A 60,726-nucleotide genomic window follows, 5' to 3' on the forward strand; every position below is an offset into this window, starting at 1 on the left:
AACAATTGTAGTCTACGCACATATATAATTAATTTCTTAGTATTATCATCCAACGTAATTTAAAATAATAATAGTCATTCTCATCCATTTATTTCATTATTAAATCATCTTTAAATTTCTAAGTTATAAAACGACTACATGTGTATATAATGATTTCTTAGTGTTGTCATTCAAAGAAATAATTATAGTTATTCACATACAATTATTTTATTACCGTATTAAATAATTCTTAAAATTCAAAGTTATAAACGCATATATAATAAATTCCTAGTGTTACATCAAACATAGTACAAAATAATACTCCCTCCGTCCCGCTTAAGATGACACGTTTTCCTTTTTAGTTTGTCCCAACTAAGATGACACATTTCCTTTTTTGGTAACTTTCTCTCTCCAATTAATACACTCAACCACTTTTTCTCATTCCTATTAAAATATCCATCTTTCTTTATATCTCTACTTTAATACTTACACCCACCTTCTCTCTCTCCAATTAAACACTTAAATCAATAACTCCTAAAACCCCGTGCCGGCTAAGCAATGTGTCATCTTAGCCGGGACGGAGGGAGTAATAATCAGTCACATACAATTATAAATTATAAAAATGATTACATACATATATTAATTTCCTATTGTTATCGTCCAACGATAATAGTCATTCACATCTAATTATTTTATTATTAAATCATATTTAAATATTTAAGTTATAAAAACACTACATGTGTATATAATTAAAATTTTAGTGTTATCATCCAACTAATAATTAAATAATTGTACAGTAGCTCGCATCTAATTATTTTATTAATAAATAATTCTTAAAATTTCAAATTATAAAAATGAATTCATGCATATATACTTCATTCTTAGTACTAAAATCATAAACATAATCGTTAGCAACCTTTTTAAGTCTTTACTATATTACTCATATAATTTAGAATTGGCATATAGTAATGTAATAGCATAAGTCATGTTGTAGTCTGGGGTGCCCATTTTCTCATTTTTTTTGTTAATTTATAGGAGTATACGAAATTATATTAATTTAAATTACAATGTAACATTGTTCTTATGTACTTTAGGTCTTGTTCTTTTCGTAAATTTATAATAAAAAATAATTTTGTTTGTTTTTGTTTTTTTCATAAATTTATGTAAAATTCAATTTAAAATTATTAAATTATAATATTTATATTCGATTTTTGAATTGTTGGAGTGTCATCTAAGAATAAGAAATAATTGCAGCCTGATATAATTCAACCTAAATAAGAACGAACACGAAGTAGATGGATCAAAATGTCTAAGCAAACTATTTGATGCAGCACTATTTCCATATTTTAATTGTAGTGATCTTCCATATGTTCACATTTTCATCAATGAAATTTAATAGTGATTAGACTTTACAAATATATAATAAAAGGGTAATTAGTTAAAGAAATAATAGCTAATAAAAAAATCAGTTTAAAATGTAAGGGCATTTTGTATATACAATTTTTGTTATTTTATCTTTACTCTTTTCTGTAAATATCATATATTTGGTGTTGTTCATTTTCAGGCATATTATTCAATTGAATTGCTTCAAATTATTACGGCCGGGTTAAATTGATGAAACCCTTCAATAATGATGTGTATTTCACTGTGATTGGAACATTTGTTGGGAATTTTCATTTCAGTTTGCAAGATTATGTTCTATGATTAAATTTATATTATTATATTTGGTTTATGAGATTGAATTTCATGACTTAATTCTAGATGGAAGTCATGTGATAATTAGTCATAGTCAACCAACCCCCTTCTACTAAATAATCTCACAACTTAATCCTATATTATATCTTACTACTATTTTATCTAGGAAACCGAAAACCACCTTAGGAGTAAGTCTATATAGTGACGGATGCAGGATTATTACGTTGAAAGCCTGAAATACTATTTATAAGTGAGAGTTTTTTGTCGACGACATCAATGTCGCTGGAAGCAACCACTCATGCGTTGTAGGGATGACGAGAGACAGAGATAATTAGAAAAGATAAATAATTAGTGAATTAGTGATAGAAACTAGTGATATATAGGATCATTGTAAAAAGCAACCTCAAGGTCGAAGAAGCGGCAATGACACCGTCAAACTGTTACTAATATCATAATGACATCGTCAAACTGTTACTAATATCATTCTTCATCGACAACTTAATATTATAATTAGAGCATCCACAACGTTGCGGAGAAGTGAAAAAGAGAAGATTTTAGTTGGTAAATGTGAAAAGTGTTATGCATAATTTGTAGGAATTGAAGTCATATACTCCCTCCGTCCCCGATTAAGAGTCACATTTTTCCATTTCGAATTGTCCCCAATTAAGAGTCACACTTCATTTTAACCATAAATAGTAAGTAGGTCTCGCATTCCACTAACTCACTTCACTCACATTTTATTATAAAACCAATATAAAAATGTGGGTCTCACATTCCACTAACTTTTTCAACCAACTTTTTTTTACATTTCTTAAAACTCGTGCCCGATCAAAGTGTGACTCTTAATGAGGGATGGAGAGAGTATTATTTAATTTTGATTTTAGTTATATTTTTCTCACCTTATTGCATTCTTTTTTCTTTTATGCTTTTCGATTCTAATATTATGTTTATACTTTTGTTATCACGTTACTTTCTTTTGGGTAATGTTTGTATTCATGATTTAATTTGAAGAGCATAGTGGAAGTCGATTCTTGGCCATTTTTACAAATTTTTCCCTCTGAGATCAACTATGCTGACTCTGCGGACACACAATAAATGACACGGGAGAGAGTGAAATTGCAAACAAACTTAGTTAGAAAGAATCAAAATTCCAATGATAGCTAATGCATTAAAGAATGGAAGAATGAGTTAGAATAGCGTGTTTGTGTGTGTGTATGAGAGAGAAAGAGAGAGAGATAATAAATAGGCATATTTGGGCGCAACTCTGTTTTTTTAAGAAGAGAGACGCCACAAAATTTGACTATATATTTTGACTGAGATGTCGACTTTTGGAGCAAGTAAGCATGCTAGTTTGAGTGCTTTGTGCATGCTCATTCGCTTCAGTCTTCACATTTATATTTGTTTCCTAAACTACTACTCCATATAAAATAATGCTCTATGTGGATTCTAACATGTTCCACTACCATACCAATTTCTTCATCATTAACCTACTTCAATAAAACTATTACTCTCCATTATTATCATTAATCAAAACCAACAAATTAATGCTCTGCCCATTATCTGCCTATACTATGCTAGGGATAGATGTTACATTCTTATTTCTTCTTTTTAACCACGTTCTCCGAATTTTTTTTACCGAAAAAAATGTTATGTTCGCGACTTATAGCTTATTTTGAGTTTATTGTGATTTGCAAATTAATTAATAAAATATTAGAGAGAGGAAAGATTGGCGTGGATGATGTTAGTTAGTTTGTCACGAATTATACTGCCAACTATAGCATGACACGTGCCTCATTACCCTATCCACAATATTGTTTCTACTATCCCTAAGTTTTGATATATTTTATTACAACATCTGGTCTCATAAAGTTTAGCACAAGTATGACTTTGTTCATTTGTTGTCACCCCCACCGAATTTTCCATTTAAAGCAATATTATTAATATATCATTTCGTGACTACATATTCTGTTTTTGCATGTAGTATCATGAATATTAAAGTTCTGTATATAGACACGAAAAAATTAAATGAAATGGGTGATTTTGTAATTTACTTCGCTTGGGGGTTAAAATAGTAAATTCAATCGATGACCTTGTCGACCTAGGTTTTAGGTTCACTTTTAGGATCTTTGGCCACGGAAAATGGTTCACTTTTTCTCATCTGTGACTCATTATCTCACTTATTATATTTTCTCCATTAATATTTTCCGAATTTTGTTTTATCTTATCGCGCTGCATTTATCACTTTATATTACTATCTGCATCTCACAATAAGAGTCATATTTGATTCGAACACAAGAAAAGTGGTTTGAATAAGTTAGTGAATTATGAGTCCTACTTATACATATTAGTTTTATAGTAAAATCTGAGTAAAATAAGTTTGTAGAATGTGAGGTACACTCGAAATGTTAAATGTGACTCTTATTGTGAGACGGAGAAAGTATTTTATTGACTTATCAGATGCTAAGTTTGCATTGCCTTCTCAAATATGGTTTTCTCAATAAATGATGATTTTTTATGACTGAACTAAAATTGAAACTGAACTCTATTGAGGCTGTAAACTTAATTAAAATTGCACAAAATGATCATTTAGAATTAAACTTTCAAGAGAGACCAGAATTTCAGAATAGAAAATCATTTTACAATGACGACTGTCTCTATATGATCATCTATCGAAAGATTAGGTTTAAGGTGTTTAATTTCGTTCATGAGTAATCTAGATCTTCTTGATTGGGGCGGCACTAAATTTTTTTAATCAAATTATAATTTTTCTTGCAATGTTCTAAATAAGGATGCTACATTTAGTTCACTTGAATAATTAAGGTATTAATGTAGTTATGCACGCATTCAAAAACATGCATAAATATTTAGGATTAATATATCTTGTTACTGAATAAAATTAAAAATTATGGAATTTAATTAATTAAAATTTTTAATTTCGGCTTAAGTCATATATTTAATTAACATCATTTGTAATCATCTTACGGCCAAATATTTAGGTAGCCTGAATGTTTTATATTATTGATGTCGTGCATATCTGTCTAGCTAAGTGTCTCCTATGGATGATATGGATAAGTAGGAGTCAAATGAAAAAAACATTTAGAGTCTTAGACTATGAAGATTCATACAAAGATATAAATCCAAATTTTGGTTACTTTGAAAATTTTGGAACACGCTATTTAAGCAAACTTCAATTTCCCCTAAAATCATATCTAGGCAAATACAGGTGAATTTGGCAGAAATAAAAATTAAATAAAGGGTTTATTGTTATTATAATAACAGAAACTTAAAGTTAAAAAAAAAAAAAAAAAAAAAAAAAAAAAAAAACAGAAACTTAAAGTTGCAAAACTAAAGAAGGACAGAAAATAATTGGATAAAGTATAACATTTAAATTTTAATTGGGTCCAAATCTTCACCTGAATTCAATGAAATCGATGTACCCAATCAAACACAATGGCTCTCTATAGGTATCTAATTGATGGAACGATAAGGAAAATGTTTTAGAGACATAATGTCTCCAAGCCATAATGCTATAATGAGGTTAAAATAGTCATTTTAGATTATTTTAAATTTTTATTTAAATTTATATTTTCTATATATACCATACTACCCTTATGCATATGAAACATTTATTTATATTTAAAAATTACTTGCTTAAGAAAGTTACGTGTATATTTATGGATGACTTGATTTAAGCAAATATATATTCAAATCTTCTTATCAATCTCTCGTAAATTTCCAAACAAGTTATTAGGTAATATTAGTTTATTTAAATTCATTACATAAATATGCTTTTGAAGTATTCTTACGTATTAGTTTATTTAAAATTTAATTTAATATAATAAATTAACCTTTATTTAAATAATACTTTATACAATATTTTTTAAATTCTAAACTTATAGGTATTTAATAGATTTAATAAAATAATTATTTAATATTATTAAAATACTTTATACAAGAATGACTATTACTATTTTAATAATTATTTAGTACTAATAAAATAATTAGATGTGAATGACTATTACTATTTCGTTGGACGATAACACTAAGAAATTAAGTATGTATATACATGTAGTCATTTTTATGACTAAGAATTTTAATAGTTATTTTATAGTACAACTAATAAAATAATTTGATGTGAATGACTATTATTATTTCATTAGATGATAACAATTAAAAATGAAGTGTATGCACATAGTAGTCGTTTTTATGACTTAGAATTTTAATAATTATTTAATACTCTCTTTAAAAAATAATTATTTAATAGAGTACTAATAAAATAATTTGATGCGATGACTATAACTATTCCATTGGACGATAACACGAAGAAATTATGTATGTGCATGTCGCCATTTTTAAGACATAGAATATTAATAATTATTTAATACTAATAATATAATTTGATGCGAATGACTATTACCATATAAGTTGGATAATAAGACTAAGAAATTAAGTATGTGTGTTTATGTAGTCATTTTTACGACTTAGAATTTTAATAATTATTTAATACCACTAAGAAAATAATTTGATGCGAATAATTATTACTATTTCGTTGGATGGTAACAATTAAAAATTAAGTGTATATACATATAGTCATTTTTATGACTTAGAATTTTAGTAATTATTTAATACTAATAAAATAATTTAATTCGAATGAGTATAACTATTTCGTTGGATGATAATACTAAGAAATTAAGTATGTATATGCATGTAGTCATTTTTATGATTTATGGAGTGAGAAATTAATATATTTGAGATTTATGCAATTGTTTAATCTCGTTAGTTTTGATTGAGTATATTTAGATGATTGAGTATATTTTGATAAAAGAGTGTAATTTGATGAGTTGACTTTTGATATGAATTTGATTGATTACTTAGATAAAAGATATAATAAATGAATTGTCTTTCCTTTTATAATTTAAAATAAGGGTATATTAGTCTATATAATAATTTGATTTATGGCAAAGTGACATAGGGGTATTATGGCTTGAAGACATTATGTCTCTAAATCATCACTCATCGCCAAAATAGGATAGTAGAAAAGTCTACTTGATGTTTCCAAAATTAGAATCATATTGATCTTTGGTGTGCTACAAAATAAAGGTGATCGATACAAATCCCATCGATGATAAAATTACCTTATTATATTTAGGAGCTCTTAATAAGAATTGAACAATCTTTCATTTTTCGTTTTAGGAATATTTTGTGCTAAACTAATTTATACGAAAATCTTGTTTTGAAATAAAATAAAAAATCATGAAATATTTCTAAGTTTTCCATTTTGAATCTTGTGTCATGTTAAATGTCTAAATCTTATTCCATATCAATTTTGTGAGGATCATATCTAATATATATAAATTTAGATAACTCTCCCTTTATAAGTAGGTCTTTGACGAGTGACTCATTTCTAATACGATATCAGAGCGGGTCACAATCGATGATTGATTTCTCTATGCCTCTTATATACCTAACGAGTGGAAGACCGATGTTCATCCAGCCCACATCGATGATGGTTCTTATCTCTTGTCTTGCCTATCCACGTGATGGAAGTCCGATATGTCATTTCAGCCCACACGTGCAGTGGCGTGTTAAATATCTAAATATGTCCCGCATCGACTTGATGAAGATCCCATCTAATCTAAATATATGGATAACATTTCTCCTTTATGAAGTGTTTTAAGAGAGTGAATGACTCATTTCTAATAAGTCCTTTTTCCTTTCATTTTCAACTACATGAATTCGTTGTTCACAAAAAACTGCGAGCATAACGTGGACAGTAATTGGATCTATTGGTTAAGAAAAGCCTAATTTTAAGAAATTGAGGCATTTGTTTGGACACATGGTTCTAATTAGAGGTGGAAAAGTGAATAACTTTTTGACCTGTAATAAATGTGAGATATTTGGCGGTGGTTTTGACTCGTTTGGTTGGATTTCATAAATTTTCAAATCAGTCGACACACGCGTTCATTAACTTGTCTCTCAAATTTCTCTTATTTTAAGGACCTCTAATCCAAGTTTTAACTATATATAGATTAGGTAGGGTGAAACTAATAGATCTTGCATTCGGGTTATGTTTATTAGATTAGTTATCACTGCGTTTCCAAATGCATGATATATACTAATACTATTATCAAAGTAACTTAGGTGATCAAGATTTATAATTGACATGCGAGTATAAAATGTAATACAAGCGCATCCACACAAAGAGAAAATTTGTTGGGTGTTAGATGTGAATCCTATTGGCATTGGCATTGGCATTAGCACCGTAATTAGTAAGTAAATTTGTCAAAGATGTAAAGTTAGTCTTAACGGAATGACATAAAAAAAGGTAATGAAGGTCGCATAAAAAAACTTAAAAGTATTGATTAAGTCTTAATCAAAATGTAACCCTTGAAAAAGATTCGTAGCCCCACCAATTTCAGTCCCAACGACTGACGGTAGTTAATACCGTTGGCCTCAGATTTTTATATATAAACAAAAAGAATTATATGATACTATTAGGTTTAGAAAGATATGCCGACAGTATTCTTCTCGAATTCTTTATACATCTCAATTTTTAGAATTAGAATTATTTATAATCAGTTGAGCCAAGGAATCTCGATCGATCATCCCCATCTCACTCATTCACGACAAAAAAAAGTGGCCCAAATTTTTTTGCCGACTAATGACTTTATAACTAACACCTTCTACATATTCCAAATATCACCTTAATCACATCCCGACATATGCATTAATCAACGCCGATCATAGCTTTAGAGCAATCATCGTTTACATATGCATGCTATTGGATGAGAACATAATTAACTATATATATGGTGATATGGAGTATTAATTAGGGATTAATACATATTTAGAAATAATTTGAAGAGAAATAATAAGAGAATGAAAAGATCGATGGGGACAAGAGAACGACGGTTTATATATTTATTTTATTCTTCATTCTTAATTATAATGAGATGCTCCGCACATATTTATAAAATGTGTTGTACAATCAAATCTTAACAAACTAAATCAAATACTATAATTCTAACAATTTATGAGAATAAATAATAAAAACAATACAAACTATATTCAAGATTCATGGAGAAAATTATGTGGAAAAGATATCGGTATCCTAAGGTATCATCAATTCTTATTTCACTTATTGATATTCCAACTTCAAACAACGTAAATACACTATTTCTATTGAAATAAACAAGTCAAGATCCGTAAAACATGATTCACACTAAAATTGAAACACAATGAGCTATCAATTATCAAAGTATAATTTTGAATAATTCCCAAACCAAAGGTTACGGTTCGAGTCCACTGTGGTATGACGTTTAAAATTTATGTTTATTTACAATCCAAAAAGAAATGAAAAAAAAAGTACTATAACTTTGAAGATAATTGGGCAAACTAGGAACTTAACGGGTCAGGGAAGATTAGCAATGGGGTTTACTTGCAACTTGTGCTTCTCTAATTTCCCTTGAATCAGCAAACAAATATCCCAAACCCTTTTGATCTAACCTTTCTTTTTGTGCTTTAGTTTTTTATCATAAACAAAAACCACTTTACAATTCTACTTTGTTGCTTTTATTAGATGTAAAATCTAAAGTATGAAAAAAGAGAGTTTTCTAGAGGTCAAAAGTGCGAGTCTCATTTATATGTTGTACAATCCCTTTTGCACATCATATTCAAATTTAAATACGGTAAAGTTTTTAGGTTAAAGAAAAGTTAGGTATGAAAATTTTTAAGAACCAAATAATTGCATGGTAATGAAAAGCAGGAGTTGGTGGCAATCAATTATGCTGAATTAATGACAATAAATCAATCTAAAACTTAACAAATACTGCGGTTGAAACTGGAAACATGAAACTAGAGTCAAAAGTGAGGCGAGAATATGATTTCTGTTAACCAACCCATTCAAACACCACATGACTCATCATTCACTATGTCTTGACTTAATTTTTTTTCTTTTATTTTTGAAGCTGTTGTTTCAAGATTCTCAATTCAAAATGGGTATCAAAATGAGAGATCAAAGTAATGTTCAAAATAACAAGGTCGTACTTCTCTCAACTTGGAAACGGAATGCTGGTGTATAATTAGTGTTAGAGTTACTATAAAACGTGTTTCGAGTCTGCTTATAGTATATAGTTAAACTCTTTATCCATTTTTATCTATTAATGAGAAGGAATAGTACTTCACCCATTTCCTAAAAATAGAAACTTTTAAACTGCACGGGTTTTAACGCAATATTGATAAAGTAAGAGAGACTAAAAGAAAAGAAAAGGTGTGTTAGCAGAAAATGAATCTCGCCTCGTAGAAAGAAAGAAGCCAAAATGGAAGAGTTTCTATAGTTAGGAAACGAACTAAAAATGGAAAGACTTTCTATTTTTTAGAAAAAGGAGGGTGTAAATACATTATTCTCCCATCACACCCTAGAAATAGGCATTTAGGAGAGGCATGTGTTATAATGCATAATTCATACAGTAAAAAAGGAAAAAATGTAGTTGTAATAGACTTCGAATCTATTTGTCACATGGTCCTAGGGGTGGTTCGGTACGGTATACCATACTTTGAGTGTCATACCGTATACCGTACCGAAAATTACGGTATGACAAAACATCATACCGATACTGTACCGAATTTTTCGGTATACCGTAAATTCGGTATGATAGTTTTTTATACCGATACCATACCGTGTTTTTGGTATACCGTACCGCATCCCGGTATACCGTACTTTTGCGGTATACCGAACTTCGGTATGACATACCATTATACCCGTTATATGGAAATATAATATATTATACCCAAAATATTAAAAAAATAATAATTCTATTATTCAACTACATAAAAAAGTACAAAATAATTAAACTTTATACAATCATTCTAATATTCAAATTTATAAAACTTCGACAACCAAATAAAAAACAAATTATAAAATCATGAGCAACATTATCTTCATTTCATGGAACCTTGTCGGTGAATTTGACAAAAAACAATTCTTGTAGATGAGACTGAAAATGGATTTTATATACTCCATATAATAATAATCCTATAAATATGACATAAATATTATATATATATATATATAGGGGTGCGTTAAAATGACAACACTCTTAAAATGACACTGTGACACCACGCTAGACTGCAATATTATAAACACTAGACTGCAATATCCAATACACTAGGCTTCAATCTATAGATTGCAGTCCAATACACTAGACTGCAATCTATAGATTGCAGTCCAGCGTATTGGATATTGTAGGCGGGAAAAATTGCAGTCTACCGTATTGGATATTGCAGTCCGCGAAAATTTACCCTTGAGCAATTTTTATGATTGCCACATGGCAGCTGATTATTCGTCCATATGTACAAATAGTTGGCTAGGATTGGTGGTATGATGTTACCTTAAGAGGTGTTGTCATTTTAACACAAACATATATATATATATATATATAGGGGAGCACTAGGGTACCACCTTATTTAGATTGCCAACATACATCTTATTTCAGCCCTTGGATCTTATAATAGGCGGCTATGATTAATTTCCAAAAACAGAGCACAGATTGCATTTTTGTGTTGAAAATATTGCTTAACAAGGGTAATTTAGTCATATTACAGTAGTTTAATTTGAATCAATTTTGGTCCATCCCACTTATTCAGACGCAGAAACGGAAATGAACCTCTCTCTCCCCAATCCTCCATTACTCTTGCTTCCAACTCCAAAATCATTTTTTTGGCCTACCTTGATTTTCATAATCCCGAGGCGGCGATTTCTTCTATACCTAACATCTATTCTATTTTATTGTGCGATTTCTTGCAGTTATACAGAGACGAGAGTTGGGGATTTTACGACGTTTTACCAGTTTATTTTGGGTTGTTTCCAATCATTTTTCTGCTGCCTCGATTTGGTGTTGTCAATTGACTCATGCTAAATTTGCAATAAATATGTCACCCACAAGTGTATGGGGTATGTAGCACGTGGCAAGTTGAAATTATCGATCCTCGAAGACTAAATGCCGGCTTGAGTACTACGATGCAACTTTGAACACTATCTAGACTAATAGAAAGGGTTTTTGGTTTTTCTTAACTAAGATCAGAAAACAAGTAAGCAAATAAGAACAAATAGGAAACTAAAGCAAATAAAGGGTAGTTTTCACTCAAATAGGGAAAGTAGGGATATGGATCCATTGGTATGGATCACAGGTGTTCACCTAGGGATCATGTTCATCTATTGGATCTCATGTGTGGCTAGGAAGGTAGGGATATGGATCCATTGGACCCCCTCTCGGGTGCATCTAACGCGTTGATCGGCCTCTAATGTCGGAGTCTCCTCCCTACACTTCAAGACCGACTCCTAAAACCTACGGACCCAAGCCCTCTCTCTAGCTATGCATCTCTCGATAACATAAAACGCACGGAGTTGTTGATTATTTAACAATCTAACCAATTATCTCTCAATGACAATGATTAGAACAAGACATCCAATTGTTAGCTAAGCAATTAGACATTGAAAAAGCAGAATAACCAACAAAACCACCACAAAAGAGATAGATAAGCATAAATCAAGGTTTAACCTATGGATTCCATACAAACTTCACCAATATCCCTAATAAAGACTTAGCTACTCATAGTGGAAGCTAAGACAAAAGAAAATACAAAAGCAACAAAGGAAAACATAGTAGAAATGGAAAATAGAACTCCCTAAGGTGGACTTGATGTTGGGGAGAATCTTTCTTCTTCAATCTCTTGAAGATGGAAGCCTCCTTGCCTTCAATCCTCTTGAATCTCTCGATTTCTCTCTCTATTTTGCAGTGGGGGATGTTAGGGTTCGAAAATGAGTAAGAACCCTTTTATACTCGGAGTGAAAATCAGGATTAAGTGAGCACGCATACAAAACACCCGGTCGGGTGATTTGTAAGTAGCGAAACACCCGACCGAGTTTTCTTCCCGAAGCCCGACTTCTGCAAAACACCCGACCGGGTTTTTCGAGAAATGGAAAACACCCGGTCGGGTTTTCTTTCTGGAGTCCACATAGCTTCTGCAAAACATCCGACCGGTTTTTCCGAGAAATGGGAAACACCCGGTCAGGTTTTTCTTCTAGAGAACTCCTCAAAATTCAGCTTCGGCTCGTTTCAACCCGTTTTCATCACAAAACTACGACAAACCCATTAACTCACCTAATTAGTGTATATGTGGTGAAAAACCTGTATTTAACATCTTAAACCATCAAAAGCACTCTCTAATCACCCATAAAACAAGCCTAAACTATGAGTTTGTCAACTCCCTCAAACTTAAACACTTGTTTGTCCCTAAACAAGAAGAAGAAAATAAGAAGACAAACTCATGTAAGGATGTTGGAGTGTCATCATTGTCTCAGTAGAAATAAAGTAATCAACAAGTATCAATGGCCTCGTAGACAAGTATAACATTATAAAGTATTGCTTCAAGCTACTATCATGTACTCAACCTTGCCAATTCGCCCTCATAAGGAGAAAATGCAATGTGCATTTTAGAAATTTCACTCACTCTCAAAGTGTATAGGCTCATGACATAACTCTCAAATCATTAAATCATGCATAGTTTACCATATGCTTGCTCGAAATCTACACTCTCTTCTACTAGGTGTGATTAAAGATCTAAGGTCCGAAAGGTCTTTTCTATAGGTTGTAATGCAGGCTCTTTGGATAGGTGAGGTAATTTTTGGCTAAAGTGACTTTAATCTCCAAGATATGACATATTCAATTTCACCAACTTTCTTCCCCAATCTTAGCTAGTACTAGGCTTTGCCTAGACTCTTCCCATCTACCAACATTCCACTCTTGTTCAATACCTCTTTTTCAACCTTCAAGGCACCCTTTTTCAGCAAATGTCAATTGCTCACCATTTTTCGCTTTCATTTTTCTTTTCTTTTCTTTTCCCTTTTTTTTTCTTTTTCTCCATGCTTTGCATGATATCATCACTATTTTTTTTTCTTTTTTCTTTCCATTTCTTTTCTAACTCAACAAACTTGTTTTTCATATGCCAACATCACTTCCACATTTCTCGTTGATTTTTCAAAAGTACCACATGAAAATTCCAACCCCTCGGTTTGTCAAAGAAAAGGTTTATAGGCTCAAAGTGGGCTAACAAGGATTATTAACATAACGGGTAAAACTAGGATTTGGCTAATAAAAATGGCCTATCATCCTCCCTTATCTCTATAGCCACTATGTAGACTCAAGGAGATCGCGAGCAAGTTCTAGAAACATATGACATGCTTGAGATAAAACACACATTTAGTGATAGTATAGGCTTAATTCTCACAAGGTCATTTTGGCAAAAGACAAGGCACCATGCGATTCACTTTAGGCAATTTGAAATGAAAATTACATGTTACTTAGCCATATCAACAAGATTTTCGAAATTTTTTGCACAAAATCATCATTGGCAACTCCTCCAACAAATCCTCACACTCGTTCAAACATCACTTTCTCTCACCCTACTATCATTCTACCCAAGGGAGATTATTAAACATACTAAGAAAACAAGAAAAACATTCCTAAAAAGAAACAAAAACACAAAAACAATTGGAACAAAGAAACAAGGAAATGATACGCTCGGATTTTGCACTGTTTTAAGGCCATTATTTGGTCTGTTTTTAATGACAAAGTCACTCTACACGTCCATTATTTGCATATTTTGTCTATTTTGGTATTTTGACGTGTTTTGTGAGAAATGTGCATAATTGAGCCGAAAAAGAGAGCCAAAACGCCAAGTTTGGAAATTTGGAGTCAGACGGCGACCGGCGACCGCCGGCGCCCGGCGGGCAGATCGATGCAGCGGTCCGCCTCGGAAAAATGTGATTGGAAGAGAAGTCTCGTCCGGCGACCGCCGGAAGACGTGCGGCGGTCCGCCGCCGAGGGAACAGACTCTCTGGACTCCAACGCGGCGACCGCCGGCCAAGGTCCGTAGGCCCGCCGGAGAAAGGCGGCGAATTCGAGAAGCCCTAGATTTGCGCCCAGATTTACCATATTTTGGAGATCTTTTCCTTCTACAACAAAGAATGGCTTTCCCCTATAAATAAGGCCTCAAGCTTCATCAAAAAGGAGAGAACTTCTACTTGCAAAATACTTCATAGAAATCAAGACCTAGAGTACTTCATTGGTGCAAGGAGTTGGAGAAGGATTTCAAGAACATCAAGAACGACAAGGATTCAACCTACGGGTTTTATTTGCTTTAGTTTCATGTTCAAATTGTCTTCCCTTCAATCTATGTTTTTAGCATATTCATTTATGTGTAACTAAACTCATAGGATTCTAGGGATGTGTTAGTAACGACTTTGGTTATACAAATTCCTTTTTCTATCTAATATTCGTTTTGTTTTTACTTTGTTTCTTCCCTAAGTAGTTTTGATGCTGCATGATTGAGTGACACAATCGTGTATGATTTAATATAACTTGCTTCATAACTGTGACAGAGTTCTATCGAGTTAGATCCACTTAGTAGACGCTACAGTTAGCTTCCCTTAAAACGGCACTGTTAATTGAGAGTGAGGACTTTTCAAGGGTCTTAGGAGCTTTTTGGAGTTACGTGTTAGGATTGACAACCCTAATCTTGTAATCAACGTTTGTATCGCATGAGCATAAGCTAGGTGACTCATTCTATCAAAGTAATAACTGTGCTAGGGTATTGTAGCTCGAATTTTGTATAACCATAACTGTGAACACACATCCCTGAGATTCCCTTATCTCTATCGTCTTTCTCCGTGTTTTATTCGCTTTTAGTTGGTCTATGCTTTCTATTGTTTTTAGTTTTCCAAAAGTTTTCAAAACCCACTTGTTTTTCCAGATAGTATTTGAGTCTTAGTAGAGGATAGACACTTTGTGTTCGTCTTCCCCGTGTTCGATATCCGGTACTAACCTTTAGCTATACTATATATACTCTGTATACTTGTAGATTTATTTAGTGCTAATAAAAAGTGCATCAGGAACACTCCCCAAAATCCAAAATCAAAGAATATCATGAGTTAAGATTACATGTCCACATATGATCATCAAATAGCATTAAAAAAAAGGCGTACAAGCGAGGTATCATCAAATAGAGAGTATGAGAGAGAGAGAGAGAGAGAGAGAGAGGAGAGGGAATCCACTAGACACCCCCCCAAACTTATTCCAAGCAAAGCTAGGATAAGTTTGAAAGAGAGTGGATCTCCCATGGACCTTCACTGTGGAGGCGGAGGTGGATACTGCCAAGGGCCGCGAAATTCATCGAACCGAGCATTGAGGTTGGCCCATTGCGCGGTGTTGAACTCGGTAAATTGACTCTAGTTCTCCTCATACCGGTTCCATCGCGCGTCATTCTGAGCTTCGAACTGGTTCCACCTCGCCTCATACTGGGTCAGCCGTGCATCGTTCCGGGCCCATTGTTCTTCCTGCCGAAGCTCCATACGTGCCATCCTCTCGTTGATCGAGCTGTAATCCTCTTCTTCTCTCTCTTGGCAGCTTCTTGTCCTCTGAGCGCTTGTCCCGACTCCCTCATCACCATATGGCGGCATCTCTTCATTGGGTTCCTCGTGAACCTCATTTTCATCTTCATTCGCCTGCCCTATCATCAAGTGCTCGGGGACCTCGGGAGCCTCAAGAAACGCTGCATGTTCAAATTCTTCATACTCATCCGGATCAACTTCTTCAAATCTTCTATTCGGGAATCGGGCTGCGATGGCTTGGTGGATTGGGGAATTCATCTTCCAATTTCTCTTCTCCACGGGCCCATTGATGTACGTGTTGATGGGGTCCGGAAGAGGGAAGTGATCCTTCAACCTTTGCAAGAAAAAGGCCTGGCCTCTATCTACTCCAAGATCATGTGATCTCCGGAGTGCTTCAATGTCCATAACCGTAGACCCTATATCCGGCTCAAGTCCCCTTGTATTCACACCCAAGTGGCGCGCAATTGCACCCACCACAGCAACGCAACATATAGTCCCCGTACTCCTCTTTGATGCTCGCTCTATATTCTTCACAATATAGTGAACCATATTCATTGGCCTTTTGTGTACAAGGCACCATAGCAAAAATAGCTCATCTTTTTGTACACTCCCTATTTCGGCACGTGCAAAGGGATGATTGTTGCAAGCCTTCTGGACTAATCGGAGAACCGGGTTCCGGATCATGGAGCTCTTGGCCCGGGTGGCCTTGAACCCCTCGGTCTCTAAGGTGATGTCGTTCCAAAATCGGCTGTTTTTGAACTCCATAAATCTCATTTAGATCCTCCATGGATAGCTCATACTCCGTGTTCCTTAGCCGAAACTGTATGGCTGCAATACTCCTTCCCCGCATCTGTACCACCAATGTGGTTAAGAACTCGAGAGTGAGGCGGTGGTAGGAAACGATCTCCCTTGTGAAGATCCCATTGAGTTCCCCCACATTACATAGCTCATCAAAGCATTGTAGTAGGCCCAAATTATGTAGAAGCGCCCGACAAGGTTGCCTAGCAACCTTGTAATCTTGTCGGGCCAGAACCTTCCATTTGGCCCGCTCCTCTGCGGTTCTTAGGGCGACCGAGCATGCTGATGCTGAAAGGACCATTGTACCTACAAATGCCAAGTATTAGATTGCAATGTAATCAAAACCTAGAAAAATCTATCAACCAACAAAGTAAAAGTACTTCCCCAAACTTAGCTCAAAGGCTAACATTCAACAAGTTAACATCATGGAGTACTTTTCACTAATCTCTGTCATCAAACTAATCATTTAAAACACAAGAGTAGGCATCACCTCCTAATAATTGCTTATATATCAACAATCAAAGCATATAACAAAAGAAACTAAACACAAAATCACAATTGAAGCTCAAGAGATGTACAAATTCATCCTATCCCTGTTCTAACATGTAAAGCTCAAAGATTTCACTTCAAAATATCACAAAAATCATCATCAATCCCCATGCTTGTAGCCAAATTCTCCTCCAAAACCAATCAATCACAACTGTTAACAATTCAAACCAATATTACTCACAACTACACCATCCTTTGATTGTATTATTATTCTACAAACCCAACTGTTCATCAACATTAAACAAATGAGCAACAAAGTCCAACAAGGCAACATATCAACGCATTCAACTTCACATTATGCACACAAGTTCTAAATTATCACCCATTCTAGCAATTCTACATTAAATCCACACTTAATCCTCAAAAACCCACGATTATGCATCAAATTCATCATATTCTTCCAAAAATCACTCTATAAACAACAATAATACATGGGTAGAGAAGAATAGAGGGAGAAATTCATACCTTTAAGGCTTAATTCAAGTAGAACTCGAAAATTAGCTTCTTGCCTTGTTCTCACAAAATTCCACCACATAAATGGTTTAAAATGTGTAAAAGAGAGAGTAGGAGAAATATTAGAGTGTAGAAGTGAGATTGGAAGAGAGGAATTGAGAGGAAATCACCGGAATTCGGATTTGGGGGCTAGGGTTCGCGAGAATGGGACGCCGGGTGTTTCTGCCGGGTTTTCTGCGACGCATACTATATATCCGAACAAAACACCCGACCGGGTGATCTGGAAATTAGAAAACACTGGGTCGGGTTTTCTTACTGGACCCCAACGGCATTTCAAAACACCCGACCGGGTTTTTTAGAAAATCGAAAACACCCGGTCGGGTTTTCTCTCTGGACTCCCGCTTGCTTCGACAAAACACCCAACCGGGTTTTTCAGAAAATGAAAAACACCCTGTCGGGTTTTTCCTCTGGACTCCAACCCATTTTTTTCATTCCTTCCATTTTTCACTCTTTCGTTCCCATTTTCCTGTTCCAACACTCTAAAACAAAGAAAAATCCTTAAAATGAGTGAAAAACACATTGACACAAAATAAAATTGTACCTACTAGGGGTTGCTTGACGATCTTCAACGCAATTGTTTAACGTCGTTTGCCCGACGATCTTCAAGCTCTCATCATTCGGTCAAGGTCACAACGAAGACCTCATCTTGTTGCTCCCTTGTGTAGAACCTCTTGATGTTGTGGCCATTTGCTATGAAAGTACTTCCATCGGCCCCAATAAGCTCCATTGTTCCATTGGTCATCACATTTTTGATAGTGAATGGCCCCGACCATTTAGACTTGAGCTTGCCCCGGAAGAACCTCAATCTATGATTGTAGAGTAGCACCGCATCCCCTGGGAAAAACTCTCTCTTTTCAATCATCTTGTCATGATAGGTCTTCAACCTTGCCTTATAAATATAGGAATTGGCATAAGCCTCATTCCTAAATTCATCTAGCAAATTGAGGTGAAGCATTCTTTCCTTTCCGGCCTTCAAGAAATCCAAGTTCAATTTCTTCACACCCCAATATGAGCGATGCTCCATCTCTACCGGAAGGTGGCACGACTTTCCAAATACCAATTGATATGGCGACATCCCAATGGGTGTCTTATAAGCCGTCCTATATGCCCACAATGCATCATCAAGTTTAAGTGACCAATCCTTTCGATTTATGCTCACCGTCTTCTCTAGAACTTGCTTCACCTCCCGGTTGGCTAACTCGGTTTGACCATTAGCTTGAGGTTGGTAGGGTGTTGTTACTCTATGCTTCACTCCATATCTAGTAAGCACACTTGCCAACCATCGATTATTGAAATGGGAACCTTCATCACTAATTAGAGCTCGTGGGGTGCCAAATCTTGTGAAGATATTCTTTTGGACAAACTTAATCACAACCTTGGAATCATTGGTGTGGGTAGGAATAGCCTCTACCCATCTAGACACATAGTCCACCGCCAAAAGAATATATTGATGGCCACATGATGATGGAAAGGGGCTCATGAAGTCGATCCCCCAAACATCAAACAACTCAACTTCCACAATAGGGGTCATTGGCATTTCCTTCTTCTTTGACACCTCCCCGGTCCTTTGGCACTCATTGCAATGCATCACGAACTTTTGGCAATCTCCATAGATACTTGGCCAATAAAGGCCGCTTTGAAGCACCTTCATCACGGTTTTGTTCGCTCCAAAATGTCCCTCACTTGGTGCGGAGTGACAATGCATAATAATGTATTCTCATTCCGCTTTAGGAGCACATCTTCTAATCACCATGTCGGCACATCTTCTAAAGAGGCAAGGCTCATCCCAAAAGTAGAACTTCACATCGTGGAAGAACTTCTTCTTTGCATAATCAGTGAGCCCATCCGGAACTACCTTAGCAACAAGATAATTCACTATGTTAGCATACCATGCCACCTTGCCTTGAGCCACATAGAACAAGTGTTCATCCGGGAATTCTTCATTTATGACCAACTTCAACTTCTCCTCTTCACTAGCATGCTCCAATCTTGATAGGTGATCCGCCACTACGTTCTCACACCCTTTTCTATCTCGGATCTCAAAATCAAATTCAACAAGAAGCAAGATCCATCTTATAAGTCTTGGTTTCGCATCTTGTTTTGCAAAAAGATGACGGATGGCGGCATGGTCAGTGAAGACAATAGTCTTGGCCCCAATGAGATAAGGGCGGAACTTGTCAAATGAGTAGACCACCGCAAGCATTTCCTTCTCGGTAGTGGTGTAGTTAACTTGAGCCGAGTCCAATGTTCTACTAGCATAGTATATCACCCGGAATAGCTTGTCTCTCTTTTGCCCCAAAGCCGAGCCTACCGCTACATCACTTGCATCTCACATGATCTCAAAGGGTTGCGACCAATCAGGAAAGATCAATATTGGAGCGCTCACCAATGCCGCTTTGAGCTACTCAAACGCCTGCACACATTCAAGGGTGAAATCAAATTTTACATCTTTAGCTAGTAAATGACAAAGGGGTCTAGCAATATGTGAAAAATCTTTGATAAAACGCCTATAGAACCCCGCATGGCCTAGAAAGCTCCTCACGACCTTCTCACTAGAAGGAGGTGGCAATTGCTCAATGGCTGCTATCTTGGCTCTATCCACTTCAAGTCCCTCGGATGAAATTTTGTGCCCTAACACGATCTCATCTCTAACCATAAAATGACACTTCTCCCAATTGAGAACTAGATTGGTCTCCTCACATCTCTGCAAAACCTTGGTTAGATTATTCAAGCAAATATCATATGTCATGCCAAAAACAGAGAAGTCATCCATAAAAACCTCCATAATGTCCTCAATCATATCATGAAAAATAGACATCATGCATCTTTGAAAAGTAGTCGGGGCATTACAAACCCCAAAAGACATTCTTCTATATGCATACACACCATAGGGACACACAAAAGCGGACTTATGTTGATCCTCGGGGGCTATCAAAATTTGGTTATAACCCGAGTATCCATCAAGAAAATAATAATACTCATGTCCGACTAGCCTATCCAACATTTGATCAATAAAAGGGAGGGGGAAATGGTCTTTCCTAATAGCCGAATTTAAAGCACGATAGTCAATGCAAACTCTCCACCCGGACACCACTCTAGTAGCTATCAACTCATCATTTTTTCCTTTTACCACGGTGGTACCCCCCTTTTTTCCTACCACTTGAGTAGGACTCACCCACTCACTATCGGATATAGCATAAATGATCCCGGCATCTAACCATTTCAACACTTATTTTCTAACAACATCTTGCATAATAGGATTTAATCGCCTTTGGTCTTGTACCTTAAGCTTGTACCCCTCTTCTAAGTGAATCTTATGCATGCAAATGGTTGGGCTTATTCCCTTGATGTCCGATATGGACCACCCAATAGCACTCTTGTACTTTCTAAGAACTCTCAACAACTTATCTAACTCGGAACTAGAGAGAGAAGATGATACAATTACCAGAAAAGTATCATTCTCTCCAAGAAAGGCATATTGCAAGTGTGATGGTAGTGGCTTCAACTCAAGCTTCTTGCTTTCCACTTCTTGCTTGCTATCTTCACTTTCATCCCTAAGAGGTAAAAATTGTGGACGACGTGATCTAGGAATCTCCTTAGCCGAGTCCAAAGCACCTACAAATTCCAACAGCTCAAGGTTAGCATCTAAAATATCAAGAGAGTAAGAATAATGCATCTCTCTAATTGATCATCCAAGTAAGAGGCCGGTGCCACTCTTCCAACACACTCATCCATCACGGTCACAACATTGCAATATTGAAGACTTCCTCCCGGTTCCACATCATGCCTCTTCAAAGCCTCATATATCGAAAATATCACACTGTCATCATTAAGGCGGAGTGTAAGCTCTCCCTTTGAAACATCTATCATGGCCTTCCCGGTAGCAAGGAATGGTCTCCCCAATATAAGAGGTACAACTTTATCCTCTTCCATGTCCAACACCACAAAGTCAACGGGGAATATGAAGTCATTCACCCTCACCAAAATATCTTCAACTATGCCCGATGGGTATGATATAGATCTATCGGCCATTTGCAAAGTAATGCTAGTGGACTTCAACTTGCCAATATTCAACTTGTTGAAGAAGGACAATGGCATAAGATTGATGCTAGCACCTAGATCATACAAGGTATTCTCCACAAAGCAATTTCCAATAGTGCACTCAATAGTAAAGCTTCCCGGATCCGACTTCTTGGTCGGTAACTTCTTTTGAATAATTGCACTACAACTCTCCGTCAAGTTGACCATCTCATATTGCCCCCATTCTTGTAGTAACTTCTACTACCGCCGTCTCAACTTTATCAATTCTCTTGGTAGAGTGTTTCATAATCCCATCGGTCTTCTCCATCAAAGCTTTTAGAAGCTCATTGGTAACATCAATTGAAGACTTTGAAGTGTTAGGTGCATTGTTAACCCCACTTGGTTGAATAGCATTATTTGGATTCCCATAAGAAAGATTTGGATGTGCATTGAAGGATGGATGGTAATTACCACCCCCATTGTTGGGGCGATAATTGTAGAAGTTCCTTTGATTTTCTCCTTGGTTTCCCCCTTGATGCACATAATTAACATCCTCTACGGTAGATTGAGGCTCTACATTGGGTACCATCCCCAAACTTATGCTATCCACCTTTTGATTGAGAATCATCATTTGTTGGTTGAGGAGATTGAATGCATCTGAATCAACAACCGAAGCTACCGGCATAGAGCCATCTCGACCCGAGCTCCAACTCTTGCTAGTGTATGCAAGCCTTTGAAGCATCTTTTTGCACTCACCGACCCCCTTATCTAAGAATGATCCTCCCGAACCAAAGTCTAGTTGACTTTTGATAAATTCCGAGCATCCATTATAGAAAAGGCTCACTTGATGGCCCGGAGATAGCCCATGGTTAGGACACTTCTTCAACAAAGCGTTAAATCTCTCCCATGCTTCAAACATAGACTCTTGGCTCTTCATTTTAAAATGGGAGATCTCCGCTTGTAGGTTGAGAGTAGAGCTAAGAGGAAAGAACCTCCCCAAGAACTTTTTGGCTAAGTCTTCCCAACTTATAACCGAGCCCGGCTCAAGGTTATCAAACCAATCTCTAGCATATCCCGTCAATGAGAATGGGAATAGCCTAAGCTTGATTGTATCTTCGGGAACCCCATTAAGCTTGGTTGTGTTGGCAATCTCCAAGAATTTGGCTAAGTGCATATTAGGATCCTCTGTGGGCCTTCCCGAGAAAACACGTTGCTCCACAAATTGGATCAATGTCGTCTTCAACTCAAAATTGTTGGCATTCACTCTTGGATCAATGGGTGGCATTGGGATATTAACATTCCCAAATGCATTTCTAACTGGTGCATCTCTTCTCCTTTCCTCCTCTCTTTCCCTTCTCATCTCCTCCATTTGTTGTTGTAGGAGGATGATTTGGTCTTGATTAAGGGGAGGTGGAGGTGGTACTTCCTCGTTATTTCCATCTGGATTTTCCATTGGCTCAACTAGATGTTGAGCTCGTGCTCTCCTCCTTCGTCCTCCTCTTCTTCTATTGGCGGCTTCTATCTCTAAATTAATCGGCTCAAGGGGTAGATGCCTTGAGCGCGTGAGCATAAAAACCTACACAACACAAGAGAGGAAACAAAGGAAAATTAGAGCTAAACTATAAAACTAAACTAAATAAAGCAAGTAAATGTCTAAACTAGTATTCTCTATCTTATCACAATATCAAACACAAAAGCAAATTAGTCCCCGGCAATGGCGCCAAAAACTTGACTCATGCTAAATTTGCAATATATATGTCACCCACAAGTGTATGGGGTATGTAGCACGTGGCAAGTTGAAATTATCGATCCTCAAAGACTAAATGCCGGCTTGAGTACTACGATGCAACTTTGAACACTATCTAGACTAATAGAAAGGGTTTTTGGTTTTTCTTAACTAAGATCAAAGAACAAGTAAGCAAATAAGAACAAATTAGGAAACTAAAGCAAATAAAGGGTAGTTTCCACTCAAATTGGGAATGTAGGGATATGGATCCGTTGGTATGGATCACGGGTGTTCACCTAGGGATCATGCTCATCTATTGGATCTCATGTGTGGCTAGGAAGGTCGGGTTAATTGGTTAGACCCCCTCTCGGGTGCATCTAACGCGTTGATCGGCCTCTAATATCGGAGTCTCCTCCCTACACTTCAAGACCGACTCCTAAAACCTACGGACCCAAGCCCTCTCTCTAGCTATGCATCTCTCGATAACATAAAACGCACGGAGTTGTTGATTATTTAACAATCTAACCAATTATCTCTCAATGACAATGATTAGAACAAGACATCCAATTGTTAGCTAAGCAATTAGACAATGAAAAAGCACAATAACCAACAAAACCACCACAAAAGAGATAGATAAGCATAAATCAAGGTTTAACTCATGGATTCCATACAAACTTCACCAATATCCCTAATAAAGACTTAGCTACTCATAGTGGAAGCTAAGATAAAAGAAAATACAAAAGCAACAAAGGAAAACATAGTAGAAATGGAAAATAGAACTCCCTAAGGTGGACTTGATGTTGGGGAGAATCTTTCTTCTTCAATCTCTTGAAGATGGAAGCCTCCTTGCCTTCAATCCTCTTGAATCTCTCGATTTCTCTCTCTATTTTACAGTGGGGGAAGTTAGGGTTCGAAAATGAGTAAGAACCCTTTTATACTCGGAGTGAAAATCAGGATTAAGTGAGCACGCATACAAAACACCCGGTCGGGTGATTTGTAAGTGGCGAAACACCCAACCGAGTTTTCTTCCCGAAGCCCGACTTCTGCAAAACACCCGACCGGGTTTTCCGAGAAATGGAAAACACCCGGTCGGGTTTTCCTTCTGGAGTCCACATAGCTTCTGCAAAACACCCGACCGGGTTTTCCGAGAAATGGGAAACACCCGGTAGGTTTTTCTTCTAGAGAACTCCTCAAAATTCAGCTTCGGCTCGTTTCAACCCGTTTTCATCACAAAACTACGACAAACCCATTAACTCACCTAATTAGTGTATATGTGGTGAAAACCCTGTATTTTTTACATCTTAAACCATCAAAAGTACTCTCTAATCACCCATAAAACAAGCCTAAACTATGAGTTTGTCATCAATCTGAGTTGGTTCTGGTTTTTTTTTCTCTCTCAAAGGTGCAATTCATGACTCTTAAATATTTATGAGATTTAGTGTTCTGTTTCGGTATTGGGCATGATAATTGCCTGATCTTCTCTCTATTCTTGAGTTCAATTATGTGCAGTTTATGTTTCCTGCTAAAAAATTTGCATGTTCTGCATTCATTTATTGCATACTAATGCATTGCGTATTGCATGTTCATGAAATTCCATGTTTATATGCATTTTATTTTCTCTTTGGAATATTTGCATGTCGTACAATATGTTATTGTATACTAATGCATTATATATTGCATTTTTTTGAAGTTCTATACAATATGCTCCGTATTCCATATTCAATTCGATTTTGTGCAGCTTGTGTTACTTTTTGAAAATTTGCATGTCTTATAGTAATGGATTGCATAATAATTCATTATGTATTCCATGTTTGTGAAGTTTTATACTACACGCCCAATTTTGCATATTATGTTCAAATTTCAATTATGTGCAATACATGTTCGTTTCAAAATATTTGCATGTCTTACAATTAGTTATTGAATCTAATGCATTATGTATTGCATGTTTTTGAAGTTCTGTGTATGTTTTGCAATGTAATGGGGCAAAAAAGGTGGAGAGGATCACCTACGGCAAATCCCGATCCATCTCCTAATACACACTCACAAACATAAGTGATGGACCCCACCATCATTTATTATATTTGTGAGTGTGTATTATAGGAGATGGATCGGGACTTGCCGCAGGTGATCCTTACAAAAAAAAAGGAAGGTGATGACTGAGCCCGAGGAGGAACATGATTTCAATTCCGAAGATTTGGAGGGTAGTTGCGGCCTCAAGCCACTTTGAGGAGGGGGCGAAAGAAGGGACCTATTGATGTTGGAAACATGATTTATGTAATATGATTGGTTTCCCATGGTTGTCATTTTCAATGAAAGGAGAAATGATCATGCAATATATGCAAATATTGCTCGAGTATAATGCAATATACAATGCTAGTGGAAAAATAGCACATTCAAAATAAGTTATTCATATGTAAAATATGCAAAATTCGTATGAGTAAAATGCAATATCCAAAGCATAATAATGCAATCCGGGAGTTATAATCATATGAAATTAAATTAAAAATGCCAATGCCATTAAAAAATTAACACATTCAAAATAAGTTATTCATACATAATATGCAAAATTCATATGAATAAAATGCAATATCCAAAGCCTGATAGTGTAATCTGAGAGTTATAATTGTAGTATGAAATTAAAACGACAATATAACTGGGGATTAACACATTCAAAATAAGTTATTTATGAGTAATATGCAAAAATTGTATAAGTAAAAATGCAATACCCAAGACATATGATGCAATATCAGTGTTGTAACAGTAAGTAAATCTCGGGTAAAATTACAAGGGAGGAAATTAGAAAATCAACATAAATTAAGGAAAGAGAATCACCAATATTTTGTTTCATAAAGGAAATAAATAAGTTGTGGAACTGGTATATTATCAAACGTAAAAATTGGAAAACAAAAAAATTATCTTATTAATAAAAATATAATGGCGTGTAATTAGTAATCACATCACAGGGGAGTGTTATATTGTTAACTCATAACTCAATTGCTAACTACAACTAAATAATAGCCATTAGATATTCAAATTAAGGGCTTAGATCATTAATCCCTAAATGTCAATACGATCAACGAAAAACGTCAATAAAGCCATATGATTAATTCCAAAAAATATCAATAGGGGTATTAATGTCAATTAACTACATGTTTAGTTATAATTAACTTTTAAAAGAAATCCCAAAACTTTAAATTCATATAACATATATCAAATTAAAGATAATTTCATAAGGATTCCAACGATATCATACATGCATATGTTCCGACGTCAAAATTTGAAAAAAATGTCGAATTTTTTTATTTTTTTCATACAAGCAGGAATGTCAACATACTATATAAAATATGTCAATATAATACATGTAGAATGTCAATATAAGCAATGGGTTAACATTCTTAAAGCATTGTGTTGATATTCTCAAAGCATTGCGTTGATATTTTCGAAACACTATATTGACATTTTTATGCAAAACCCTAATTTGGCGTCTATTTTTTATCTTTTTTTATTTTATTAATAAAAACTAAAATTACACGTGGCAAATTGTAGACCACACGTTTTCTAAAACCCTATGGCCTTAAATTAGTTGTAGTTAGCAATTAAATGATGAGTTAGCGATTGATCACTCCCCTCACATCACATATATGAAATACAAAACTTACCTCATTCTTAAATATGAAACTGCCGTGGATATCATTATAACTAATTAAAATAACATTACTTTTATACCCTTCAGTGCATATAAATATTATATGTGGCGGTTTCTAATCTACCATGTGGCAGATTATGGCTTGCAATTTTTGATACGACACGATAACACGACACGAATCCGCACGAAATTAGCACGACACGAACACACACGTTCAAGATTTGGGTCATTATTGGGTCGACACAATAAGAAAACGAAGATAATGGGTTGGGTTGGGTCGGGTCGTGTTTGGGTCAGGTTTAGGTTACACGTTAAGAAAAAAAAATTTATTTTTTATTAATTAAAAAATTATTAAACTTTAATTTTTAGTTATTTATGTTGATTAAAAATATTATAATTTAATTTTAATTAATTAAAAAAATATTATACTTTAATTTTAATTAATTAAAAAATATTATACTTTAGTTTTATTAATCAAAATATATTAATTATTTTTTTATGATTTTTAAGAAAATATTATGCTTAGATTTTATTAAAATATATATATTTTTTAATTATTTAATTTTATTTTATAGATTTAATATTATTATACTTTAATTTTATTATTTTGATTAAGAAAATAATTATTTTATTGGTAATTTTTTATTTTATCGTGTAATATCATGTTTAAATCGTATAATAACATCATGTTTTAGTCGTTATCGTGTCGTGTCAAGCTAACTTACTATCATTAATAGAGAGTTGACTTTTTTTTTGGGTACACGATAACACGCACGAACCCGTTGGGTTGGGACACGATAAGAACCCGATAATTTCGGGTTGGGTTGGGTTGGGACACGATTGAGTTGGGTCGATAATGGGTTGACACGATAACGACCCAACACGCACGATTTGATAGCCCTATGGCAGATTGTAGAACATTAGATTTATGTATCTAACGGAAGATAATGGAAGTATCTTAGTATATAAAAGTTAGTTAGCATATTAGCACTCCCCTATATAGGTATATATAAAAGAGGGAACATCATTTTTGGTCCACAAACTTTGACAAAGTATCATTTTAGGTCCGTAAACTTTGAAAATATCATTTGAGGTCTGCCAACTATGAGTTAATATCAATTGAAGTACTTTTGTACTATTTCCAAGTTTTTCTAGACAAAATTACCCTCATTATTTTTAAGGGTATATATTTTTAATAAACTTATCATATACTCATATTTTTTATAAATATTTTTACTATATATTTTTGATGAATTTTCTAAATATAATTAGACCTTCAATATTATCACTTAATTTTGTGACATGCAAGAAAAGATCCTATACAACTTTTTATTATTAAAGAAAAGTTCTTTATTCAATTTTAAAATTCTATAGTATAAAAAATTGAAGAAGCAATTTAACTTGCATGTTACAAAATTAAGTAATAATATTGAATGTCAAAATATATGTAGAAAATTCGTCAAAAATATATTGTAAAGATATTTATAAAAAATATGAGTATATGATAAGTTTATTAAAAATATATACTCTTTAAGGTATTGAGGGTATCTTCGTCCAAAAAACTTGGAAATAGTAAAAAGTACTTCAAATGATATTAATCCATAGTTGATGGACCTCAAATGATATTTTCAAAGTTCACGGATCTAAAATGATACTTTGGCAAAGTTCGTGGACCAAAAAAGATGTTCCCTCTATATAAAATTATATATTGTATAGGAAATCTAATACCGTTATCGTACCGAATCTTTCGGTACGGTATCATACCATACCGAAAACTACGGTATATCGAAAAATCGATATTTTCGGTACGGTAAGTCCGGTATTTCGGTATAAATCCCCAGCCCTACATGGTCCTCATTTGCAAGTGACAAACGTCATAAAACGATGCAAATGAGGATAAACAATGAAAATGGGGACCATGTGACAGAAATTCGAAGTCTTTACAGTGGGGACCAACAATTTCAAGGAATAGTTAAACCCTAAACCCATGGGGACCATTAGGCAAAACCGATGAAAAAACCTAATGTGGGGGGACAAACACCTCGGAATATTTGAAATAAAGAGGGGTAGACACTTACGGGTTTGTCGCCATCTAGTTGTTGGAGAAGCCCTACCCGTTCTCGTTTTTGTCTTACGGGAGAAGAAACGTCGTCTTTCTTCACGTCGTCACCGTTCTCGTCATCGCCATTATGGTCGTTGCCGCCGGAGAATGGAGAAGTGTCGAATTGGGGTAATGGAAAAGTGTAGTGAATTGGGGATTTGACCGAATTGGGAGTGAATTAGAGTAAATTTGGGGGAGGGTTTAGGGTGAAAAAATCATTTTAACACGTCAACACTCACTCAATAGCCACGTCAAATTAAAAAAACACATCATCTCGCTCCATAGCCGGAATACTTGACATGCAAAAACGGCACACGGTTAATAAGTTCATGACTTTGTGTGCTACATTTGTAGTTCATGGGAAAAACCAGAAAATCACAAAAGCTTATGACTTTTGCGGCAATGGTCCCTTAATTAAATAAGAGTCGGTATCAAAGTTAAATAAATTAACGGCTATTTTTATCTTCAATGCGGGAACAATTAAATTTAAAAAATCCTCATATTATATGCAATTTTGGGATTGAAAGGTCTACTGTATTTTGATTATAATATTCTGTTTTGTTTTAAAATAAATTGTTGATTTAATTAAATTAGATATAGCCCAAATAGGTGTAGCTCGTTCCAACTTTTATGAATACTTGATCTAGCCCAATACAACTCAATACAAATGAGATTAAACTAAGAATAATACCTTATTTTTTTTATTAATAAAAAAGGCTCGAGCCGATAAGAGGCGAGCAAAGGTCCGAGACAAGCGGTCAAAAGCTATACCACAAATAACCAAAATAGAAAAAGCAACAACTTAATTAGATACAGAGAAAATCAAAGATCTGGAGTGACCACACTCGCCCATCCCTCATGTTTTTTCTCAACTCGACTCGATTCACGGCAAGGTGCAGGTTCTCAAGGAGTTCATTTGCCTAGGTAAAGAGTTTTCTTCTCCACTCAAAGTACCCACTTCATTTTCCTTCTTCTCATGTTCTCAATCTTGAATCAAATTATTTTTTTAGTTGGACAACGAGAAAAGCCTTGGAAAGAGGTTCTTTAGAGTCTCTTCCCCGTGCCAAAAGCGGGTTTGGGTCTCATTCCCCACTTTTATCTATATGTCCCTTCTAGCCAAGATAATTGCATTTATGGATGAACTCCATAAAAATAATATTCCCTCCATTCCAGAGAAGATGACTCATTCTTTAAGCAGCACGAGATTTTATGTAATTTTATTTTGTGTGTTAGGTTAAGAGCATAAAGTAAGAGAACTTTGAACTATGCTTTCATTGTGGCCTTCAGCTTTTCATTTGGTTGACCTTAACATACCACAATTAAATCTAAAGCTAGAAGGTTATGTAAAATTTTAAGGAGTCAATAATGCGAAACTAAAGGAATGAAGCCCCACTACAACTTTAAGTAAACAAGGACCCAAATTTTAAAACATACGTAAATAGTTAAGGAACCGTTTATAAGTTATTTCTAAAAATGATACAGACCTTTCGTTATTTTAACACAAATATCAACATCATCACGGAAAAAACAAAAATAAATTATGATAACATCTTCAAACTGAACAAAAAAGAGAATATATAAAGCATAACATGGCAGGAAAAATCATGTGTTTCAAGTCAAAAGTTATTGATAGAATGATTAAGATCAATATATATTAAACAACTTAGAAGTTTGAACTTGATCAAGACCAAACAACAATAACAAATATGACTATCACTTAAAAAAAAGGAAAAGAAACAACCACTGATAAAGTTAATGAGTGGAATTTGTGGGTGGGTACTTGCTTAACACTCATTCTAACCTCCTTAATAATCATTAATCAATCAAGTAATCAATAAAGATCCAGTCTCTAAATGGTCAAACATTAACATTATACAACTTCCAAACTATCATTGCTACCAAATTCTATCTTATTATTTTGCACAGTAGGTAGTATCCATGACTTCATGTTCAATTTGCCTTTAGAGAAGTGAAAAATAAAATTGCAGAATATTTCTGAGTGAATGGTGGATTAATATCACAACAACTTCCATTAAGTTATGCCATTTCTGATGCAATAGTTATGTCATTTCTAATGTAAATTAGTTATGAACTAATCATGGAAAGTAAGTAGATAGAGGAAAATATGGCTCAATCTAGCATGTGAATAATCTGATTCATTACAATTTTCATTTGATATGTGAATACTAGTGTGACACAATCTTCCCTAACCATTTTGAATTTGAACATGGACATTTGCATGTCATTTGTTGTTCTAAGTTTGTGTTTGAGTATCATCATTGGAAAAATCAGGGTCAGCAGGCTTGTCCATCAAGGCAGTAATGATCTCCATCTGCGAGGCATTCCTCAAGCTCCGAACGGATGAAGCATAAACCGCGAATTCGGGCTGCAACGAGCTCTCCCTGGCCTTGAGCGCCGCGACCTCCTTCCTCCTCTTATACCTAAACCAGGCCGCCTGGATGAAGCACGCGCCCCACGTCCTCCACTGCTGCGAGTGGAATCTAAACTTATGCTTCAACTGCTTGTTGTGCAGCTTCCTGAACTGAGACGTCACGAACTTCACATCGTCCGCCCCCAGCGCGAACGCCTCCACCTCCGTCATGGCCCTCACCGTTCGCGTCGACGTTGGGAGGAGGACGTTCGGCCGCCTGCACAGACCCCAGCTCAGCAGCTCCTCCCCGCAAAACTCTCCCGATCCTAATTGACAAGAGTTAAAAAAGCCGGTCCTGCCCCCGTTGGTCGTGTAGGAGTCAAGGCGCCCACGGAGGATGAAGAGCATTTCCACAACAGGGTCCCCCTCCCGGACCAGGCAGGTCCCTGGGGTGCACAGGATGGGCTTGAGCCTCTCGCATATCGCATCCAGGCTCAGCTCGTCCACCTCCTCGAACAGGGCAACCTGTTTATTCGTTACGAAATAAAGCAGGAGAGAAAATGATACCACTTAGTTATAAAATAGATAGGAAGGGAAAACTGACTCTGCGAACGAGGTCGAGGCAGAGATGGTGTTTGATGTCACGGCGGAGATCAGGGGGCAGACCTTTGAGAATAGCTTCCTCATCGACACCTCGGGTTGTAACCCATCTATACAGATCATAACTGCGCACCCTCTGCTTCATCTCGTGCGGGAGTTGCCTATGATGCATCCATTTCTCAGTGTCGATCCGTCTAACCCTCCACTCTTCCAACCGCGCAGTTGAAGATTGGAGGTATGCCTGTTGTTCAATAAGTACTTAGTGATCATACAATAAGATTAATAAAAGTGAATCAACTTACTTGCATATTGCCTATGAGCAATGCAAAGAGCACCAATCCAAGAATGGCAATGGCTATGGCAAAATTTATCTCTCCTATATAACTAGTTGTAAGTAGATTCTGTCCAAGAGAGCTGGGAAATGTACAAGTATACAATCAAATCCCAAGATAAGTTTGAGGTTTCATTGACTGATGAATGAAACAGGAGAGCATACCTTAGATTTCTTAGTCCCCACCAAAAACAGTAGGAGTATTTGTTAAGGAAGCTCGACTTGGCAACTCGATGAAGCAGCGCGTCGCCATAGATCCCAAAATCATAAAATTCGGTGCCTGCACCGCACATTACAGTAATATTGCTGGATGCAAACCACCATCTTCTCTCAGGATCACCGGCTGTTTTGCAGTCGAAATACAAGTAGTGACACTTGGGCTGAGCATCGCAGACGCTCTTCCAACACATTTCTTGCCTCTCGATCGACAACAGGTACCAAAGGGAACCAATCACCTGCAATAAATCCAACAATCATCAAACTCTATATTCAACACTCTCTTCTTCTCTAAGCTAGTGGAGTAGTATAAAACTTACATGGCTTGCCAGCATAAAGAGCATGAGATTGAAAGCTGCACCCGCCCAAGCTGCTTCCACCACCACACCAGCAGTCGTGATGATCTTAGACGACAGCGGGAAAACAAGATATAGCCTCAACACAAACTGAACTATGATCGTCACACGGAGCCCATGTTTTGCACCGATCACATTTGAGCCTCTCAGGAATGGGATCACAACCCATATCAATAACTAGGAACACCAATATGTTATCACATATTACTACCCAATAAGAAAAGTTTTTGAGGGGAATTAATCAAATATTACTACCTGTGGAAGAGGCAGAGCGGCTAGTAAATCAAACCAAAAGTCTTTACGAAGATATCTTGAAGCGATCTTTGAGGAGTCGATAACCAGCTCACCCCTCCCAAATATGCGAGAGGAAGGGGCAGTGTAGGCCGTTCTAAACCGGACAAAAATGTGAATGACATAAGATGCATCGAGGATGCAACGAGTGAGTGTGAGGGCTATCTCGAGGGGGATGGATGCTTTCATGCAGGCTTCTTCCTCGACATTGGGCAAGTAGAAGAAGAGAGGGTCCACAAACAGGGATATGAGACATGAGATTAGGAAATATTTATTCCATGCGCTTAGAAAAGTTCCTCGCGGATCAAATATCTTCTTTTGCACTATTTGGTAGTCCTCGGAGAATACTCTCGAAAGTTTCTTCTTGCTGCATTGCATCTCGCCATTGTACTTGCTGGGCCCGGTTTCAATGTCATCCTGAAATCTAAACAATATTCATCTTTTGAAACAGATCATACTGCACACTAAAACAAGATTTGGAATACCTTAGAGATTTCGCGCCCGAGCTGCGCATGATTGTTGAAGAGAAGTAAGAATCAAATACGCTCTCGCTAAAGTTTCACTGACAGCTTCCAAATATAATCTCAACATATAGATATAGCATCTAGTGCATATATATAATGAAGGAGAGTATAACAAGTAAAACAAAATCAAGCATTCAAAAAAGGAGATTGAGACTAATTTCCAAAACATGACAAAATGTTGTTGATTCTCTTGTATCGAATCAATGACATTTCAGTTGACCATCTCTAATACACACCAAGAGCCAGAATATCTGAGTTATGCAATTTAACATATACAAACAAGACAAGGAATCCTATGTTTTGATTAGCAACCATCAAGTAAATGCTATCATTCCTGCAGATCCTTTGATCACTGAATCTCACCGTAGCATTATTACCATCTACAGAGCCTCTGCTTCGGTTACTCAGTGACTGTGCCTACGATTAGCGTTAATATTGAGAGATTACGTTTCAGCCTAAACCAAAGAGAGAACGCGGTAATAGTATACATCCGTTTGTGCATTGAGTAATTGAGGCTCATCTTTGTTTCGATCTAAACCAAAGTGAAGGCACAAAATTCCATAACTTGAAGAAAGAACACAAGTGCAATATTGTATGTATTGTCCATCTTGATATATATAATTACAAAGCACAAAGGGACGACAGCTCGTTTATCAAATCACTTGACGTTTTCAAAGGTTTAAGAAAATTCATATCGAAGGTGAATAACGATTAGGAGTTGGAGTTGAATAACATAATAGAACAAGAAAGCTAAACAAATGAGATTACAATTCATTCCAACCAAAATGCCAAGTGCCAACAAGCGCTCATTGTTAAAACAAAATAACTAGTGGATTACATATTATGAATCACGCAGGCGATTGCAGACACTAGTTGCAACAATGCAGAAGCTGAATACTTGGTTGCAACTTGAGTGTGTAGTTCCACTTCATATCAACTTCACGAAACAGCATGTGCGACACTCTGCTTCACAAATGACTAAAGCTATGATGCAAAGATTTGGCGGCACATCTAAACATGACATGGTTAAAAATGTAAGACTAGGTAAGAAGTAATACCATGATCGATAGTTCGCGGGATCAAAACTGTTTATCTTTTAAATTTTAACGACGGTCTTCAGCAGGACTAACTCGAATAGGTCGACCCTCCAGTTCCTGCCAAGAACAAATTTTGCGGATATGTCAATTAAATAAATCAAGAAAGACTCTATTCAAGAAAGACTAGGATATACTTACTGTGCCATCCAATGACTCAACAGCTCTGTTGACCTCTTCGGCCGAGCTGTAGGTAACAAACCCGAAACCCCTGGATCTACCACTATCTCTATCATATACCACCCTAGCCTCCTGAACATCTCCATGCTCGCTAAACACAGACTCGAGAGCAAGGTTGTCCACATCCCATGAAAGGTTACCCACATAAATCTTGTTGGTATTACCAAATCGTTCACGGCCCCCCCTGGGAGCTCCGAATGAGGAGTTCCCATAGCTTGATCGTTCCCGTCCTCCAAAGGAGCTTTCCCTTTTAGGTGGTGGTGGTCCAGAGTTTACACGCAAAGCTCTGCCCTCAAGTTCCTAAAGGAGAATCAGAAAGAATGATGAAAACCAAGGCTTTGTACGTGCACGAGGAATAGATAATGAGAACAAACCAACAACAAAACAATGTGAACAATCGAATGTAGAAGAGCCATAAAACTTACGTATCCATTGAATTGTTCAACTGCAGCTTCAGCTTCCTCAACCGAAGACATCACCACGAAGGCAAAACCCCGACTTCTTCCCGTAGCCTTGTCATAGATAACCTGAAAAACCTCCCAACTCAAGTTAACAAATTACAATAGCTTTATTATTCTCTTGATACTATTAATTAATACCAGGAAACTATAACTAAAATACAAAACATAACAAGTTTAGAATTTGAGTCCGAAATCTGAAGACTTGCAAACCCCAAAATCGAGTAAAGAATCTCCTCTACGCTAAAACCCACATTGATTTTTGCAGTAAAAATCCTATCTTTTGCATATATACTGTCTGTTTATTGAAGCAAAAATTTGAAATTTATTAGTATAAAATATTGTAGGATTATGTACTCCATAAAAAATGATTTAAATGATTGAGGTAAAATTAGTAATATTGGATGTGATAATTAATAAAAATAAAAAAAAGAAAATGAGAGAAACTGACCTCAACCTCCTCCACACCTCCAGCTTGTTGAAACAAGTCGGCAAGCGCAGCACTGTCAACACTAAAGGGCAAATTCCCGACAAAGAGCTTCAAATCCGGAGTGTCCTCCACCTCAGTCTCAGTCTCAGCCTCAGCGCCGCCCAAGTAGGGGGTTCCCTCCTCCGAGAGAGCCACGTTCCGCGCGAAAATGGAAGCGCGGCTGGTGACGGCAAGAAGGAGTTTTGGGAGGGCTTTGATGGAAGAGGGCGTGAAGAGAGAAGGAACGGAGGAGTGGTGGTGGTGTAGGTGTAGGGAGAGGGTGCGTGGGGTTAAGGATAAGAGATGGGTAGAGGCGGCCATTGGTAGTTGCTACTGTGCAGTGTAGAGATAAGGTTTTTGCTTCTCCTCTTTAACAACTGCAAACACCCTCGCTTTATATATCAACCCTGATGCAACTTGCCGTCCCTCTCTATATTAACCGATTTACTTCAACTAGACTTGCAACTTGCTACTACTCCTACTATTTAATTTCTTTTTCGATATTTAAATTTATGTAATTAAGTTTCAAAAATATCAACACTTTAATATCTCAATATAGTTCCAGATAAGGTTATGGTGTTTTTGACCGTTTATCCTTTAGAAATGGAAAGGGAAAGGGGCTTCCGAGTGTCATCCCTCTATTTTAGCTTATTTGTAAACTTATTTGAATCTTGTTTGATAAAATAAAAGTTCATTAATATTTTGATTTTTTCAATTTTTTTTATTAATTTTAATATTTCAATGTAAAGATATTAACTTTAAATTTTTTGTATTTTCTTTTTTCTAATTGAAAAATCAATACAGATATGGCAAATTTAATTTTTATAAGGAATATTGGTCCCTAAAATCATAAACTTTGGCCTAAATGTGGTATTTTCAAGTAACTTTTAAAATTGGTCTAAAATATTAGTACAAACTTTATATTCTACTTGTTATTTTCCAACGCAACTCAAATAAGATATTTTTGGCTAAAAAATTGTTCTAAGTTGGCAACCGTGAAACATTTACGATATTTTAGACAAGTTTTTAAGTTTGAGGAAAATAGGATGAAAAGCCTCGTAGAAAATTACGTTGATTTAATAGTGTCAAGTATGATAAAAAAAAATGCACGTAAGTTAATTCGAATATGGTAACTAAATTGCAATGGAGCAACAAACAAAATAAAAAGTGTTATTTTAGACCAATATTCCTAAAGGGACCCAAAAACCTAAACCCTAATCCCTTTTTTATAATGTTGTAGTTTTGATTTAATTAAATTTAAAAAGTACTCCCTGTGTCCTACTCAAGATGGCCACATTCTTGAGTGACACGAGATTTTAGAAAGTATTGTTAGGTGGAATAAAATACAGAGGAAAAAGGTAGTTGAAATATTTTAATAAGGAGAGATGAGAGAAGATGTTATTTTCAAAATTGAAAAGTGATCGTCTTAATTAGGACAAATAAAAAAGAAAAGATGGTCATCTCATATGGGACGAAGGAAGATAAAAAAGTTACATCTTCTTCATCTACTTGTCTTCTTTTCAGATACACTCATTTCATTTGGATTGATACTTTCCTGCATCCAAAACTGACGACAATTTGCGTCATTGTGTGGTGTATTTCCTGAGATGCACTCATTTGCATTGATACTAGAAAATGCAATAACGATTTACGCTCGTTGAGGCTTTTACAAGAAAGCAGTTTCTGATGGCAAGTGCAAACTACAGTGCTTGATACAACAGCTAATCATGCCAATAGGTGAGGAAGAAGATTATCACATGTAATATTATTTTTTAAAATTAAATAAATCAAAACAATGCTGGTTTGATTACAAATGACTAGATTCTAATTTGTCACTAGTTTTGATTTTTTATTTTGAAATAGAATTAGAAAAAACCAAAGTTCGTGTATTCGTGTTTGAGGTAAAAAATCAGAAAATATTGAAAGTTCCGTATTTACCAGCAAATAAACCTTAAGTAAAATAGAAATTGAGATTGGTCAGCATTCAAACTGCATAATCAGTCATCTGTCCAAACAAGAAAGCCAGAATTCGTGTTGATACAAACAACTTCTATTGATTTATTCATAGCAGTATTCCATAGCATCAAGTTTCCATCTCTCTGGTAAATAACTCAAAAATGCTGCCAAAATAAACAACAAATAAAGCAAAACAGCCAAAGAGCTACACATCTCAAGTGCAAGAACTTAATCCCACAAGGGAATCAAGAAATATACTGATAAACTTCATGGAATCAAGAAATACTGATAAATCAGATCAAACAAAAACCCTTATCCAAGTTTGTACAGACATACATCCAGATCAACTACAATCATCCAAATCAGACTGAAACAGTGAAACTTAACTCTGGATGAAAACTGCATTATTAACTGATAAAACGACTTTCTATGCTGCAAAATAGTTCAAAACACAGAAACCTTAAAACTAAGTCTCATAACAAGATGGAGGAATCAAATTCTCACCTCAAGAATGACTGCAAAACTAATAACTTATGAATATTTAAGCCATGGCTGCTTTCTTATCTCCTTTCTTGCTACGAGCTGGCTTCTCCTTCCCCACAATCATCCTTGACAGAATATCCGCTTGCTTTGTGTGACCCCCTTCATTCAGATTCTTAATCAAGTCTTTGCAGCTGCTCCAATCACTAACCCCTCCCTTCTCCATAATCTTGCATAGTATTGAATACGCATTGAGAGTCTTCCCAGCAGCAAGGAGAGTGTCCAGAACCTTCTCGCAGCTCAATACATCAATGCTGTAGTCCCTATCCATACCATAATCCAACAACTTCAAGGCAGCAATCGTTTTCCCCTTCTCACACAGAAGGGATAACAGGCTGTCAAAGTCAGGAGCGATGCCACTCTGCATCAGCAGCTCGATTCGGCCGAGGGCTTCCTCAACGTGCCCCCTCATGAGCAAAGCTTCCAATATCTTAAAAATCAAATCTTTATGATCAGTCACCCCTTTCTCCAGCATCGTCTTCATCACCCTGCTCGCAGTCTGCACCCGTCCATCTTCAAACAAGGCGTCCATCAACGACCGATACAGCGAGGAATCGGGACAATGACCATTCTCGATCATGCTATCCAGCACGGCCTTCGCCTCTCCAGGATCCTTCTTTGACAAGTAACTTTCTACAAGCAAATCAAAAGCACTTTTCTCCGAAGCAACCTTCCTCCTAAGCATGATTTTGAGAAGCTCAAATGCAGAATCAGGTGTCCCTTCTTTTGAATGCCCAGAGATAAGGGCATTCAGGGCCACGGGATCCTGGACACCCAATTTCATCAACTGCCGCACAAGGGCTTCAGCCTTGGCAGTCTGGCCATTGCTGCAAAGATACTCAACCATCGGATTGTAAGCACTCGGTTCCATATGCAAAGTACTCTGAGGCCTTAATATGATATCCTTCTCGATGAGCTTGTCCAGCAACTTCACACCTCTATCATATTGACCAGCCTTGCAGCAATTTTCAATGAGAACACCGTAATGCCCTGCTTCCGTTGGAATACTCAGCTTAATCATCGCCTTCAACACATCAACTGCAGCATCCAAATCACCCACCTTGCATTGGCCAAGCATCAGTTTCATGAAAATCGAGTTATCCTTAGGTGGAATGTGCTTCTCCACCATCTCCCTCAACACAGCCCGAGCCTCAGACATCTTCTCTGCATCACAAAGGCCCGGCAACAAGGTTGAATAGGTGACAGCATTTGGCTTAATCCCATATCCCCTCATCTCCTCCACCAACCTCAATGCATCATCCACTCTCTCCACTGCAACATACCCCTTGATCAAAGTTGTATACGTAATCACAGTAGGCTCAATGTTCCTACCTTTCATCTCCACAAAGTACGCCTCTGCCTCCTCCGTTTTCCCAACTCGATTATACCCATTAATCATTGTGTTATACGTGACCACATCCGGCATAATCTCACGCGCCTTCATATCCTCAAAGAACCTATTCGCAGTCTCCACCTTCCCCGAAAGAAAAAATCCCCAAATCAAAACGTTGAAGGTATGCCTAGTTGGCTCAATCCCCTCACTCAACATCTTATTATAATACCTCTTCGCCATCATATACCTCCCCCTACGCATAATCACTTTGAACAGAACGTCATAGCTCTTAATAGTCCGATCCACTCCTAATTCCTCCATTTTCTGAAACAACTTCACACTCTCCTGAACTATACCCGCCTTCCCATAGCTATCAATCATCACAACCCACAAATCCTCATCCCAATTCAAACCTTTTTTGGGCATATCCAGCAGAATGCACCTAGCGTGATTGAGCTTCGAAGACCTCCCGAGAATTTCAATCATCTTGAGATGGCTCTCCCTATCGTGCTGAATAAGATTCGATCTCTCGACCCACCTGAAAAACTGAAGCGCGTGACCCGAGTTCTTGGCGCCGTGCAACACATTGTAAACGAGCTCGTGGTCGAAGCTCGGCACCAGCTGCCGGATTGAGTTCTGGAGGCGGGTCGTCCAGGGTCGATTATCCATCATTCTGCAAATAGTATCCTCTATTTTTTCCGGGTTCTTAGGGCGCCTGAGTTCTCGGAAAGGCGACGCGGGCACCATCGCTTCTGGTGATGAAATTGGATCTGCGGAGATGGGGAGTTGTTCATTTGGGATAGGATTCTCCTGATTTAGGATGGGGGTTTCGTCGTTGGGCGGCGTGGGGGAGCAGAAGAAGGCCGATTTGAAGGAAAACGGGGATGAGAGCCTGACGAGATTGGGATTCAAATGGATCTGCTTGGAAGCAGCTAGAGGCGCCATTTTGCAATCGCCTTGATGAATCAATGGGTACAGGTTGGGTTAGAAAGAGAGAGGGAATGAGGAGGGTTTTGCAGCCATTGTCTGGTTAGGGTTTAAAGACAGACGGCAGTTTTGCTTCAAGCTTTGTTTTCCATTTATTTTTATGTATGTATGACCTTAAATCATGAAATTTGATCTAATTTTTATTAAAAAAAAAATAACCAACTATATTACGTTCGTAAAATTTGGGGAAAAAACTACATTAGCTAAATTTATATAACTAATTGATAAATTGTAAAATTGGGAAAAATGATTACATTAGCTAAATTCGAGAATAATAAATTTTACATGTTACGATAGTACTAATTAATATTATTAGAGGTTCGGATAAATTTTTATTCCTGGTTTTCTTTTCATTTTTACCTTAGAAGTTTTACATCAAACCAATCCAAGGATCTAAATAATGAAAAACTCCTAGCATGAAAACATTTATAAATTTATCCCTGGTTTTCTTTTCATTTTTACCTTAGAAGTTTTACATCAAACCAATCCAAGGATCTAAATAATGAAAAACTCCTAGCATGAAACCATTTATTTTAAGTGATGGTTCATCTTATTATATTCCATCCATTCCATTTAAAGCTAATTATTTTTCTCAACACGAAATTTGAGTGGATGTTGTCAATTTTATGAGGCAATTAATATTTCCTACCTCCTACAAGAATAGACATTTTTCCCGTTTTCTTCGTCTCATAAGAATATATATTTTCTAAGTTTAAAAACTTTTTTCTCTCATAAGGTGGGGCCTATTCTCCACTAATAACACTTTTATTACTTTTTTTCTACTAATTGTGCATTAAATTCGAAACTCTTACTTTATCAATTGGACTTTAAAACCCGTGTCCAACCAAAAGTGCATATTCTTATAGGACGGGACGGATGGAGTAATAAAATTATAAAACAAGTTTAGTTCCCCTATAATCACTTCAACCACAAGCAAAAAACGATGAAGTAGTATAAGAGGTATTGATCCCACGAGGACTCCAATTGAGGCATGAGAGGTACCCACGCGAAGATCTTTCGAATATGAAGACAATGTTGATCTTTTAAGATCGTTTAGTAATCATCTCTGATAGCCGATTACTGTTTATATTCTGATCTTTAGCCCTTTCGCTCATGAGTCTGTAATTTACTTTAATAATAAGATTAAAAGAATATAATTTGATTCTTATAAGTTGGACATCTAAAAAACAAATTAAGATATAGAGATGGATTAGGAACCGTATAAAGAATATAATCAAAATCGCGAACCGTAGGATAACAAAATTATGATTTAGTTCAAACAACTGACTGTTCGGTTAATTGATTAACAATATAGTATTTAAAATTAAATACTTTCATTAGGCCTTTTGGATCACTTATGGGCCATAGACTCATATGAGTTAGGCCCAACTACAAATTTATCAATATATAAAATGAGAGTCGTGGAGAAATTAATAAAAGTGCCACTTAAAAGTAATTTAGGCGGGAAAATGAGCAAATACTCTTGACATGTGATCTTATTCGAGATAAGACATTTTTTTAATGTTTTGTGCCGTTCCCCTTTTCAAGACGCTGTACAGACTACTTCTTTCATCCCTAAGAGTCACGCTTATTCATTTCAGTCCGTCCTCAGGTAAGAGTCACATTTTATTTTTACCATAAATAATAAGTAGGTCTCACATTCCACCAACTCATTTCACTAACATTTTATTATAAAACCAATATAAAAAAAGTGGGTCCCAAATTTCATAACTTTTTCAACCAATTTTTCTTTACATTTCTTAAAACTCGTGTCCGGTCAAAGTGTGACTCTTAATCGGGGATGAAGGGAGTACAGGAATTACATTTTCAAGACGTTGTACATTTTTTATACATTGGAGGCTTACACCGAAAGTTTTCAACTACGATTATAAGTAGCACTTTGTGGAATATGCATTTATTAAGAAAAATGAATCTACCATTACCAACTTTGGAGGAATCGGAGGTAGACGGCTTTGAAGGAATGGTGGTAGAGGTCGACGGCTTTGGAATTTTGGATAAATTGGAAGGAAAGTAGGGCGGAAGACGAGTAGGGAAAATCAGGCTGCTCAACGCCAGCTTCAGGGAAATGGCAACCGGCATTGACGGACGCAGCACAGGCCAAGCCATCACTAGAGAAGGAGCCAGGAGGGGTCGGAAGAAAAAGTCATTTCTAATTAATTTTCCCGGTCCTCCTTTGCCGCCGGTGTGGTCGGTCGACCCTTCCGACCCCTCTCCACCGTGCATCAGGGTGGAGAAGAGAACAAACGATGGCTGGTGGCTGTGAGTGTGACAATAAACCGAGAGAGAAGCAGTTCAATGTTTTTAAAATGTGGAATTGCAGATTTGGAAATGGCGAGAAGCATGGAAGGAAGGAGAAGATGTGTTGGGAATTGGGATCATAATTCTTTTTAAGAAAACCACTTATTATTTCTCTTGGACGTTGTGCACAGCTACAGTAACTTGAAAAATGAAAATATATGTGGAGAATTGGAAATAGATCGATCGTATGCTGTTGCGCCATTTCTACGCAAACAAGTTAATAATTATTTAAAAAATATTTAGTTTAAATTTTTTATTTTCTAACTTAAATATTTATTTATGAATTTATATTTAAATATTTTTAAACTAATTTTATAAATTCTTATTATATTTATCAATAATTCAAAACAAAAATCAATAGATGAAATAAAATTATCATTACTATAACAAACATTATAAATATAATTACGGCTTTTAATTAATCTATAAATCTTTTTAGCTATCATCCATTTTAGGTAAAGGAGTAGGCCCAATTATTTACCCCCATTTTATACCAAATTATAATTGAAACGACGTCTTCTCCATCTATTCTTTCCGCCGGAGCTGAGCTCTCCCTCTTACTCTCCTTCTCTCTCGTATATTCTTTCAACTGTTATTCTCTATCTCTTTTATTTTCGGCAAAGAGTGAAGTGAAGAATTGCGTGGAGATCTGTCACTTGGCGTCAAGGCGGAGCTCCGTGGGGTCGAAGTGGAGTTGCGCCGGATCTCAGAGGTCCATAAATGGAGTTTCAGGCAGCTCTCGGCAGACGACGGTGGGGTCGGTCGACCCCACCTGGGTCCGGCAGTGGTTCCATTCACAAAACTGATGTGTTTTGAGTGTGTAATAAAAATATGTTGTAGTGGATATTGGGTCCCACTTTTAATACTTTTTTACTTACTTTGTAGGCATTTTTTATTAGTTTATTCTAATTGGGACTCTTAAAGCGGGACGTCCAAAATTGATCAAACAGGACTCTTAAAGCGGGACGAAGGGAGTATGCCAAAACGATTGAAGTGGTGCATCAGTATAGGAGTCATGCTTGTATGAAGTACAAGGTTCGAATCCCTTTGGAGGCGATTTTTTGAAAAAAAATGTCTTACAATTGAAAAAAACCGGTCCAACCAGCCAGTGGTTGTGGTCCAACCGGCTGGTCCGGTCCAATTTTTAAACTCAGCAGATGGCGATTGGTTAGGTATGAAGTTAACACCCATTTATTTCAAGTAGTGAATTACATAAATGGTACCTGATCTTTCACTTTCGCACATAAATGGTACCTGATCTTTATTTTATATCGTTTTTGGTACCCCATGACAAAAATAACCCTGGGTAGCAAATATGTGATTTATTTGTTATGGAGGATATTTTTGGAAATGTCAATTAAATAGAACCAAATATGTGATTATTTTTTTTCTTCTTTTCTTATTTATTTTTTACTTCTTGAGTGAACTACAAAAATAGTCCCTGGACTATGCATTTATCTTGCCAATGAACCTTGGACTTTAAAAATATCCCCAGACAATCCTGGACTAAGCGCTTATCTTGAAAATGGTCCTTTTTCACTGTTTCGTGACGAAAATACCCTTTTGGGGGGTTTTGGGAGGTTTGGGAAATTTGGTCTTTTTACATTTTAAATCTGATATTATTTTTGTGATGTACTAAATATGATATTATTTCAAAAATTATCATTCTTCTTTCCTTTTGCCATCCTTCACTTTGTTTCTTTATTTCAATATTAGATTTATTTTTTATAAAATTAAATTTTAAATTTCAATTTTTAAATATCAATAAAAATTTTTAATTATTAAAATTACTATTAAATAACAAATTAATAGTTTTAATCAATATTTGATAGTGTCTAATATTTAATCAGTAAGGTACGCAGCCGCCTTAGTTTTAATCAATAATTACTAGTTTTAATCATAAATAGATCATATAACACGATTTATTCTGAAATAAATATGCATCTAATGTATAGGAGAATTTGACTAAAAATACTATGAAGTTGACTACAAAATTGATACTACTAAAAATTTGATATAGGAGAATTTTTGTTGAAATTTTCTAGTTAATTTTGATTGTTTTCAAAATTAATAAACGAAAATTATATTAGTCTTACGTTAGATGCATATTTATTCGGAATAAATCGTGTTATATGATCTATTTATGATTAAAACTAAGGTGCCGTCGTACCTTATTGATTAAATATTAGACGCTATCAAATATTGATTAAAATATTAATCTGTTATTTAATAGTAATTTTAATAATTAAAAAAAATTATTGATATTTAAGAATCGAAATTTAAAATTTAATTTTATAAAATTAAATCTAATATTGAAATAAAGAAACAAAGTGAAGAATGACAAAATGGAAGAAGAATGATAATTTTGAAATAATATCAGATTTAGTACATAACTGAAATAATATCAGATTTAAAATGTAAAAAGACCAAATTGCCCAATCCCCCCCCCCCAAAGGGTATTTTCGTCACGAAACAGTGAAAAAGGACCATTTTCGAGATAAACGCTTAGTCCAGGGTTGTCTGGGGATATTTTTAAAGTCCAGGGTTCACTAGCGAGATAAACGCATAGTCCAAGGACTATTTTTGTAGTTCACTCTTTCTTCTTTAGTTTATTCTTCTTTCTTTCTTTTTTTTCATTTTCTTCTTCTTTTTTAGTATTTATCTTCCTTTCTTCTTTCTTTTTTCTAATTAGTTTATGTTTCCTCTTTTTTCTTTTCTCTTCTTTTTCTTCTTTCTTTTTAGTGTTTTATACATACATCTAATTACATTCATAATATAAATCAATAACAAAACACCTAATTAAATTAAGAGCGAACTGCACCAGAGGGCCCTAACTTTTCGACTTGTTTCACCGGATACCCCTAACTTTAAAAAATCCCACCAGAGGTATCTAACAAAATATATAATCACAAACCTTGTGTTTTTTGCCATTTTTCGGGCGAAAATGCCCAAATTGGCTGAAGGGCAATTTAGTCTCTTTACGAACAAAACCTGCATTATTCTGCAGCCCTATTCTGCACAGCTACTTACTGCAATGCAAGCAGATGTTAAAAAAGCATAGACTCTATTTTTCCATTCTCCTATTTTCTTTCTTATTCTCTCTCCTCTCTAGTAATTTTTGTTCTTATTCTCCTTGTGAACCCCAAGCATCACCATACTCAACTCGACCTTCTTACTTCTTCTGTTTGTTTTTTGTAAGTTGTAAAGTTTGCGATTTTCCTTTCCCTTTAGACTGGTAGATTTTAGACTGGTAGATTGATTGGCGGCAGGGAGTTAGGGGTTTTATTTGCAATTGTGTTTGGTAGGGTTACGATGGTATCCACATTTTAGGGGATTTCATTTGAGCGAGCAATAGTGATTTGTCGTTGATGTTTTTTTGAATATCATTCAAATTAATTTGCAATTCTTGGTTGAATTTTATTTTGGCAAGTCAAGTCAGGTTTTGTAGGGTTACAGCCGGGCTTCTGGAATTTTATTTTGCAATTCTTTGTTGAATTTTATGGTTGTTGGGAGTTGGGCATCTGGAATAATGATTTAATGTTTTCTGCTATATTTCGGCGACATTGCAATGCTGATCTGGAATTTGTAATGTTGAATTGAATTCAGGTCGTGTTGCAATGTCTTCATCTCCTCAGTCTTTCGGGTCAAGCTTCAATTGGAATTGGCCTCGTCCCGAAATTGTGAATTGTAACCACGATCTTGAGGCTGAGCTTGTGACATCTAGGACGGCTGCTAACCCGGGTAGACGTTACTATCGCTGTCCAATATGGAAGGTTAAAATCATGTATTTTTTTCGTTTTTCCATTATTTTTGTTGGCAGAAAGTTTAATGACAAAGTAGTATGCAGGAAGATGATTGCAAGTTTTTTCGATGGGTTGACGCGGATCTATCCCCAAGCCAAGACAGTTACTTTCAGATAGTGAAACTTGAACGAGACCAATTCGAATCTGAGCTTAGAGCCAAATCGCTACTTGAAGGTGTTCTGCAAGAGAAATTGCGCATGAAAACCGATGATTTTGAAGCCTTGAAGTTACAACTGGCCATGAAAACTGAAGAGTGTGAAGCATTGACACTACAAATTACTAAGACAACAACTACTTCCCGAAAGTTAAAGATCATAATCTTGTTGTTATGCTTTGTAATTTTTCTACTGTTATAAGCTATGTTGTGTTTTCTAACAAATGACGAATGAAGTTACAGGAAGTTAAGTATTGTACTATGACTTCAATCTAAATCATGATTGAAGTTTTTCAAGAATGACTGAAATCACGAATGAAGTTACGAAACTATGACTGAAATTACAAACTATGTCCTCAATTGAAAAAACCCCGACAAAATAGAGTAAGTACTCTATCACATGCCATCAAAATATATCATCAATGCCACCAAAATACTAGTGTAATTTGCTACAAATCACTGCCACAAAAATTAACCAAAATACTAGTGTAATTTGCTACAAATCACTGCCACAAAAAATAACCAAAATACTAGAGTAATTTGCTACAAATCACTTCCACAAAAATTAACCAAAATACTAGAGTAATTTTCTACAAAGCACTGCCACAAAATATATCATCATCGTTAACATACATATCATATAATCACTGCCACAAAATATTAACCAAATCCAAAAACCACTAGTTTTGTGACATACGAACACTGAAACCATCCCAAACAAACACCAAGTTTTTAGAGCAGGTAAGACAGTCAATCTTGATCACCGCGGCGGCCACATCGCTGAGGATGAGTCCTGGCCGTGGGCCGCTGAGGCTGAGTCCTGGCCCTGGTCCGAGTGCTAGGTCCCGGATCCGAATCATTAGGCTGTAATAATATATATCAGAAGTGAGCGTACGAGTGGACAATATAGCTGTAGATGCTTATAGTACCTGTTGGCATTGGCGATTGTTTGACGATTCAGGCAAAGTACTCTCACCACTCTCACGCGACCCAACCTCAGACCGAGCATCTGTCCGAGGATCATTGCTGCATGTCCTCCTATTATGACCTTCCCTGACCGCAACGACGACATTTCATCACGAAGGTTCGTCGTAGTGACTCACCTCCGTCCGCATGAAGACGAATCTGGGGCTCCTCACCCCTCAGTTTCTTCGGACTACCACGCTGTCACTTTGACCTCGGGGGCGCCAGTTCCAAATAACCGTAAGAACTCTTCGGCCAGTTGTCCACCCCATTGATTGGGTAAAGGACATTCTCGTACAGCATGATCATTGTTGACCTCAAATAATAACAGGAGACGTATCGCATCACATCCTCGCCATTCTTGTTGATTGTTGCAATAGCATGAGTGCATGGGATTCCGGTTAGCTGCCACAATCTGCAAGAGCATGTAAAAGAGGACATGTTGACAACATATTGGCCAGACGGCCCTGTTACTTGGTACGAAGACTCTCCATTCCATGTAGCCCTCCATGATGAAGCCCGCGAGTACCACTTATCCACAATCTCCTTGATAACAGGAGGGACTGTGTGGTCGTAGCTTTTGATCCACTGGCCTCTGACTCGTTCGAATGTCCTCCAACATGCTGATAATTGTTTTCTCTCGAGCCAATGCAACCTTCGAATTGAATGTCTCACAGATGTTGTTTAGGAGCACATCACAACAAGTATGTGGAGAGAAAAATGTCTTCACCCACTCTTCTTTGGGAGCAACTCCAGAAAGCCAATGATGTGCTTGTGGATACTCGGTCTGCAAAGCATCCATCTTATCCACATAATGTTCGATGGTAGTACTCGCGACAATCTCCCACAATCGCTCTTTAAAATTTTTCCCGACGAACCTCTTCTTGAAATTTTTGTATATGTGCTGAACACAGAATCGATGCTCGCTCTGTGGGAATTCCTCAACAATCACCTTTGCAAGACCCTACCCATCGAATGGAACACAAACATTAGCACAAAATCACATTGACCATACATAATGTATTAATAAAATCACATAAAAAAATAATTCACAACCGAAGTACATTATATAATAGTGAAATCACAGTGGCCATACCTTTTGTTGGTCAAACATAAACACAAATCGTGGGCCATTTGCATGCAATTCAAGGTCCTTAGACAAGTATTTCACGAACCACTTCCACTGGACATAACTCTCGGCCTCAGTCACGGCCCAAGCAATCGGCCACCAGCCATTGTTGGGATCAATTCTCATTGTTGTCATGAGCTGTCCTTTGTACATTCCTCATAAGAAACAAGCATTGAAGAATATAATTGGCCGACATAACAACTTCCATCCCTTTTTCAATGGACCTAGACAGCAGTAGAACCTGAGGAATCTCGGACCCACGGCGCCAGGATCCCTCGAACTCTCATACTCTATATGTACGCTGGAATCAGGGTGCATCCGCTCCAGTTCGGCTTTGTAGTAGAACAAGTTTCGATATTGGGTAGCTGCAAAGCCGAAAATGCCGTCCAGTGCGTGCTCTCTGGCCCGATATGCCTTCATCCTACCTATCTTCAGCCCAAAATCTTCATCCACACATTGTCCTATAGCTGCAAGTGGAATGTGAGGGTTGGCTTTGATCTTTTCCATGCAACGCTCGCCTAGCCACTTTGCCGTCAGCCACTTCTGATCCAATACTTGGGAGCATGTGTGCGTGTGATCGCGTTGCATATTCATCACCACATAATCATGGCCGTTGTGTGATTCGAGCTTCCTCAAGTAAACATACCATTCACAGCCTTGCCATCTACAAATCGCACGAAGTTTGTCGCCGTCATTTCTTTTCACGTGCACCCGCCTTCTGGACATTATTGCGTACTGCCTCAACACGTCATAGAAAAAATCTCTATGCTTAAAAACATGACCAGGCTTCCACAACGGAAGCTCATTAGGAAGGAGCTTGAACGGGGTATACTTTATGCCTCTTTTCTTCAAACCCTCCAAATCTTCAAGGTCATCCATATCTTGTAGCTCGTCCACAAGTTCTTCCTCGAAAAGTGAGTTATCTGTCATGTTCATCTTTTCCACATATGGCGAATACTTCCTCCGCCTTTTCTCCCTTGACCCCCCCTGACCCCGTTTGGTCTTCGTGTTCACCCGTCTGGTGTACAGTCTCTGGCTCCTGATTCACATGTTGTTGCTGGAAAATGGATTCGTAGTATGAAGTAAACAGCTGCTCATCTCGGCACATGTGTGCCAACGAGATAAAATGGTCAACCTCATCATCTTCATCATCAGTCGGCGGTCCCTCGTTATGGAGATGGCAGCCGTCCGGAACTTAATCAAACGATGGAATGTGTACCTCCTCCTCTGGAGGTTCCACTTCCGGCCCATCATGTACATCCGGTTCAACCTGCACTTCGGGTCCAGCTTGTACTTCCGGTTCAACCTGCACTTCCGATCCAGCTTGTACTTCCGGTCCAACTTGTACTTCTGTTCCAGCATGTTCCACATCACATTCAATTCCGTGCATTAGCAATTCATCAGAAATCTCGTCGATAATGGGAACTTCCGACTGCGGTTGACATTGAGCTTCGTCTGAAAAATCCAGGGTCGGCTTGTACACAGTGTTGTCAACTGCCTTGCATTCTGGTTCGTTAATGGCTTCAACATGTTGTACATCTTGGCTATGAATTGATTGTCCCATCTGATTTAAACACGAAATCACAAATTAACACCAACGATACAACATAAATCACAACTGCATGTGTGTGCTAACCTCTGACACGTTTTCAGTGTGTTCTATTGGTTCAACCTCATGTTGTAATGCTTGGTGGGTGTGATTTGATTGCCTCATCTGAAAAAAAGATAAATCACATATGAATACCAAACATAAAAATCACAAATCACAAACATAGTTCAAAAAGTTGTGTACTAACCTCTGAAACGCTTTGTGGCCCAACATCCGTAACTTTTGCAACATCTTCTTCTACCACAGGTTGTGTATCTATTACAGATGGGTGAATTGAAGGATTCAACGATTGCCCAACCTCTGAAACACTTTCAGTAGGAGGACTTGACATGGAATCAACTGCTGACGATCTTGGGCTTGGGACATCCTGCAATAGACGCAATATAAAACATAAATCTCAAGAAGACACAATATTTTAACTCACAATCACAAACAATACCTCAACCTCTTGCACATTTGCATGGACGTCTCCTTGTCCAACAAATCCATCTACTGCATCATTCTCTTCAACCTCCACCACAACAGCTTCGGCTTGTGCTCCTTCTGCACTACACGATGCAAATGCGTCCATCAAATTCTTACATGCTGCCTCCTCTTCCCTCTTCCATTCCCGACGTTTGTCTTCTAAACTTTTGGTCAAAAACTCTTCAAACTCAACATCCCTAGGGTACCACTCAAGCATCAATAATGGTGGTGCCGATGGTTTCCTCTGTTCGTCGTCCTGATGTTTCCTCCTTTTGGGTTTACGCTTCGGCACAATTGGTTGTGGTTCGTCAATCTCTTCAATGATCACCGTGGTTTTTTACAAGCTTTGACAAATGCTAGAAACTCCTCCGCTTCTTCCTTTCACTTCTTGAGTAAGGCGGTCGCCGCCGTCATCTCCACGACATAAATGTGTACTAGCTTTGTGCTAGTAGCCGCGACTTCGAGAAACGAGGCCATATGAGGATCGTCAATAATGGGCAGCAATGGACCTCCTATGTCAACTCCGTTACAGTCATCACTGTACCTTGGATGAACGTAATAGAACTCACAAACGGTTTTCCTATCATACCCCAACCGTAACACCATACTGGACAGATCTAAAAGCTCGAATTGGTTAATATTGCAAAAATCAAAGTATGTCAAATTCCCCCCAACATATTTCTTCTGTCCATTTATTTTCGAACATTGACCCTCCATGATGAAAAGCAACGGAAAACATCCACGGACGATCCCCTGTTAGGGTTTGTATACAGTTAGAAAAATTCCAAAATATCACAAATAGAACTAGAAAAATCCCAAATTAAAAACCTAAAACAATTTCACAAACAAACAATTTTTTAAATCACAGTCAACCCCGGTGCCTTGTAAAGTTTAGTTTAAGTGAACGATTTGTAAAATTTCATATCTGAACTTACTATATTCCTCCTCTGGGACAAAGAAATCCAACCGATGATCGCGGATGGTCCATGTTTCTGGGTCTACGTCGACTATCCTAGGTGATGACGGAGGTGATGGTGACGAAGACGGTGGCGTTGGCGGTGGCGTTGGAGGCTTCTTTTTGCGCCGTGACGACCCGGAGGAGGACGCTCCAGCGGAACCTCGCTTCCGTTTTGGAGGCATTGATGATTGATGACAATGGCGAGTCGAAATTCACAGACGAAAAATGTGGTGAGTGTGCGAGAAGAAAATGTTGAAGTGAGAATGAATTGGAGGGAAATAGGAAATTAATATAAAAACCAAGTGTTATAATTTATTTTTCAAATATCAATGGAGGTTTAGGTGGCGTCCGTCTGCATTCTGTGGAACAGAGAGGACAAAGGATTTGATGTGTCTGTCACATCCGGATTCGCGTCATCTACAGTACATGCAGCAGGTGAGAGATGTAGGGGCGGCGTCATAAAATGTCCAGTTTGCCCTTTCAAGCCCTAAGGGTGTTATGGTCCGAAAAAACAAGGTTTGTGATTATATATTTTGTTAGATACCTCTGGTGGGATTTTTAAAAGTTAGGGGTATCTGATGAAACAAGTCGAAAAGTTAGGGCCCTCTGGTGCAGTTCACTCTTAAATTAATTATTTAAAGTAACTAAATCAATTGAATAATTTTAATTAAATTATTTATACTCATTTTAGGGTAACAGCCGGTTTGGAACCGAACCCGAAACCGGTGGTTTTAGAACCGGAACCGTAACCGCGAATCACCCTGCGGTTCAGTTCCGGTTCAACAATTTCTAAAACCGGAACCGGCGGTTCCAAACCGTAACCGTCGGTTCCTGAACCGTGGGCACCTCCAGACACACCTAACTAAAAATATTCAACTCTTTATCATTATGAATACAATTCACAAGTTTAAATTTTGATTAAAACTATATTGATTAATTATGAATACAGTTCACAAGTTTAAATTTTGATTAAGACTATATTGATTAATTATTAATTTAATATAAATAATAATTATTATTTATTAATTACTACTAGTTTTACTATTATAACAATAATATTATTATAATAATTAAATATAATTATACCTATAATTATGATTAAGTATATTTAAATGATAATAAAAAAATAAATTAATTATTAATTTATAACATCAAAATAATAATATTAATATTGATTAATAATAATAGTATAAAGAGTGAGGAGAATGAGAGAAGATATTTTAATATCATTTTTGGTACTAATTTTGTCAATGCCCAAAATATCCTTTATGGCACAAATGGAAAAATGAATTTGTTTAGAGGGTATTTTGGGGTAAAAGTTGGTTGCATCAGGTAACAAAAATGTGATTTATAGGTACCAGAAACGATATAAAATAAAGATCAGATACCATTTATGTGTGAAAATGAAAGATTAGGTACCATTTATGTAGTTCACTCAATTTTAAAATGCACTTTATACGAGTCAAACCTTCTCTCTCCCCCCACTCTTTTTTTTTATTCAAAGTATCAGCAGCACCTGTGCTATTAACTACTCATAAGATTTTCATTTATTGAACATAAATTTGAAATAACTCAATAAAAAAAAACTATACTATCATTGTGTACATTTAAATGTACTTCCTCCATCGCATTCTTAATGGAACATTGCTGTGAAATTTTATATAGTAGTATATTTTATTGTACAAGTTGAGTGTAAAAGAATAAAGTAGAATAGATCATTAAGTAGAGCTGAATGTGCAAAATAAACTATAAATCAATTATTTTGTATTTTTTTATCGCTTTAACCTTTAAGCCGTTAAAGTACGATTGCTCTCTTTGTATAGACAATTTTAAAGTGTTCTAGTATTTAATATAAGTGTATGTGCTTCTTTTTTTTTTTTTCAAACTTATTTATTATATTTTTAATTGTCTTATTATGGAGTATTCCATATTTCTAATTTATACACAACATTAAGAGTAGTAATATTAAAACTTCACCACATTAAAACTAAAATCTTTAATCATTTACTACTTGTGATTCTTAAATCTTAACACAGTAACATATACAATTGTTTATGACAAAAATTCTTCAAAATATAACCCAACAATAATCGAAATGAAAACGGATGTAAATTGTCGCAAAACGAGCTGAAGAAGTGAAGTAAAACAAAACAGAAAAAATCCTATAATAAATGGCTATACTATCAATGGCGCAGATCAGAAGTGTTGTTTCATCCAACGGTTGCTGAACTGAAACGCCTCATCCGACAATTCAGCTCTTTCTCTTTCTTCCCTCTTTATCTTGCTTAACATGATTCATCGATCTATGAATCGTGAATCCAAGATTAACAATTCCCAATTCAACAATATATATTTAATTATTACAGTATATTTTTATGGATCTGAACTGATAATGCAATTATTGCTCTATAAAGACTCAGTGAGGGAAATACCAAAATCGCATGATATCACACGTCATGATGCGTTCATGGATCTCTGAATGATAAAGAGAGTAATTTGGATGTCGTTTACCTATACTGTACTCCATTCAACATTTATCATCAATGATGATCGATATATTGAATAATATTTTAAAATAAATATAATAAGAAAAAGTGTAGCGGAGTACATGGATTGATGGTGACGTGGTAATGACGACAAAATCGCAAACGCGAAAAGGAGGCGCCAAATTACAACCAATTAATTGTGAAGATGCAACCCTAATCAAGTTGGGCATGATATACCGCCACGAAAATAGAAATTTAGTGGTAAATTGGTATTAATATTTTGTTTCTTAATTAGATAAGTAGTATAGTACTACTACTTTATTTGATAGAGATGTTGACCAATTGGAGAAGTGATGGTTAATAAATGTACGAATAAATCGCGTCCACCAACTTCTCATTAATTAGGTATACTTAATCCACTTTTATTTAATTAACACTCTACTTATTCTTTACCTCAAGCTTTTATATCGCAAGTATATGTCATGTGATCCGTGAGCTAGGACTCCAGATTAATTTGTCCTAAAATAAAATAGAAGCATTTAAGCTTTAATTGAATATTCTTCATACTATTATAAATTTATTTGCCGTATACGATATACCAAATGGTAGTATTACTAATAGTACCACACCGTAATTTACATTAATATTTTAATATTCGGCCACGGCTTTATAAAAATTTTTTTATAACAAATTAGCAACACACATAATTTCATAGCTCGCCGTTCTTTAAATCATATCCAATTAATGAAATCATGTATCACATTGATATTCCTGACGTGTATATATAGAAATATATACTTGATGAAGGATGAATATAGTAGGCCAGCAGTAGGCAATATTGACATGTATTAATGCAAATAGATTAAATGATTAAATATTGAAGCAATTAGTGCGGAAAATGATGTCCAAGCCTATGACCGGTTGATGGGTTCGGTTGGTGATCAGCCGCCACTAAGACCACCTACTCTTCAATATATAACCAAACTGCTGCATTTTTACTCAATGTTTTCCCATTTTTCTGCCCAAAATAACTACTACTACTTCATTCAACTTCAATGTTATAAAACTGAGATTACTTTCTGTATTCGAGTAGATTTACTTTTGGGTGAATATATTACCATAAGAAGAACTGATCAACCACACTACATTACATATAGGGACGATCAGATTTTTCAATCATAAAAAAACATTATACTATTCATATTTGTGATTATATGTCATTTTAGGGCATCCGCAACGCTATCTCTTATCCGTCTCTTAACCGTCTCATCTCTTCACTATTCATGGGTCCCACTGTACTTTTCAGCTCATCTCTTAACTAAGAGACAGCACCTGCAACCCTCCATCTCTTAACCATCTCTTAACTATTCATTCAATTTCATTTTTTATTTTTAATTCCAACAAATTCAATTAATAAAAAACACACTTCATTATAAATAAAATAAAATTACAATTTAAATACCTAAAAAAATAAAAAAGACATAATTAAAAAACTAGAAATTACAAATTGCACACTTAAACTCAAATAAAAAAAAATGGAGGCAAAGAAGCAGAAGAAGGAGTTCTCTAGTGACGATCATCTAACGGTTGCCAAATTTTGTCCAAATGTGCTCCATTAGATCCTCCTGGAGTTGGGCGTGGGCGGTAGAATCACGTGTCCTTACCCGAATAGACAATCGTTCTTGCAAAGACGGATGCACTCCCGTTCGAGGCGGACTACTTGCGGTTGAGCTTCCCGGGGTTTCAGGGTCGAACCAATTTCCCGCCTCAGGTCCTTCGTCGGCGACAATCATGTTGTGCAAAATTATGCACGCATACATGATGTCGACCATATTCTCCATAAACCACTGTCGAGCCAGGGCTTTGATAATGTTCCATCGAGCTTGGAGAACCCCGAACGCTCTCTCCACATCCTTGCGAGCAGACTCTTGCTTCTGCGCAAAAAGAGACTGATTTTCGTCCGTAGGCCTGTTGAACGTCTTCACGAAGGTTGACCACTTCGGATAGATGTCGTCGGCAAGATAGTACCCCATTTTATACTGGCGATTGTTAGCGACGAATTTGATGGCCGGCGCTTTACCATTCAGAACTTCAGCGAAGAAGTCGGAGTTGTTGAGCACGTTGATGTCGTTATTCGAGCCGGGGACCCCGAAATACGCATGTCAAATCCATAGCCGGTAGTCGGCGACGGCCTCGAGTATAACGGTGGGGTGGGTGCCTTTGTGGCCGCTCGTGTATGACCCCCTCAACGCCACAGGGCAATTCTTCCATTGCCAATGCATGCAATCGACACTCCCGAGCATCCCGGGGAATCCGTGCACTTGTTCGTGAAGACGGAGCAGAAACTGACAATCTGCGGTGGTTGGCTTCTTCAGAAATTCGGCGGTGAAGGCTGCCCGGACGCCTTTGCAGAAGTTCAACACACAAAGTCGCCCAGTGGATTATCCGACGTGCAGGTATTCGTCGAACGCATCCGCCGTTTGTCCAGTAGCAAGCTGACGGATCGCCGCAGTACATTTCTGGAGCGTCGTGTGGCTAGGACGGCCAACAGCGTCGAACCCTTCTCTGAAGAACTCTTCGCGTGCCGCCAATGTATTCGCGATATGCAAAAATAGCGGGCGTGACATACGGAAACGGCGACGGAAGTAGATATCTCCCCACACCGGGTTCGGACTGAAGTAATCACGTTCCAACTTTGCGGCGGCTTCCTCCCGGTTACGGTGGATGTATGTCCGGCGTCACCTAGGAGGCGCGGCGGCTTCCTCCTCCCTACGTCGATCTTCTTCTAGCGATTCTTCCATTATTCGACGCATTTGCTCAAATGGATCCATAATTGATTAAATTTGGGAGAAGAAAAAAATAAATGAATGATTTTATAGAAGTGATTGGAGAGGAAAGAAAGAGAGATGAGAGAATAGATGTGTGTTTGTGTGTAAAATGGAGAATGGAGAAGAGTATATATAGAATATAAAAAAATAAAAATAAAAATTAAAAATATGACCGTTCAACGGTCATATTACCGTTTTTTATTTTAATTTTTTTTTTTTTGAAAAATCTGATTTTTTTAAAAAATTTTTTGAATTATGACGTCATAAATCCGACGCCCACTCGCGGGTCGGCGAGTGGGCGTCACGCCAGCAGCCTGCGCGCGCCACGTGGCGCCGGGCGCGTGTCTCGCCAGCTCGAGGCTTGCCTCGCCGGGACGCGTCGGGCGTCGAGACATCTCGTCTCGTCGAGACGAGACGGGAGCCACAACGCTGTCTCGATGCCGTCTCGTCTCGTCGAGACGAGACCGAGGCTGCAACGAGGCAGCGTTGCGGATGCTCTTATTCTCAATAACTAGTATTCCCTCAGTTCCAAAATAAGCAACTCGCTTATTTTTCGCACTCGTTTTGAAAAAATAATACTATAAAATAGTTGAAGTGGAGAGAGAGTAAAGTAAGAGAGAGAATTATGTAGAAGAGATCATTTTTTCAAAACGAGGGCAAAAAAGAAGCGAGTCACTTATCTTGGGACAGAGGGAGTATAAAAAAAGCCTAGGGTTCGAGGGAGAGAAATCACGTTGTAAATCCACGGGAAAAATATTGTGAAGATGTTCAACTAAGCTGATATTTCGAATTTTAGAAGATGCACTACTAGAAAAGAATACAGAGTACCAAAATATACCACTCGGAAAAACGACCACCAAACGACCACCACAAAAATGACATTTTGAGTTTACAAACCACAACCCCTATGATCATAAGTTGAACCTTAATGGCATCAAATTCCACATAATGTGGGTTAAATATCAATCATTTAAAAAAAATACCTGTAAATAGGTGGTAAATCATTTGGAAAAAAGGATGATTATTTTTATTAAAATTGCTAAGTTTTTTCCCTAAATTTTCAGCTATCTCTCTCTTTATTTCTCTCTCGATTTTCTTTTCGCGATCCTTTGATTCGTCTTGTCCACATAAGAGATAGTAAAATATTATACTACCTCCATCCCCCAAATTTTGACACACTTTGACCCGGCACAGGTTTTAAGAAATGTAATGGAAAGTGAGTTGAAAAAGTTGGTGGGATGTGGGTCCTACTTTTAAAGTATTAGTTTTATAATAAAATGTGAGTAGAAATGAGTTAGTGGAATATGGGGTCCACTACCAAAAATGGTAAAAGTGAAGTGTGTCAAATTTTTAGGGACGGACCGAAATAGTAAACTGTGTCAAAATTTGGGGGACGGAGGTATTACTAGGAATAAGTATGAAGATTAAGAGCATCTCCAACGGCGGACGTCTGGTCGGACTTCCGCGACAGGCGACCGGGACGTCCGCCATTGGAACACATTGCCTCGGATACGGACGTCCCGTGAGGATGTCGGATATCCTCGGATATCCGCGCGACGGGCGGGCGGACGTCCGCCATTGTGGCGTGGGTCGGACGTCCGACTTAAATTTTAATTTTTTTTTTAAAACTCTATAAATACGGCTCGTTGAACTTCATTTTATTCACACCACTTGTGTTGACAAGTTTCTCTCTCTAAACTCTATTTTCAAGTATATCTAGAATGACTAGTAGTCGTGCGGGTGGTAGTGGCGGAGGCGCTAGTGATAGTGATAGTGAGAATAAATTGGATGTCGCTGTGGAAGGGGCGATTGATCGATTGCTACGGCAGAGGTAGCAGCGGCGGCAGTAGGCGGCGGTACCTCCGCCGATCCATCGGTGACATCATGTACCCCGGGACCACATTGATGCACATATTCGGTTCTATCAGTACTACTTCGCTCCGCAGCCGCGTTTTGGAGATGCCTTATTCCGGCGACATTTTAGGATGCATCGTCCGCTGTTTATGCATATCGTGGGCGCTTTAGAGAGCAGATACGAGTATTTCAGGATCAGGGAGGATGCAGCTGGCAAACCCGGACACACGCCCTTACAGAAGTGCACTGCCGCAATTAGGCAACTGGCGTACGGAGGCCCGACCGACATATTCGACGAGTACCTCCACATTGGCGAGTCGTCAATCGTCGAGTATTTGCAGAATTTTTGCGCGGGCGTTAGAGAGATATTCAGGGATCGCTATCTTTGGAGTCCGAGCCCCGAAGATTGCTAGCAGCTGATAAATATGCACGAGTCGGTGCACGGGTTCCCTGGGATGTTGGGCAGCATAGATTGTATGCATTGGGAGCGGAAGAACTGCCCCGTCACCTGGAAGGGGATGCACACTTCCGGCGTCAAAGCCAAGCATCCCACGATGATCCTTGAAGCTGTAGCTGACTACCGGCTGTGGATATGGCATGCTTATTTTGGAGTCGCCGGGTCAAACAACGACATCAACGTCCTCCAGTCGTCGCCCCTGTTCAACGATCAGTGCAATGGCGTTGGTCCCGCCATTAGTTTCGTCGCCAACGGCAACCAACACAATATGAGATACTATTTGGCGGATGGGATGTACCCAAACTGGCCCGTCTTTGTGAAGACGATCAAGCATGCGATCGGACAAAAGAGTCCTACTTTGCGAGCCATCAGGAGGCAGCGCGCAAGGATGTTGAGCGGGCATTTGGTGTGCTCCAGAGTCGATGGGCGATGGTGAAGGGTCCTTCGCGGATGTGGTATATTCCCAACATCGGCGACATCATGTACGCATGTATCATTTTGCACAACATGATTGTCGAA

At 37.0% G+C, this 60,726-nt stretch overlaps 4 protein-coding genes, 1 non-coding gene and 2 pseudogenes across 8 annotated transcripts; 1 reads left to right on the forward strand and 6 right to left on the reverse strand.

Moving 5' to 3' along the window:
• Positions 1 to 15,859: 15,859 nt before the first annotated feature.
• LOC148923234 (uncharacterized) lies at positions 15,860 to 16,973 on the reverse strand (annotated as a pseudogene).
• Positions 16,974 to 19,700: 2,727 nt separating this feature from the next.
• LOC148923235 (uncharacterized) lies at positions 19,701 to 22,231 on the reverse strand. The gene is made up of 5 exons (XM_089061436.1): positions 21,709 to 22,231; positions 21,267 to 21,598; positions 20,500 to 20,687; positions 20,370 to 20,396; positions 19,701 to 20,304 (listed from the first exon to the last, which is right to left on the reverse strand). Exons 1-5 carry the CDS (start codon positions 22,229 to 22,231, stop codon positions 19,701 to 19,703), a joined length of 1,674 nt encoding a protein of 557 aa, XP_088917562.1.
• A 632-nt stretch (positions 22,232 to 22,863) lies between these two features.
• Positions 22,864 to 22,970, forward strand: LOC125208740 (small nucleolar RNA R71). The gene has a single exon (XR_007174219.1). It is a non-coding gene; the product is annotated as a small nucleolar RNA R71 (small nucleolar RNA).
• Positions 22,971 to 31,590: 8,620 nt separating this feature from the next.
• LOC125205799 (protein CNGC15b-like) lies at positions 31,591 to 34,768 on the reverse strand. Its single transcript, XM_048104927.2, has 7 exons — positions 34,127 to 34,768; positions 33,606 to 34,065; positions 33,315 to 33,527; positions 32,944 to 33,233; positions 32,750 to 32,861; positions 32,452 to 32,688; positions 31,591 to 32,372 (listed from the first exon to the last, which is right to left on the reverse strand). The coding sequence occupies exons 1-7, from the start codon at positions 34,153 to 34,155 to the stop codon at positions 31,731 to 31,733; spliced, it is 1,983 nt and encodes a 660-aa protein (XP_047960884.1). The 5' UTR covers positions 34,156 to 34,768; the 3' UTR covers positions 31,591 to 31,730.
• Positions 34,769 to 34,916: 148 nt separating this feature from the next.
• Positions 34,917 to 36,772, reverse strand: LOC125205800 (RNA-binding protein CP29B, chloroplastic-like). Of its 3 annotated transcripts, none has more exons than XM_048104931.2 (5): positions 36,349 to 36,772; positions 35,865 to 35,966; positions 35,401 to 35,739; positions 35,224 to 35,319; positions 34,917 to 35,143 (listed from the first exon to the last, which is right to left on the reverse strand). In XM_048104931.2, exons 1-4 carry the CDS (start codon positions 36,685 to 36,687, stop codon positions 35,269 to 35,271), a joined length of 831 nt encoding a protein of 276 aa, XP_047960888.1. In that variant the 5' UTR covers positions 36,688 to 36,772; the 3' UTR covers positions 34,917 to 35,143; positions 35,224 to 35,268. The 3 variants fall into 3 exon arrangements, with proteins under 3 accessions (XP_047960888.1, XP_047960887.1, XP_047960885.1); XM_048104930.2 differs by having other exon boundaries at positions 34,917 to 35,149; XM_048104928.2 differs by having other exon boundaries at positions 34,917 to 35,128; positions 36,349 to 36,771.
• Positions 36,773 to 38,588: 1,816 nt separating this feature from the next.
• On the reverse strand, positions 38,589 to 41,255 carry LOC125205798 (Tetratricopeptide repeat (TPR)-like superfamily protein). Of its 2 annotated transcripts, XM_089061723.1 has the most exons (2): positions 38,988 to 41,255; positions 38,589 to 38,695 (listed from the first exon to the last, which is right to left on the reverse strand). In XM_089061723.1, the coding sequence occupies exons 1-2, from the start codon at positions 41,138 to 41,140 to the stop codon at positions 38,635 to 38,637; spliced, it is 2,214 nt and encodes a 737-aa protein (XP_088917849.1). In that variant the 5' UTR covers positions 41,141 to 41,255; the 3' UTR covers positions 38,589 to 38,634. The 2 variants fall into 2 exon arrangements, with proteins under 2 accessions (XP_088917849.1, XP_047960883.1); XM_048104926.2 differs by having other exon boundaries at positions 38,589 to 41,255.
• Positions 41,256 to 48,208: 6,953 nt separating this feature from the next.
• Positions 48,209 to 49,219, reverse strand: LOC148923236 (uncharacterized; annotated as a pseudogene).
• Between the last annotated feature and the right edge of the window lie 11,507 nt (positions 49,220 to 60,726).

The sequence above is a fragment of the Salvia hispanica genome, chromosome 6 (genome assembly GCF_029641045.1).
Source record: "Salvia hispanica isolate PSC_SH4W2 chromosome 6, Shi_PSC_v1, whole genome shotgun sequence".
NCBI lineage: Eukaryota > Viridiplantae > Streptophyta > Magnoliopsida > Lamiales > Lamiaceae > Salvia > Salvia hispanica.

What these genes read in the sequence shown, in the direction of transcription:
- LOC148923235 (XM_089061436.1), bottom strand. Translation starts at nt 22,231, where the DNA reads ATGGTCAACTTGACGGAGAGTTGTAGTGCAATTATTCAAAAGAAGTTA. An exon ending in AAGAGGGGTACAAGCTTAAG is followed by an intron (nt 20,688 to 21,266) that starts GTACAAGACCAA and finishes AAGGTTTTGCAG; the next exon opens with AGATGTGAGGAGACCAATCT. An exon ending in AGCTTTCTAGGCCATGCGGG is followed by an intron (nt 20,397 to 20,499) that starts GTTCTATAGGCG and finishes GAATGTGTGCAG; the next exon opens with GCGTTTGAGTAGCTCAAAGC.
- LOC125205798 (XM_048104926.2), bottom strand. Translation starts at nt 41,140, where the DNA reads ATGGCGCCTCTAGCTGCTTCCAAGCAGATCCATTTGAATCCCAATCTC.
- LOC125205800 (XM_048104931.2), bottom strand. Translation starts at nt 36,687, where the DNA reads ATGGCCGCCTCTACCCATCTCTTATCCTTAACCCCACGCACCCTCTCC. An exon ending in GAGGTGTGGAGGAGGTTGAG is followed by an intron (nt 35,967 to 36,348) that starts GTCAGTTTCTCT and finishes GAGGTTTTTCAG; the next exon opens with GTTATCTATGACAAGGCTAC. An exon ending in TTGAACAATTCAATGGATAC is followed by an intron (nt 35,740 to 35,864) that starts GTAAGTTTTATG and finishes ATTCTCCTTTAG; the next exon opens with GAACTTGAGGGCAGAGCTTT.
- LOC125205799 (XM_048104927.2), bottom strand. Translation starts at nt 34,155, where the DNA reads ATGCGCAGCTCGGGCGCGAAATCTCTAAG. An exon ending in TCTTTATGCTGGCAAGCCAT is followed by an intron (nt 33,234 to 33,314) that starts GTAAGTTTTATA and finishes GATTTATTGCAG; the next exon opens with GTGATTGGTTCCCTTTGGTA. An exon ending in GCCTCGACCTCGTTCGCAGA is followed by an intron (nt 32,373 to 32,451) that starts GTCAGTTTTCCC and finishes ACGAATAAACAG; the next exon opens with GTTGCCCTGTTCGAGGAGGT.